This window comes from Rhinoderma darwinii, chromosome 9, assembly GCF_050947455.1.
Source record: "Rhinoderma darwinii isolate aRhiDar2 chromosome 9, aRhiDar2.hap1, whole genome shotgun sequence".
NCBI lineage: Eukaryota > Metazoa > Chordata > Amphibia > Anura > Rhinodermatidae > Rhinoderma > Rhinoderma darwinii.
In genome coordinates, this window is record NC_134695.1 from 30,403,962 (window position 1) to 30,465,622 (window position 61,661).

Genomic DNA, 61,661 nt, shown 5'->3' on the forward strand with positions numbered 1-61,661 from the left:
CAGAGATCTAGTTATGTTAAAGGCAATCAAAAATAGGTGTATCGTATTAGATAGGCCCATAACTTTAAAGGTGCTAGAGGATGCTCTTCGGAATACCCTTTGCAAAAAAGGCACTTGGTGGAGATAGGATCCTTTTTGAGATCTTTAAAAAAATATGTGGCAGGGACCCTGGCTCATATGTTGGAGGTTTTCAATTCCTCCTTTAAGAAGTGGTCTTTACCGCCATCGATGGAGGAAGCCACGATCGCACTGATCCTGAAGCCGAATAAAAATCCTGTTAAAATTGGTTCTTAGGGTGCATTCACATATATCCGTTGCATCAGCATCAGTTTTTTTTTTTGTCTCTCAAGTGATTACAAGTGATGCAAATAATGATGCAAAAATGTATCAGTTGCCTTCAGGCTTTTTCACAATTTTTACTACAAAACCATCAGTTGTCATAGGTTGCAGTAGTTGTCATCCAGTTTTTACCATCCGTTTTTAACATCCGTTTTTACCACAACGGTCCACTAAAAAGGTAGTCTAGGGTCTGATAATGTGCCAATTTTATCAGTGTGGAGCATAGTTTTTGATAGATTGTATACATGATAGATTAGATACATGTTGTGTACTTGTCATTTCACAAAACTTCTGTTGTCAGGGCTCTCCTCTGCTCTGGACTCGGTGCTACACTGTCTGACACACACATTGTAATGTCACGTGTGTCATATTCAGTGCATCGCCGAGGCTGGCGCCGAGAAGGAGAGCCCAGAAGGCAGCTGCTGTCCACTCACCTCACCTCAGATCAGATCTTCGTAGCAGTCTTGTAAACCTGCAAAGCCGCCAAACACTAGCCCTAACTTCAGGAAATAGCTAGTGTTTGGCACCTGTACAGTTGCCCAATCCCACCCCACATTTCCTACCCACCCCACACCACGCTGGGATTGCTGTTGTTTATACTCACATGACAGGATCCGGGTGTCGGCCGTTAAAATTGTCCCTCTCGGTCCATTATTGACGGCCGTGTTGCATCTGTTTTGTATCCGCTCTGTGTGGTGTTTCCATTTTTGACGTCCGGTTTGTGACCCGTTTTGCATCCATTTTCACTGTCCGTTTTAAAAACAGATGAATTTCATGTGTAGATAATGCCACAGTGCCCTCTGTATATAGTGCCACGCTGCTCTGTGTACAGTGCCACAAACCCCCTGTAGATAATGCCCCAGTACGCTCTGTAGAGAATGCCACAGTGCTCTCTATAGATAATGCCACCGTGCCCCATTTAGAAAAATCCACAGTGCCCTCTGTAAATAATGCCACAGTGCCCTAGATAGCACCACACAGCCTGCTGTAGATAGTGCCACACAGCCCCCTGTACATAGTGCCACACAGCCCACTATAGAAAGCACCTAACAGCCCCTGTAGATAGTGCCACATAGCCTCCTGTAGATAGCGCCACCCACGCCCCCTATGAATAGCGCTACTTACGCCCCCCTGTAGATAGTGCCACCCATGCCCCCCTGTACATACTGCAACTCATGCCCCCCCTGTATATAGTGGTACCCACCGCCCATCCTGGAGGAGCACCTGACGTCAATGTTCATATATGGACAGGGATGCCAGGGGCTCCCTCTAGGAGAAGAATCTGGCCAGGGATGCTGCTCCTAGAGGGAGCCCCTGACGTCACTGTCCATATATGAAAAAAAGTAGAAATGTGTGCAGCACAGCAGAACTAAACCTCCAGGGTCAAAATGGGTGCCGGCTTCCAGGAATCCGACTGATGGATGCCCACAATGTAGATGCAAAAAAGAAAAGGAAGCAGCACTCCAGCAAAGATTTCAAGAATGCAGATTTATTCTCCCATATGTGAAACAGAGATGATGCACCCTTTCAGCTGCTCAATGCAGCCTTTGTGAGCTCCTGTCTGGATTTAAACAAAACAACCTCCAGATATTTAGTGCAAAGTTAGCATACCTCCCAACTTTCAATGCGGTGCGCGTAGCGCAGCAAATGTTTTGCTCTAACCCCTGCCCAATACCCGCCTTTACACACCCATTTGAGCCCACACAGTATCATGCTCCCATAGTGCCTCCCAGCAGTATAATGCCCCCATATATGGACAGTGACATAAGGGGTTACCTCTAGGAGCAGAATCTCCGGCCAGACCATTGACAACTCTCTGGCAGGGGATTCAGCTCCAGAAGTATCCCCTGACATCACTGTCTATATATGGAGCGGAATCCCCAGCCACAGCAACAGCAACGCTGTAGCCGGGGATTCAACTCCTAGAGGGAGCTACAGTGGCACTATCTCTACAGGGGTGTAGCGCTATATTCAGAGGGGGTGGCGCTATCTACAGGGGGGACATGGGAGGCACTAAATTCTGCTCCTGCTCCCCGGCCAGAGAGTCAGCAATGCTCTGCCCGGGGATTCCCACGCCGGGTGCTGCCGGAAGGTGAACGCAGCAGCACCCGGTGTTCATCCGGCTAACAGTGAATTAAGATAGGATACGGTGCCAGACCTCCCTGGGAGCCGGACCCATAAATGCTGCAGGTAATGTTTTTGAATCTGGCTCCTGCAAAGGTCCAGCACTGTACGGCGCAACAACTTATGTCCCATGTGCCAGAACAGATCCCATAGAAAGCTATGGGACCCGTTCTAGCATCACTTTCCCTCTGGATTTTCAAGAACACCTTCTACCTAAATCTTCTACGCGGAATTAGTGAATTGAGAGGGAAATGCAAGGTATGGAAGAAATTAACAGTATCGATTATATCTGTCCGGGGTGCTCTAATAACCTTGATTATCCTCCCACAAATAATACATATGGATATCCGAAAAATACTTCAGCTGCTTGGAAAACATGATAAATTACTTTCTTTGGTGGGGGAAAAGACCAATGTTGAAGTAAAAGTACACAACGTATCCTTTAGTAGAGGGAGGACTAGCAGCACCTAACGTTAGACTATTATTTGGCCACCCAATCTACTTTGTGACTGGTTAAAAGACCCATTCTGTCAGTATCTTGTTGATCTTTGTAAAGATCCTATGTTTGACGGACTGGTCGAGCTTTTGGAATCTGGCCAACTAATTAGAGCACCCTATAAGAAGCTTTCACTAGCTATTGTAATATATAAGGTCTGGCAGGTGGTTAGAGAGATTAGGGGTATCACTACCGCAACTAAATATACTCCAATATGAAACAATTCTTACTTCCTTGTGCTGGAGGGATGCCAAGGTTTTTGGATAAAAAAAGAAAATTAAATTGTGGAAGGAAGACTACAAAGTTTTGATACTTTATTAGATCAGGGTATAATGGTGAGATTAGAAGTCTTTTTTTATCCTCAGAGTCTGGTGGCCAATTTCTCTAACCGTCAGTAATTGGAAGTTGGCAATTTTAGATTTATTGAGTTTGTCCGTGTTGATGGGACGGTCAAAGGTCATCTTTCTAGAATATGCAGACCCCTCCACTGCTATCCCCCCCCCCCCCACAGAGATGCCAGAATCAGACCTCCCTATAGAGCCCCCAGCAGTCAGTGAGACAACCTCACCTCCCCTTGCAATATAAAATATAATCCCCCCATACAACCCTCAGTTTTCCCATAAGGGAAATGTATGACATATCCACCTGTTTCTGCTCTCGCTGCCTCCTGGCCACATCCTGATTACATGGTTGGGAGTTACAAAAACAGCGTAGCTTGCTGAGCTACGCTGTTTCCGTAAGTCCCATAAAACTGAATGAAAATTACAGAAGCAGCGTCGCTCGCAGACTCCCACCAATCACTAAAACTAAGCGGCAGAAGCACTCGTGTGAGCGCTGAGCCGCTTAGTTTCTGTTTCCGCAGCAAAGCTGAGCAATTTGTATACGGGCTCATAGAAAGTCAATGAGCCCATACACCACTACTTTGGCTTTCCGGAAAAAGCCGAACAGAAACGAAGTGGCTCAGCGCTCCCATGAGCACTTCTGCCGCTTAGTTTTAGCGATTGTTGGGGGTCTCAGCACCCGGACCGCCACCCATCAAAAGTTCTGACATGTCACTATGACATGTCAGAAATTTGTTGAACATTTACTTACCCTTTAAAAACAGGTGTTACAATTTGTTTTTATTTGATGTGTTAAAGGCTATATAATCCTTTCAAAAAGTTTTGTTTTTTTTAAAGAAAATAGTGTATGGTGTTTGGTGCAACCTTTCTAAATACTTATTAAAAATTATTTTTACTTTTTGAGATACAGCTGCTTTATATCCTGAACAGAGCAGCTATATCTAGTGCTAAAACCTGCATCCGTCAGGTCAGTGGCACTGACTGGTACAGTGTCAGCGGTTTGGGTAGGTTGAATTGCGTGTTAGGGGGAAGGAGGGGGCCCAAGTTGTGTCAACAACCCAGGGCCCATGGTATACTTAATTCGCCACTGGCCAGGCCCCTACCATCATAGTTATGTATGATGCTAGTTGTCCCTTCCTCACCATGGAAATACTGTCCTGTACGGTACGGGACAGTATTCCAGTGGGGAGGCAGGGACACCTAGCGTCATACATAACTTTGATTCTACGAGCCCGGCTCCCTGAACTGTGTTCTGTACGGCAAATGCGGCTGACATATGGTCCGTATTTCACGGAGCGAACACGGCTGTGTGAATAAGGCCTTAGGGAAGAGACAGTCCCAAATTAGTCCTATAGAGACCTGTGAATGAGCAGCCAGCAGATGCCACTTTGTGGCCTACTAGGCTTAAATTGCCAAAACAACCCCTGTACCAGTGAGGGGTGCTCGTGGCGCAATCTACTGTAAGTAAACCGCAAACCAGTCATCATCTGCCTGCCTGAACCATGGCATTTAAAATTGTGCCTCTCCGTTTTGACACCACTCGTGTCTTAAAGGCTATGTAAACCTTTGAAAGCCATTTGTTTTTAATAAAAATGTAAATCAGTGCGTTTAGTGCAACTTTATATTTAGTTTTTATTAAAAATTATATTTACTTTTTAAGACACAGCTGCTCTGTATTCTGTATACAGAGCAGTTGTATCTTACACTGAATCCTGTACCCATCAGGTCCGCGGGACTGATGGGTTCAGTGTAAGCGGGTCCTGCGTGTCTCTGATCGGTGGGGGGTGAACAGGGCTTTGCTGCAGTTTCTTGCACAGCAGATAGCTGGGAGTGCAACTGTGCAGGGAAAAACTTTGAAGGGGTTGCAGTGCTTATTTAATGCTGTGGCCCCTTCATTCTTAGTTTTGGTGGGTTACAGGACCTTTTATTACTCAGCCCTACCACTTATTTTGAATCAATCAATTAGATCTAACTAGTCAGCATATGCTAAACAGTGATATTAAAATTTTTACAAAATTGTTTATTTGTATGGCAAATGTTTGTTGTACTCTGACAAGCAATGCCCCTGACTAGCCACACCCTGAAAAGCCACACCCCGTTAATTTACACCTCAATCCATCCTTATAACCAAAGTGTCCCTAGAATTTTTTTAAAAATTTTGCTAACTATGGGTCTGCCATTAATAGATATCTATTAGGCAATGCCAGAGCCCTAGGTCAGTGTATCACTCATACTTACTAAGTATTCTAACGCATTACACAAATGATCAAACAATATCTGTTTCAACTCCCTTAGTGGGACGAATAAAAAAAAGTTAAACAAAGTGTAAAAAAATAAATAAAAAAATGTCCAAAATAAATAAAAGAACCCCTTTTTTTACATTTAAAAAATCATAAATATTCTGTAAAAATAGTGAACTACAAAAAAAATATATATGGACAGTGACGTCAGGGGCTACTCCTGAAGCAGAATCCCCATCCAGCGCATTGCCGATTCTCTGGCCGGTGTTTCCCCTCCTCAAAAAGCCCCTGGCCCTGGAGAAGCCCCTGGCGTCACTATCCATATATGGACAGTGACGTCACGGGCTAATTTTGGAGCGGAATCCCCGGCCAGAGCGTCGGCAACACTCTGGCCGGGGATTCCGCTCCTGAAGGAGCCGCTGACGTCACTGTCCATATTTGGGGGCATTATCCTGCTAGTAGACACGATGGGAGCAGGATACTGTGTGGGCTAAAACGGGTGTGTATAGGCGGGGATTGGGCGGGGTTAGAGGAAAAAATTTGCACCGCTTCTTCCGCCACATCGACTGTCCCTCTTTGCGATTCTTGAATCTTGGGAGGTATGCTAACTTAGCACTAAATATCTGGAGGTTGTTTTGTTTAAATCCAGACAGGAGCTCACAAACCACAGGTGTAGGCTGTGTGGATTTCCTTCTAACTTCCAAAAACAAGATGAGCCCTGCTCTGAAGGGGACAACTATAAGCGTGTGCTCACACATGGCGTACTCGCATTGTATTTCCGCAGCGTAGAAATACGCTGCGGAAACTACAATGTATGCCTATGGGAAAAATATTCTGCAATGCAGACAGATTGCTCTAGTTCTTGTGTTACAGAATATTTTTCCCATAGGCATACTTTGTACATTTTTCCAAGCGTATGATTACACTGCAGAAATACAATGCAAGTACACCATGTGTGAGCGCAGCCTAAGTTCACACCATGTTTGGAGCCAATGATCAGTGTATACGCCAGGAAATTATCCCGACATATACGTCTAACAGACCCATAGGCTATCATTAGTAAGATGTGTCCTACATTTGGCTTGTATACAGCAGTATACCTTTCCCTCAACTGTTTTAAAAAGCGTAGTTGACTGCACTGTTCAATACAACTGTATGCAAAAAAATTCATACTGTGTGGTGTACACTTTTTTAATGGGAAGCAACGGTTGCATATTTCTGGGGCATACGTTCAATGGACCTTTTCAGACTGTCACACCAGGCAGAATGCTCAAACCAGGTATGGACCTAGCCTAAGTGGCTATATCCTTTGTATAGCCTTGTAGGATGCTGGACTGCTATATAAAATAAATGTCTATTTACGGGGAAAAAATTGCAAGTGCAAGTGCAACCACCATTTCCTTTTCATAATGGCTAATGCCGTTATGAGCGAGTCAGTGATGATCACTCCTAAGCATGAACCTCGCCTTACTGTTGATTTTTCAGTTTGTTTTTTTTACGTATATTGCATCTCCTCTTGTGTAGAAAGTGCAGTTTGCAGCCCCTAAATCATCCTTCAAATAATGCCTACTTCAGAGACAGCTTCGCTTTATAAACTGAAACTCCACTTTGTTGAAATTTAAAGAAGTTTTCTGTAACTAAAGCTTACTGATTATATAAAAAAAAAACATTTTCAACTCTTTAATTTACTTCGTGTTTTAATTCCTCGCCATTTACCTACTACTTGTCAGTGAACGGAAACATTCTTATTAAGGGTGGATTCACACATGACAGATATTGTTGCAGAAATTTCTGTGACCGAAAATAAATTCCATTCATCTGATCGGAACTTGCAGAAATCCATGCACCTGCTGCAGAAACAACCCCTTTCAGGGGAATGGAACTGATTTTCAGTTGAAGAAATTTCTGCAAAATATTAGAAATTTGCGTAACTTTGTATTATACAATGATTGAGATGTGTTTGCATAGAAATGGAAACCCTCTTTTTCCTTCTTCATTCTATAGGTATAGTTAGTGTGACATGTCCGTAAAGTCCCTATGCTGCTGAACATATCCCTTGTTCTGTTTCCTGTATTTTAACCATGTTTAATACACTTGTTCCCCTTTTCAATTCTATTTTAGTTCTCTTTTCCCTGTAGTTTTTTTTACCTTTTAATGTATCATTCTGTTCTATGAAGTGACATATGCATAAATTGGTACACACCACCCAGGAGGCAATTACCACAGTTTGAAGGGGCATCAACAAGGGGGAGGAAACACTATGACTTCTCCCTCCTTCACTGTGTGGGAAGTGACTGTATTAATAGCTCATGGGAAAGGTCAGAGCTGGAATCTGTTTCTCTGATCTTTAACTTTGTCTCTTCACGAGGCCCCCGGCTTTTGGTTGGAGATGGGTTAAATAAACTGAGCATGGATCCAGACGAAGAGAGGGACTCGGCAGAATACAGATCAAGTGCAGAGTTGCTAAAGTAAAGTGGTTATAGGTCAGAAACACATGAAAATAAGTTATAAAGATGTGATATCTTCACTTCTGCCTCCAGGATGGAAAACTGTATCAATGTTTATGTAGAAAGAAAAATAATGGAAGTTTTTTGAGCCTCGGAGAAAAGTGACTAATTGATGTTCTTCAGATTGACTGAAATAGAAAAAAAAAAGAGCCAGAATCGGATATACACTTTAGTCCCAAAGGGAAGCCTGTGCAAGAGTGATAAGGGGAGAAAGAGATAGGAGAAGGATGATGGAGAGTGGACAGGAAGGAGTAGAAGAAATATAGAGGGTTTTTTTTTTTTGTTTGTTTTTTTACCATTTTAGATGTATTACAGACACAAAGCCGGATTATACTACAACTTTATTAAATAAGAGAAAATATTTCAAACTGCTATCCAAAATTCAACGTAAGTCATTAGAATATCTTTATGTTCACATTGTCATACAACAGAGGCTGCCAAAGATCTTGGAGAAGTTGTATGTGATAGGAAAAAGTCTATAAGGCTTCCCTTACTAATCCAAAATATTATAATATTAATTATCCTACCTTGGAATTCAATATACATTTTTTTGATATGTGAATTAGATTTGTAGATATAAAACTCAGATATATCCCATCACATCTAAATACTGTATTCTGTAAATTAGAGTACACTTGTCACCGCAAGTCTATTGAACACAAGGATCATTAGGGTTCAGGATCCAATTCAGAGTAACAGGGAGTCGTGTAGGATTGGCTAGGAACGTTTTTTTGTATGGCGGTGGAATTGGTTCTAATCTCAAACAGAGAATGGCCATTGAGCTTATTCTGCGCTTTCTACATTTTGGGAAAGAAAGTGATTCATTTGAGTAAGGGGGAAAGGGGAGTTAAAGGTGCTGTATGACTCTGCAGGGCAGCTAATTCCAGAGTTGAAGGAAGTTATTCACGTGGAATATCAGGAGGAGGAATTTTCAAGGTGCTAGGCTCTACACCCCATATTTCCCGGGCATACTGAGCAATTGTCCGGTCGCTGGAAAACTTTCCTGATCCAGCAATGTTGTGAATCACCTTGCGAGTCCATTCTCTGGGGTTCTGCATAAAAAAGAAGAAAGAAGTAAGCTACAGCTGGAAAATATGGCGATGTATTAGGGTATGTTCACACGCAGAGTCAAAAACGTCTCAAAATACGGAACTGTTTTCAAGAGAAAACAGCTCCTGATTTTCAGACGTTTTTTGTGCCACTCGCGATTTTCACGGCCGTTTTTGGAGCTTTTTTCAATAGAGTCAATGAAAAACGGCTCCAAAAACGTCCCAAGAAGTGACCTGCACTTATTTTTTCGGCCTTTTTTTTAAGCGTAAAAAAACTCCGCGAAAAACGCTCCATTGGAACAGAACGCCGTTTTCCCATTGAAATCAATGGGCAGATGTTTGGAGGCGTTCTGCTTACGATTTTTCGGCCGTTTTTTGGGCGTTTTCGGCCCAAATAAATGGCCGAAAATAGGTCGTGTGAACATACCCTTAGAGATTAAAGTAGAATTTGCTTATATTTTAATAATGCAATACAGTTTAACAAGGTGTTTCTTCAAAAGTGCAGTATGGATCTATTGTTGTCTTTTCTGCATGCCGAGAAATTATCACAGACCATGCAGCATAAATTCTAATAATCTCGGCTGATTTTGTTTATTTTTTTTACAACAGGAATTACACTAAAGCTCCATACATATGGCATCGCTGTGTGCACAGACCCTGTACGGCCACATTCAAAGCTCCTACGGGCATTATGGCCCAAAAGGCACTCTGTTTGCCATCATATGGTGCCACTGTGAGGCACTGTATTTCCCCCTAGAACACCTGAATAATACAGCATGCAATGGAGCATGCCATGATGTTTTTTTTCTTGCAGGTTCTCATGGAATCCAAGAGAAAAAACTTTTGTGTAAAATCTGATATACAGCATGGCTAAATTCACCAGATTATGAATCCGTAATGAAGTAAACCTTCCTATTGTTATGGGCATCACAGTGGCCTTGCAGGACTAGGGTCCTAGGTTCTAATCTGACCAAGAGCAACATTTACATGGCATTTACATTTTGTCCGTGTGGGTTTCCTACCATACTCCAAAAATATACGGAAAGGTTAAGTCCTATGAAATTGGTCTTCGTGTGTTTAAGATAGAGAAAATTAGATTGTGAACCTCAGTCGGGACAGGGACTATGAATGAATATGAATGATGACAATCTTTGTACAGCGATGTGGAATATGTTGGCCCTATATAAGCAATGGGAAATAAGTGATAAATGATTATCCCTTGTTAGCCACCATTTCAGGCTGGGTTAGTGACAGGACGCTAGGAAACATGTCGGTCCGTCATGATCACTCCACTTCTGATGATATCCACAAACATTTACATATGTATATGTGAATGGCTTCTGACAAGCTTTATTACTATAAGCTGTGGTTTAGTGCGCCTTTTAACAGCGACTGCGACATCTAAGCCACTAGAAAGAGGGGGCCCCTTTGTCATTCCATTGCCTCCCTCAGCTACGCAATCACGGGGTGCCAATGGTGCCAATGAAGGCCCCGAGGAATGCCATATTTCTACTCCTATTAAGCCTTGCAGGTGCCAGGGGAAGGCGTTAATAGGAGCGGCCTTAATAGGAGAGCGTTAAAAGTACCATACACTGCAATACATTAGGCTTGGTAGTTAAGAGGTTAAGAGATATCAGATGTCATTGCTGCTTTCATCCTGCAGGGGGCGAGTGGAAGCATCTCCATCTATATGTCATCCTGTTACCGTTATCTCTGTGCAATGTGTGTCACTATGACAGTCTGGACTATGACAGTTCACCTTGTAAAGCGCACTGACAGATTCTTGACATCTGATATAATCTTCATAATCTGCAAACACTTTGAACCTGAAGAGAATAACACAATATTTGTGAGCAGCGAGAAAGGATAAAAGAGGACCAAGTGGAGGGAAAAGGAATAAAATATAAAGAGCAGGAAAGATGAGGAGAAAATATGGAGTGTGAGGGAAGAGGCAGACAGAAAGAAGGAGAAATTGTTACCTGTCATGATTCATCAACATGTTGACAATGTCCTTGAGGAGGTCAGGTTGTTTTGGGGAGAAATATCCGGAATTAAGCTGATCAATCACCTGCCTGAGCTCCGGAATCCTCTCATAATACGATCGGGCATTGTAGCTGTGCAGAAATCACATACATCTTACTGTTCTATTAAACATTTAGCGTCCATGTGCTCATGAACAGATTTAAACATTGTGTAGTATTTAAAGAATCCAGCTGGTAGAAATGCATGGCGCCCCATTAGAATACGCAATGAACCTAATGGTAGTTTTCAGTTCTACAACTTAGGCTTTATTCACACTGTGTTTATGGGCTACATCTGAAGGATATGTTTATTTAAAAAAAAAAGTAGCCAAACGTTTCCTGTGGCGTACCAATAGGTTTCTATGTGCGAAATTTATGCCAAAAGAGTGTTCTAGGGTTATACATTTAACAGGTTAACATTTGGATACTGTGTCTTGACCATATTGTAAGCTGAAGTCTACCACACTACTGCATATGTTTTTTGATAATGGCAGATATACCCAACTATATTGCCAGTTATATCAGAAGTTATGCTCAGAGGATCTTTTTTGCACCCCTAAAAAAATGTATTAATCCAGTAACGTAAAGCTCTGAAATCAATCAGCTGCAAAACTGAGTCCATAAATCTGTTAAAGCGGCTGTCTCACAGAGATAATCTCTTTTCAAAAAGAAGCCGGTGCCGGTGCCGAGACCTCTAACCCCTGGCAATACGTTATCCCTCTCTCCAAACTACCTGGCGGCAGACCCCCTCTTGGACGTTTATATGCCCTAATAGGTCCTTGTTGTGAAACAACCCCTTTGATTGCAATGTGGGTCACTATAAGGCCATTCGCACACGACCAGATACAGCTCCACAAGCCTCTGAGTTATACAGAGCCCCAATACAGCACCGTAAATTTCTTCTGAGCCCTACTATACCTTCTTGTGTTATATGAGGGCATGCAGAAGAGTTTCTGTCAGATTCCATATAAATCTGACCAAAAAAAAATGGTGCCACATCTAATCAATTTACGGTGCTATTCTCACCTAAAAGCATTGCATTGCATGGTGGTACTATACGGGGCATACACAGAGTGCCTACAGCTCTCTACAGTCTCTGTGCATACTGTCTGTATACTGCTACTCATGCAGCACCTACTCATGGCGTATATCATACAAGGTTAATGTTCAATAGCAAATTAAATAGCTCTTTCATTTACAACAGTTTTTACCACCTGTTGGTCTGAATGTGGCACTATTCATAAGCAGAACCATTTGCCCAGGTTTAGTGTTTGTGACCAGTCGACAGATCTGATATATATGGAAAACCTTTAAATGGTATTTTTTGTATCAGATTGTGATATTTATGTGACCTTTATGTATATATCATCGTTACTGCAGAAATAAATCACTGCATATTATACTGAAAAAAGTCATTTATTACCCTTCACGGTCTAGATGTTCCACATCAGGTACTCTCATGCCAAAGATGAAGAGGTTTTCTTCTCCAGCTTCTTCAGCCATTTCCACATTGGCTCCATCCATGGTGCCAATAGTAAGCGCCCCATTTAACATGAACTTCATATTTCCTGTGCCAGATGCCTCAGTGCCAGCAGTAGAGATCTGCTCAGAAAGGTCAGCAGCAGGAACCACTGATAAGAAGCAGACAAGGAAGCCAACCAGTTATTCACCAAGACTTAACCCCTTTATATTAATTTCCATAACACTTGCTAGCATCAATTTGTCAAAGTCTAGATGATGCTATGAAAAGAAAGAGGAGGTTATTAGGCATTTGGAATAAAAGATGCCAGATTGCCATAGAAGTGTTCTGCCACATTGGACAGGTCTACGGTCAGAACAGTTATGGCCTGCTTGGAACTTTCAGATGCTTTTTTTAATTAAGGGAATCATCATGGGAATATATTGATCAATCTTGGTCCATCATACACAATAAGTGCTACCAACATCTATTGGATGAATGTATGGGAGGACTGCAATGCTTCTCGGTTGTCAAACACACCTTTCTCTGCAAGGGAAACACGATAGTTCTCCAAGAATATGAGTTTGAGCCTGTCTCCCACTGCAGGGTCATTGTTGATAACATCTCCCACAGAAGTGATCAATTTGATGATCATCTTGGCCACATGATACCCAGGAGCAGCCTATCAATGAATGACAGAGAGACCAATGATACAAGAAAGAAGAAGGAAAACGGAGAATGTAAAGGAGGAGGGAGAGAGAGAATAAATAAGACAATGATGGATGGAAGGAGATATACTGCATGAAAGTGAAAGCGTAAACAGAGAGATGGATAGAGATAATAAATGTCCACATCTGTAATTGTGTTGCTCTTGCATTATCATATGTCAACATCTTTACCCTTTTTGTAACTAAATATTAAATCAATTAATAACAAGTGACATGCTCTCTATTATAGCACTTGCATATAAAAGACACAAAACATCTTGGTTGTAATGTACATATGTAAAGAACATTCACAGTCATCTACAGTGTGTGTGATTTATTTCCTAAAGACGAAATATAGGAATATCAGAAATCACAAATTATTCTCATGACTATATAACAGTGTAAAATGTAAAATAATTGCTTTCATGTCGATTGCAGAGATCCAATGAGATAACATCATTGCAGTGATATTTCTGCCAAAACATAAAATTATGTAACAATATACATTATATTTAAACATCTCATTTCATTATTATCAAATAAAATGTGTGCAATAAGGCTGTCTTGTTTTTTTTTATGGGTTGTTTGGGCTTATCTTGCAGATCTCGGGAACATTTATTCGATATTAGATGTTAACACAGTCACCCATGCACTCCAACTATTGCTGGGATAGGGACTATTTATCAAGATATAACTTTTATTTATTCTACTGATTAAAAAACAAAGTAATAATATTCACCAATGGTGAGGATGTTCCGAAGAAAAATTATATGTGTCACATAAAAATGCCCATCAAGCATTACAATGGCGTATATAGGGAAAGGAGAAAATTAAGACTAAACCATGATGTAAAGGCTGGGGACAGTCTGTTCCTATATAAAAACTCTGACAGTCGGAACTAAGTGGAAAAGTAGGGGTGCTGCCCTGACAAGGGCTTGAGAAGGGTGCCCCCATGTTGTAAACTTTCCCTTTCAGCCTTTAGTAGCTCCTGAATGTCCCTGAAATGTAGAATAAAGAAAGTACTCCAATATGTTTCCGTTTCCCTGAGTGGAAATCTCGGTTCATCATGGAGCCATTATTGCAGTAGCCAATCTTCCTTATGAATTTGTGGAAAATAAGAACTGGCAAGTATCAGCTGTAGCCTAACTAAATTTCTGTGTGGTACATTTACTAGCAACAGTAGCTTAAAGAGGCTCTGTCACCAGATTTTGCAACCCCTATCTGCTATTGCAGCAGATAGGCGCTGCAATGTAGATTACAGTAACGTTTTTATTTTTTAAAAACGAGCATTTTTGGCCAAGTTATGGCCATTTTTGTATTTATGCAAATGAGGCTTGCAAAAGTACAACTGGGCGTGTTGAAAAGTAAAAGTACAAGTGGGCGTGTATTATGTGCGTACATCGGGGCGTGTATTATGTGCGTACATCGGGGCGTGTTTACTACTATTACTAGCTGGGCGTTCTGATGAGAAGTATCATCCACTTCTCTTCAGAACGCCCAGCTTCTGGCAGTGCAGATCTGTGACGTCACTCACAGGTCCTGCATCGTGTCGGCCACATCGGCACCAGAGGCTACAGTTGATTCTGCAGCAGCATCAGCGTTTGCAGGTAAGTAGCTACATCGATTTACCTGCAAACGCCGATGCTGCTGCAGAATCATCTGTAGCCTCTGGTGCCGGCTCGTCTGACACGATGCAGGACCTGGGGAAGTGACGTCACAGCGTGATCTCTCGAGAACACACTGTGTCTGCACTGCCAGAAGCTGGGCGTTCTGAAGAGAAGTGGATGATACTTCTCGTCAGAAAGCCCAGCTAGTAAAAGTAGTAAACACGCCCCGATGTATGCACATAATACACGCCCAGTTGTACTTTTACTTTTCAACACGCTCAGTTGTACTTTTGCAAGCCTCATTTGCATAAATACAAAAATGGCCATAACTTGGCCAAAAATGCTCGTTTTTCAAAAATAAAAACGTTACTGTAATCTACATTGCAGCGCCGATCTGCTGCAATAGCAGATAGGGGTTGCAAAATCTGGTGACAGAGCCTCTTTAATTTTCTTTCCTGATGGTTGTTTAAACCATATTATGGACCATATTACAGCCCAGATAGTTGCTTGTGGGGTGTCATATGACAGATTGAGTTATCCCCTAGAATCACTGAAATCAGTTTGAAATAAAAAATCTAATGGAGAACACAGCTATTTTTACAAAATTATCCATGGCCCCGGTGAAGAACATTAGTATCATATTCGGGGATCTGTGTCATGCAGATCCCAAATGAGGCCTGGGGAAGGTCTTTGAATCTGCATTAGGCAAGTGAAATGTTTGTTTGCATTTGGTCTAGGTGGCTGTACATTATTTTCTACAGTCAAGATGTAAGACTGTTCCGTCATTTTTGGGGCATTGCTGCCTACTGAGCTGCAGGTAAATTATATATGGTATAGTCAAATACAAGCAATCGCTGCATTACAATATGTTGCCAACTTTGTGTACGCACCTTTCCTCCGATCATCACTGTTCTGGGTGCCCACTGCTTGCTTGGATCCTTCTTTATGCCTAGTACAGAGATATCTTAACATCAGTCTCATACCATTAAACCAAATTTCTCAGAATTTCAGCAAACTATATTTGACCATGAAACCTTAGAACTTTTTTTGACAAACAAATTCATGGAATACAAAAGAAGTCAACATCATAAAATGGCACCCTTAGCTCTAACGCTTGGTTAGTGGTAGGTTGGGGTTTTAGTGTCTTGATTTAGCATTTTAACATATTTCCATTCAAACTATAGAAGATTCTCTTCTTTTCTACATTACAGTTACTGTATATACTTCTATAAGGTTTTTGGTGGAGGCACAAAGAACATAATATTATGGGGAAGCTGCAGGGATCCTACTGTGGTATCCTTGTCAGTTCATCAGTAGACACAGCCCAAAGAATGTAAACACTTTAGAGCCCTATTTGCCAAGTACATTGTGCTGTACACTCTGACAGATGGCAATTGCTTTCGGTCAAAATCTGTTCTGGACTCAAGATGCCAAGATGACTTGTAAACATCAATAAGTTCAAGTGAAAGTTTAAACTTAAAGCTTAAGTTTAGTGACAAAACAACAACAGATAGCATATAACATGATTGCAGTCATTTTCCTGTGTGATGCCACCTTCTGTTCCAAATGAGATCCTACTGTCTGCATCTGTCAATCAAATGACATCACTGCTGGTCTTGGTGACCACTTAATTTAGTCTACGAACAGACCTAACTGTTGTGGTCACCGACAATAATTCATATAGGGATCGGGAAGAGAAGAGGTCCGGAAGGCTCCATCTATTAACTGGTTGCCAACACATGACGTCTATGCTCGTCATGAGCGGCCGGACGTTGTTACATCATGACGAGCATAGACGTCATGCAGATTGTGCGGCAAAATCAGGAGCTGGGAATCGGCTATAATATACTCTTCTCTCCGCCGCTAATCCTTTGAATGCTATGATCAAGGCTGATCGCGGCATTCAAATGGGAACAGAGGACCGCCCTTTGATCGCATCACAGGGAATCCCTGTGATGCGATCGATGGCCATACCTTGTATGGACAGAGAGCCCAGGTTCCATTGAAGGACCCCAGGGCTGTCTGACCATATTTCCCATTGTTAGGGCATACTTAGGTATGTCCTAACAACTGCTTGTGTACTATCAGTACACAGGCTAATGTACTAGCATATACATATATGCTAGTACATTAAAGTTAAAAAATCTAAATCAAAATGAAAAATCCCCCTATGGGATTAAAAAAAGAAGTAAAATTAAAAAGAAAAGCAATGTTAAATTTAAAAAAAATCTGTAAAAACAAATACACATAAATGCAAATTTTTTACTATTAATAAACTCTACAAAACTTTACAAAATATAAGACCATAAGGACCTTCACAATAAATGTATAGCGTCATTTGTGATTAGTGTATGTTGTAAAAAAAATAAAACTGAAAACTGCAGCGGAACGGAATATGTAAATTTAAAAAATGGCAAAAAAAAAGTCTCTTACAGCTACGTCAAACAAAAAGTCCTGGGCTTAGAGGATGAAGCATAAAGCTAGAGGTAGGGTGGTAAAGGGTTTCTGTGTAGGAATTATGTTTTGAGCAAAACTATGATGTAGAAAAATACTCTTTGGGAACGACTTTATGCACACTGACATAACTCTGCGAAAGTCCGTCCTGACACCCACCACAATTGTAGAGGCCACACTGGTTGACTTATACTAATAAATACGCTTTCCGATTAAAAGCAATATATGCAACTTCATTGTTTACTTTCACAGATTGCCAAATTATAAAATATGTAAACCTACAATAAACCAGTCCACCAATGTGCACTTGAAAGTTACTTTTATATGAATTTACTTACGGTTGTATAAGGTGATCACGTGCAGGCAGTTTAGTAGTTGTCGCTTGTATTCATGGATTCTCTTCACATGGACATCAAACATGGAGTTTGGGTTAATCTTCACTTTGTACTCAGTTTCCAAGTACCGAGCAAACTTTAGCTTATTTTCCTATATAAGACAGATCGTGAGTATTTTTGGGATGGTGGATTAGAAATATTCTTCTTATACATTACTTGTAGGCTTTTTAACACCAAACGTCTGTACATTTCACTCTCTGTTCACTGTACAACAGGGCTGTAATGAAAGCTGATGCCAGCTGGGTGAGCTGTGGCATAAAAAAAACACACATGTCTGCAGAGACGCTTCACCAGTAAACACAGAATGTGTTAATCATCATGTTATGCCTTCACAATGATTTTGTAAATTTTCTCTGATTCAGTAAAAGTGGCTCATTAAAATACCTGAGAAAATGATTAACTAACTTGAGCTCAACGCAAAAAAAATCATTAAAAATAGAAAGTAGATGTTTAACACCCACATAAGAATGAAGTATGGGAAATAGGCTTGTTTATTTCTGGCCCTTATGACTAAGAGCCTGTTCACATCAGCGTTGGCTTTCCGTTCTGTCGGAGGTTTTCGTCGGGTGAACCCCGCAACGGAAAGTCACACTGAAACTACAGCTTCCGTTTCCGTCACCATTGATATCAATGGTGACGGAAACATTGCTAATGGTTTCCGTTCGTCACCATTCCGGCAGGTTTCCGTTTTAAGACGGAATCAATAGCAGAGTCGACTGCGCTATTGATTCCGTAGGAAAAACGGAAACCTGCCGAAATGGTGAGGAACGGAATCCATTAGCAATTTTTCCGTCACCATTGATATCAATAGTGACGGAAACGGAACCTGTGGTTTCAGTTTGACTTTCCGTTTCAGGGTTCACCCGACAGAAACCTCAGACGAAACCCTGGAACGGAAAGCGAATGGTGATGTGAACAGGCCCTAAGGCTTCATTCACATATCCATTAGGCAGGGGCGTAGCTATGGGGGGGGCAGGCGGGGCATTTGCCCCGAGCGCAAGGGAAGGGGGGGCGCCGAAGAGCAGCTGATCGCTGCTGACAGGCGCCCCGTATGTAGGACACATGCAGCAGCTTAGGAAGAGCCAGGAAATATAGGGCGTTCTGACTGGGGTCTGTGACAGCCATGGAGTGGACCAGTCCAGTCACCTGACCTCACGTCAGTGACATGAGGTCAGATGAACTCCGGTCAGGGGACAGGTCCACTCCCGTGCTGCAGCCTTCCAGCATCTGCCTCCACTCTGTGATCTGTGCTCTGCCGAGAAGCAGAGAGGAAGCTCCGCCCACAGCCCGTCCTCACCTGTCAGCAAGGAGACATGGTGAGTGAGTGTGTGTGTGTCTGTCTGTCTGTCTGTCTGTCTGTGTGTGTCTCTGTCTGTCTGTCTGTCTGTGTGTGTCTCTGTCTGTCTGTGTGTGTCTCTGTCTGTCTGTGTCTCTGCATGTGTTTGTCTCTTATATCTACTACATTATCTGTACTGTGTAGCAGAGCTGAGATTGTAATTTAGCACAATGTGTTATCTGTGGTTTTACATAGGACTGCAGGGGACACAACTAAAATTATCAGTACTCAGAGAGTTATCAGTGTGCTATCCAGTGGCGTAACTACCGCCGTAGCAGCAGTAGGGGCTGCTACGGTGCCCGCGGCATGAGGGGGCCCGTGTCGCCCGCTGGCACGGGCCCCCCCCATGGCCGGAGGCTCCGCTAGCAGTCGCTATGGCTGCTACAGCAGGACGCCACTGAACACTACGGCAGAGCAGGGGGGTATCTCCCCGCTCTGCCATTAAACAAAAGACATGTATCCCCTATCCACAGGACTGGGGATACATGTGTGATCGCTGGCAGTGATAGGGAGAACAGGGGACTGAAAGTCCCCCCCCAATGTTCTCCATCACAAACCTCAGACTTCCGGGGTCTGTGTCGGCTTCTCCGTAGAAATGAATGGAGCGCTGGTCGCGCTTGTGCGCATGCGTGACCAGCGCTCCATTCATTTCTACAGAGCTGCGCAGACGCCGGAAGTCCGAGGTTAGTCATGGAGAACTTCAGGGGACTTTCAGTCCCCCGTTCTCCCTATCACTGCCAGCGATCACACATGTATCCCCAGTCCTGTGGAGAGGGGATACATGTCTTTTGTAGGACACACTGTAGGTCGGATTTTTTTGGGAGATGGGGCTGTATGGCGTTCTCTACAGGGGGGCTGTATGGAGTTCTCTACAGGGGGGCTGTATGGCGTTCCCTACAGGGGGGGCAGTATGACGTTCTCTACAGGGGGGCTGTATGTGTAAAGGATCTGCCAGGCACTACGTCTGGGTATACTCCCAGGATTAATCAGTCGACACCTGAGGCCAGACCTCTGAGACTGACACCTGCTCCCACCAATCAGGGTGGCAGGCTCAGGAGTGGGAGAGCCTATCGCAGCCTGGTCAGTCAGAGTTAGCTCCGCCCCCTGTCCATTTATACCTGCCGTTTTCTCTTCCTCCTTGCTTGTTACTCTTCTTGGATTCCTGGCCCCACTGCTGCCTTGCTCCAGCCTGCTCCAGCCGTGCTTCTGACTTGCTTCAGTTCCGTTTATCCTGCGTTGCTCTGCCCCTGGCTTGCTTCTGCTCCGTGCTCCCGTTTGTATTCTCCACTACTTCCTGATCCTGACTGGCTCATTCACCGCTCCGTTTCCTCGCGGCGTTCCGTGGGCTACTGTATTCCCTTGCGTGTTCCCTGTTTGTACTCCTTGCACTTAGACAGCGTAGGGACCGCCGCCAAGTTGTACCCCGTCGCCTAGGGCGGCTCGTTGCAAGTAGGCAGAGACAGGGCGGTGGGTAGATTAGGGCTCACTTGTTCCCTTCACCTCCTTCCTGCCATTACATAATAACAAGCCCTTACCTAGTCTACCATTTCTTCTACGCTGACGCTATCATGGACCCCCTTGAGACCAAAGAAATGTTTGCCATGATTAAGAGCACAGGAGCTGCTCGAAACGCGTAGGCCAGGGCATCACTGCCTACTCACAATTTTCTTGGGACTGCGTCTCCCTACTATTTTATTCATATCACTCCAATAAAGATGGGAACACCGTTTCCTTTTTAAACTACAACTGGACTTAGCGCTGGATCATTTCCATTGTCTTAGTTTCTCAGGAAGAATGGTCTCTGCTTCTATTGTGGGGACGACAAGCATCTACTGAACACCTGTCCCAGGCGCAAGAATAAGCAGCCGGAAAACTTCCGCGCCTAAGTGATCATCGGGGAGGTCACTTGGGCGCACAGGTATTTCCCGTTAATACTAAACGCAATAAGATTTTGCTTCCCTTTCAGGTCTCGTTTGCTGGCCGGTCTGCCACTGGCAGTGCCTTCGTGGATTCGGGCTCATCTGCTAATATCATGTCTGTGGAATTTGCTATGTCTCTAAAAATGCCTTTTATTGATTTACCTTATCCTATCCCGGTAGTGGGTATCGACTCCACTCCTCTTGCTAATGGCTATTTTACTCAGCATACTCCTGTTTTTGAACTCCGTGTTGGCTCCATGCATTTGGAGCAGTGCTCTGTACTGGTGATGCAGGGATTATCGTCCGATCTGGTATTAGGTCTTCCCTGGTTGCAGCTGCATAATCCCACGTTTGATTGGAATACTGGGGATCTCACCAAATGGGGTAGTGATTGCCTGATGTCATGTCTTTCGGTTAACTCTATTTCTCCCCGGGAGGAGGTAAACACGCTTCCTGAGTTTGTTCAGGACTTCGCTGATGTGTTTTCTAAGGAGGCCTCCGAGGTGTTGCCCCCTCATAGAGATTACGATTGCGCCATCGATTTGGTGCCTGGTGCCAAGCTTCCTAAGGGGAGGATATTTAATCTTTCATGTCCTGAACGTAAAGCTATGAGGGAGTATATCCAAGAATGCCTGGCCAAGGGTTTCATTCGCCCCTCGACTTCTCCTGTAGGTGCTGGCTTCTTCTTCGTGGGGAAGAAGGATGGTGGTCTTAGGCCGTGCATTGATTATCGGAACTTGAATAAGGTCACAGTAAGGAACCAGTATCCCCTTCCTTTGATTCCGGATCTTTTTAATCAGGTTCAGGGGGCCCAATGGTTCTCTAAGTTCGATCTACGGGGGGCATATAACCTTATCCGCATCAAAGAGGGGGATGAGTGGAAAACTGCGTTCAACACGCCCGAAGGTCATTTCGAAAACCTAGTCATGCCCTTTGGGTTGTGTAATGCCCCTGCCGTCTTCCAGAATTTTATTAATGAAATTCTGAGAGATTACCTGGGTAATTTTCTTGTAGTGTACCTTGATGACATACTGGTGTTTTCCAAGGACTGGTCCTCACATGTGGAGCATGTCAGGAAGGTCCTCCAGGTCCTTCGGGAAAATAATCTGTTTGCGAAGACCGAAAAATGTGTGTTTGGGGTACAGGAGATACCATTTTTAGGTCAAATCCTCACTCCTCCTGAATTCCGCATGGACCCTGCCAAGGTTCAGGCTGTGGCGGAATGGGTCCAACCTGCCTCCCTGAAGGCGCTACAGTGTTTTTTGGGGTTCGCTAACTATTACAGGAGATTTATTGCCAACTTCTCGGTCGTCGCTAAGCCTCTTACGGACCTCACTCGCAAGGGTGCTGATGTCCTCCATTGGCCCCCTGAGGCCGTCCAGGCTTTTGAGACCCTCAAGAAGTGCTTTATCTCGGCCCCCGTGCTGGTTCAGCCCAACCAAAGGGAGCCATTTATTGTGGAGGTTGACGCGTCCGAGGTGGGAGTGGGGGCCGTCTTGTCCCAGGGTACCAGCTCCCTCACCCATCTCCGCCCCTGTGCTTACTTCTCTAGGAAGTTTTCGCCCACGGAGTGTAACTATGATATTGGCAACCGCGAACTTTTAGCCATTAAATGGGCTTTTGAAGAGTGGCGTCACTTCTTGGAGGGGGCCAGACACCAGGTAATGGTCCTTACTGACCACAAGAATCTGGTTTTCCTAGAATCTGCCCGGAGGCTTAATCCTAGACAAGCTCGTTGGGCACTATTCTTTACCAGATTTAATTTCTTGGTTACCTATAGGGCTGGGTCCAAAAATATTAAGGCTGATGCACTGTCACGTAGTTTCATGGCTAATCCTCCTTCTGAGAAGGATCCTGCTTGTATTTTACCCCCTGGTATAATTGTTTCTGCCACTGATTCTGACTTAGCCTCTGACATCGCGGCTGATCAAGGTTCAGCTCCCGGGAACCTCCCTGGGGACAAACTGTTTGTCCCCCTGCAATACCGGCTAAGGGTACTCAGGGAAAACCATGACTCCGCTCTATCTGGTCATCCTGGCATCTTGGGTACCAAACTCCTCATTACCAGAAACTATTGGTGGCCTGGGTTGCCTAAAGACGTTAGGGCTTACGTCGCCGCTTGTGAGGTCTGTGCTAGGTCCAAGACCCCTAGGTCCCGACCTGCGGGCTTACTACGTTCCTTGCCCATTCCCCAGAGACCTTGGACCCATATCTCCATGGATTTTATCACCGATTTGCCTCCATCCCAAGGCAAGTCGGTGGTGTGGGTGGTAGTAGACCGCTTCAGCAAGATGTGCCACTTTGTGCCCCTTAAGAAACTACCTAACGCCAAGACGTTAGCTTCTTTGTTTGTGAAACACATTCTGCGTCTCCATGGGGCCCCAGTCAATATCGTTTCGGACAGAGGGGTACAATTTGTTTCCTTATTTTGGAGAGCTTTTTGTAAAAAGTTGGAGATTGATCTATCCTTCTCCTCCGCCTTCCATCCCGAAACTAATGGCCAAACGGAAAGGACTAACCAATCCCTGGAACAATATTTAAGGTGTTTCATTTCTGACTGTCAATTTGATTGGGTCTCATTCCTTCCCCTCGCCGAATTTTCCCTGAATAACCGGGTCAGTAACTCGTCAGGGGTCTCCCCGTTTTTCTGTAATTTCGGGTTTAACCCTAGGTTCTCCTCCGTTTCCCCTGGTTGTTCCAATAATCCCGAGGTAGAGGACGTTCATCGGGAACTGTGCACAGTCTGGGCCCAGGTTCAGAAGAACCTAGAGGCGTCCCAGAGCGTACAAAAGATTCAGGCTGATTGTAGACGTTCTGCTAACCCCCGGTTTGTCGTTGGGGATCTGGTGTGGTTGTCGTCGAGGAACTTGCGCCTTAAGGTCCCGTCCAGGAAGTTTGCTCCCCGATTTATTGGACCTTATAAGGTCATTGAAGTCCTCAACCCTGTATCCTTCCGTCTGGAGCTGCCCCCATCCTTTCGCATACACGACGTCTTCTTTCATGCCTCCCTCCTGAAACGCTGCTCCCCGTCCTGGTCCCCCTTGAGGAAACCTCCTGTTCCCGTTCTCACCCCTGAGGGGGTGGAATTCGAAGTGGCCAAGATTGTGGACAGTAGGATGATCCAGGGCTCCCTCCAGTACCTGGTCCATTGGAGAGGATACGGGCCGGAGGAGAGGACTTGGGTACCTGCTCGAGATGTTCACGCTGGGGTATTGATCAGGAGGTTCCACCTTCTCTTCCCCACTAAACCGGGTCCTCTTAGTAAGGGTCCGGTGGCCCCTCATAAAAGGGGGAGTACTGTAAAGGATCTGCCAGGCACTACGTCTGGGTATACTCCCAGGATTAATCAGTCGACACCTGAGGCCAGACCTCTGAGACTGACACCTGCTCCCACCAATCAGGGTGGCAGGCTCAGGAGTGGGAGAGCCTATCGCGGCCTGGTCAGTCAGAGTTAGCTCCGCCCCCTGTCCATTTATACCTGCCGTTTTCTCTTCCTCCTTGCTTGTTACTCTTCTTGGATTCCTGGCCCCACTGCTGCCTTGCTCCAGCCTGCTCCAGCCGTGCTTCTGCCTTGCTTCAGTTCCGTTTATCCTGCGTTGCTCTGCCCCTGGCTTGCTTCTGCTCCGTGCTCCCATTTGTATTCTCCACTACTTCCTGATCCTGACTGGCTCATTCACCGCTCCGTTTCCTCGCGGCGTTCCGTGGGCTACTGTATTCCCTTTTGTGTTCCCTGTTTGTACTCCTTGCACTTAGACAGCGTAGGGACCGCCGCCAAGTTGTACCCCGTCGCCTAGGGCGGGTCGTTGCAAGTAGGCAGGGACAGGGCGGTGGGTAGATTAGGGCTCACTTGTTCCCTTCACCTCCTTCCTGCCATTACAGTATGGCGTTCTCTACAAGGGGGGCTGTATGGCGTTCTCTACAAGGGGGGCTGTATTGCGTTAGCGCCATACAGCCCCCTCTGTAGGTAACGCCATACTGCCCCCCCTGTAGATAACGCCATACAGCCCCCCCTGCAGGGAACACCATACAGCCCCCCCCTGCAGGGAACACCATACAGCCCCCCCCTGTAGAGAACGCCATACAGCCCCCCTGTAGAGAACGCCATACAGCCCTCCCTGCAGGGAACGCCATACTGCCCCCCCCTGTAGAGAACGCCGTACAGCCCCCCCTATAGGGAACGCCATACAGCCCCCCCCTGTAGATAACGCCATACAGACCCCCCTGTAGATAACGCCATACAGCCCCCCTGTAGAGAACGCCATATAGCCCCCCCCCTGTAGGGAACGCCATACAGCCCCCCCTGCAGGGAACGCCATACAGCCCCCCCCCCTTGTAGGGAACGCCATACAGCACCCCCCCCTGTAGAGAACGCCGTACAGACTCCCCCCTGCAGGGAACGCCATACAGCCCCCCCTGTAGAGAACGCCGTACAGCCTCCCCTATAGGGAACGCCGTACAGCCTCCCCTATAGGGAACGCCATACAGCCCCCCTGTAGATAACGCCGTACAGCCCCCCCTGTAGATAACGCCATACAGCCCCCCCTGTAGATAACGCCATACAGCCCCCACTGTAGATAACGCCATACAGCCCCCCCTGTAGATAACGCCATACAGCCCCCTTTGTAGATATCTACAGGGGGGGCTATAAAAAAGGCACTATCTAGAAGGGGGGGGCTGTGTGTGACACCCAGGGGAGGGGGGGCCCCAGTCAAAAGTTTGCTATGGGGCCCAGTCTTTCCTAGTTACGCCCCTGGTGCTATCTGTAGTGTTACATAGGACTGCAGGTAACATCTACTACATTATCTGTACTGTGTAGCAGAGCTGAGATTGTAATTTAGCACAATGTGTTATCTGTGGTGTTACATAGGACTGCAGGGGACACAACTACATTATCAGTACTCAGAGAGTTATCACTGTGTTATCTGTGGTGTTACATAGGACTGCAGGTAGCATCTACTACATTATCTGTACTCATAGAGTTATCACTGTGTGTTATCTGTGGTGTTACATAGGACTGCAGGGGACACAACTACATTATCAGTACTCAGAGTGTTATCACTGTGTTATCTGTGGTGTTACATAGGACTGCAGGTAACATCTACTACATTATCAGTACTCAGAGAGTTATCACTGTTATCTGTGGTGTTACATAGGACTGCAGGTAACACTACTACATTATCTGTGCTGTGTACATATGTGCCTGTGTGGGTATATATGGGTCTGTTTGTGAATGTGTCTTTGTGCTTGTATATTTGTGCCTTTTATGTATTTGTATATGATCCTGTCTGTGTATTTATCTGTGTGTGTGTGTGTGTGTGTGTGTGTATATATGTGTCTGTACGTCTATATATTTACCTGTATGTATATATTCCAGATGTGTGTATGTATATTTGCCTGTATCAAAAAAGAGAAATGATCCAGCGATGTGTAGTATAGGTGGGGGAAACTCCGTTCCCACTTTATTGGAAAAATAATCACACGGATAATGAAACAAAGTAACGGAAAACACCAGGAGGGTAACAAGGTGGTTGAAATGGCACGAAATGAAGCCTACGCGTTTCAAGCACTGGCTGTGCTCTTAATCATGGCTCAGACATATTTGCCTGTATGTCTAAATATCTATCTTTATGTATGTACAGTATATATGTTCCAGCGTGTCCCTATATGTGGTTAATTTTTGGTTTGTGTAGGGGGCGGCAATAGAGAGTCCCGCACAGGGCGCCATCCAAGCGAAGGCCGGCCCTGGCTGCACCGACCCTAGTCAGAAGGAACTCCGCCGCTGCCTGCGCCGCATGACCTCCTCGGCTTCTCCGGTAAGTCACACCAGGCAGAGCGGAGAGTGGTAGCAGTAGGCTACCACTCACCGGTCTGTTCACAGTGTGGCGCTAAGTACAAGGGGTGGGAGTGTGCCGCTATCTACTAGGGGGGAAGCGGGCTGTGTGTGGCGCTATCTATAGGGGGCTGTGTGTGGCCTCTTTAATTTATTTTCTTTTAATTTATTTTTATGTTAATTACATTATAGGTCTACATCGCTTGTAAAATGTAGAAATGCTTTTATACTCGCGTTACATTAAAAAAATTGTGAAAAAAAATTACACCTCATTGATTGGTAGGGAAAGAAAACATGGCGAGGGGGAAGGAGATGTCGGGAAATAAGTTGGGGGGGGCGGCGCCAAACTGAATCTTTGCCCCGGGTGCAGGAGAACCTAGCTACGCCTCTGCATTAGGGCTGTATTCTGACGTTCCATCGCTATTGATTCCGTCAAAACGATAGAACCCTTGCACAACTGAGACAAATGAAAACCATTGGCACCGGATCCGTCACCATTGAAAGCTATGGTTTCCGTTTGTGTCAGTCAGGGCTCTATTCTGACGAAAACCTCAGACGGAACATCAGAATAGAGCCTTAACGGATATTTGAACGAAGCCTAAGAGCCCACAGACCCTACTCTCAATTGTTAGAAGTGCTCCTCGCTGAGACTTGGATTGCCACCAGTTCAATAAACAACTGGCTCAGTCAATATTAACACTGGGAGACCAGTGCCAGTAAAAAAATAGCAATGTTGCATAATAAGATGGAATATGTGCATACGCAGTCAGGTAACTTCCTAGTTTGATTGAATACTCCTCTTTTGCCAGGCCGCCCAGCCCTGGGAATGTCAGCAGTCAGGACTAGGTCAAGTGTGGGATTTGCACCAGTGGAAGAATGCAGCGGGCAAGGCAGAAACTCACACTCAGGAGCTGAACATGTGCACACTGCCTGCCTGCGCAGTCCTAAGCCCAGACCTAGTGGCAAATCACATGCAGTGTGAAGTCATGCTCCCAAAACACATGTACTAGGATGGACTTACACATGCTGGTTTTGTGATGGTTTTTGCCACTATTTTTCCAAAACCACATAAACCAAAAAACACTGCAAAATCCTCATGTCTCTAAACATGGCCGGTATTTTGGTGTGGAAATGTGTCAACTTTATGATTGTAACATACTAGATGCACCGTGATGTAATCACAACAGATTGATACATCCCACTATCTATCATATATAGATTCTAGAAATCATACCTCCCAACTTTCAAGTATCGCAGAGGAACAACCGATGCGGCGCGGCAATTTTTTTTCCTTTTAAGTCATGCCTCTAATCCCGCCCAATCCATGCCCATACACACCCATTCAGCCCACACAGTATCATGCTGCCATACTGCCTCCCACACAGTATAATGCCAAATAGCTGCCCCCACACAGTATATTGCCCTTTAGATGCCACCATACAGTATAATGCCCCCATAACTGCCACCATACAGTATAATGCCCCCATAGATGCACCCATACAGTATAAAGCCATCACAAATGTCCCCATACAGTAGAATGCCCACACAGAGGCCCTCATGCAGTATAATGCCCAAACAAATTCCTCCATACAGCATAATGCCCCATAGCTGCCCCATACAGCATAATGCCCCCAAAGCTGCCCCCATACAGCATAATGCCCACACAGATGCCCCCATACACTATAATGCCCCCATATCTGCCCCACACAGTATAATGCCCCCATAGCTGCCCCATACAGAAAAATTCCCCATAGCTGCCCCATACAACATGCTGCCACATACAGTAAAATACCCCCATTGCTGCCCTTATACTGTGTAATGCCCCCACAGCTTCTCCATACAGTATAATGCCCCCTTAGCTGCCACCATATAGTATAATGCCCCCTTAGCTGCCACCATACAGTATAATGCCCCTTTAGCTACCCCCATACAGTATAATGCGCTTAAGTAAAAGAGAATCAGTCGGCACTGCTGGGACCAGTAGTCCTTCTGGACATTTGGCAGTACACTGCCCACGGAGGCGCAACAGGGGCTGGGGTATAAGAGGGCTTGAGAAAGCATAGTACGTGAAACAGCTGTTGCCTGACACTGTCTTCGTCTTCCCCCCACAACTTTTTTACAAGCATTAAAGAATTTTCTATGTCGGCTTTTTTTTTTTCTATTTACATTGTGATACGGTATAATGCCCCCACAGTGGCTCCATACAGTAAAATGCCCCTATAGCTTCCCCCATACAGTATAATGCCCCATAGCTGCCCCTATACAGTATAATGCCCCCTTAGCTGCCCCATACAGTATAATCCCCCATTGCTGCCCCCATACACTATGATGCCTTATCTGCCCTATACAATATAATGCCCCCTTATCTGGCCCTAGTGCCAGTGCCCATATAGCTAGTGCCACAGTGCCAATGTAGATAGTGCCACACACAGTGCCCATGTAAATAACGCCACACTGTCCCCTGTAGAAAGTGCCCCTATATAGTGCCACAGTGCCCATGTAGATAGTGCCACACCCCCCTGTAGATAGCCCATTGGGGCTCCCTCAGTGTGGAATCCCCAGCCAGAGCATCGGCTGCACTGTGGCTGGGGATTCTGCTGCAGGAAGAGCCCCTGACGTCACTGTCCATGTATGGTCAGTGACGTCAGGGGTTCCCTCTAGGAGCGGAATCCCCAGTCAGAGCATTGGCAATGCTCTGGCAGGGGATTCCACTCCAGGAGTAGCCCCTGACATCACTGCCCATTTATGGATAGTAATGCCAGGGGCTTCTCCAGGAGCAGAATCCCCTGCCAGAGCGTCGGCATCCCTCTGGCCTGTGATTCCGCTCCTAGAGGGAACCCCTGATCTCACTGTCCATATATACAAAAAGGAAGCAGCACTCCAACAAAGATTTCAAGAATCCAGATTTATTCTCCCATATGTAAAACAGAAATGATGCAACCTTTCATCTGCTCAATGCAGCCTATGTCAAGCAGCTTGACGAAGGCTGCATTGAGCAGCTGAAATGTTGCATCATCTCTGTTTCACATATGGGAGAATAAATCTGGATTCTTGAAATCTTTGCTGGAGTGCTGCTTCCTTTTTCTTTTTGCATCTACATTGTGGGCATCCATCAGTTGGATTCCTGGAAACTGGCACCCATTTTGACCCTTTTCTGCTACTGTCCATATATGGACAGTGACGTTAGTGGCTAATCCTGGAGCGGAATCCCCAGCCAGAGCATCTTTAAAGTAACGCTGTGCCCAGGAAGTCCTCGATGAGTGGAGGAGCTCCCCCTGCTCTGTACTAATGCTGAAGCAGGGAGCTTACGGTCCCCTGCTTCAGCATTGGGTTCAACTGTATCTGCATCCTGACGCAGATACAGTTGACACCGAGACATACCACCGGCCGCCCGGGACAGTGGAACTCCGCCCAGAATCTGGGACTGTCCTACTGAATCCAGGATGATTGGGAGGTAGGTAGAAATTGTGACATCAACGTCTGAAAGATTGTGAGCCCAGTTATTGTAGGCCTGGCCGGACTGCCCATCTGGCGATTCTGGAAAATGCCAGATGGGTCGGTGTCTGCAGTGGTCTCCTCTCCTTAACTGACTGTAGCAGGGGTGCACCATCCATTAGGCAAGGTGCTCTCTTTACTGACTGCAGGAGGCGACAAATCTGCACAGATGCTGCCAACCCTGCAGTATCAGTGCAGTTTTTGTGACTAGAATGAATAAAGGACCTGCAGTGACAGCATGGTCACATGACCACACAGATCCTCAACACAGCAGCAGCGGAGAGACTGGAGATTCACCTTTGCTCTGTGGTGGGGATACTGCTGCCGGCAATGGAGGGCTGGTGATGGGGAAACTGCTGCTGTCATTGGGGAGAGATAAGATGTGGAAAGTGCTGCTTTGTGGGGGAAGGGTGGGAAGTGGGAGAATGTCACAGGGGAATGAGGTTGTCAACTCTGAGGCATTTGAAAATGACCCTTTGGTAGTAGCTAAAAATTCAGCGCTTGCTGTGGAATGAAGAGTTTACTTACCTGTTGCCCCCCATTTAGCTTGTTATTCTATGATCCAAGATGGCCAAAACGCTTCTCAAACTACCCAATGCACAGTGTGTTCACGTGAGCAGCGCTACCCAATCGGATAGCAGGAGAATGTCTCGGACGCCTAAAGCACAGTGTGAATTGAGTTGTTTGAGTAGCGCTGTGGCCATCTTGGATGATAGAAGAGGGGGATCAGCGGATCGACAGCACACCAGGCTAAATGGAGGGCACTAGGTAAGTAAACTCTGCAATCCCAAGCAAATATTAAATTTGTAGCTAAACTGGAGGGTCAGTTAAATTGCTGTTTAGACACTGCAAGGCTGTATTATTTGGGCAAATTGTGGATGGCATGTATACTTTCAGGGGTATGACTAACGCCTCTACAGGCATCATTGACACCAGTGAAGGCATCTGCACACTTTGAATTCAGTCTCATGTGTATTTATACATCAGACTGAACTCTTTTCGGGCAGGGTTATGGCAGCTCAGGACCTCTCATTATGTACTTATTTTAAATCTCCTACTGTGCCGGCAGTGCACAACAGGCTGGTAAGCAGTTGATCAATACGTGCGCCAGCTGACGTTTACTGAACTTGTCCTGTGGCACTCTGCTGGTGGTTCAGTAAAAGAGTTAAAATAATTAAGAAGGTAAAAGTACCTTGTTTTACTGACAACCCCCTTATTTTCGTCACATAATAACATGTATCACCATACCCCCTGCCCCCACCAGCATTATTGCTCTTATCCTGGCCAATATATATATATATATATATATATATATATATATATATATATATATTGTGAGACAGTGACAGGTAAAGTCATTGAGGGAAGGTACATTTCCCCTAGAATCCTGTCATAGGTATCCTAGGCTCCAGGGAATGAGTATTTTTTGCAATAGAAAGCTCTAGCTTTCCAATCTCGGCTTAAGGAAAAGCCGGAAAAAGGGCCTGGAGTTGGATTGGGGAAGGGCAGGGCGGGTTCCCCAATCCCTAGTCCATCTCTGTTTGTAGTACAAGGCTGCTGCTCAATTAGCTGCACCTGCAGCCTGTGTATGAAAAGGTGCAGACACAGTGTGTGTGAGTCTCACCCCTGACTCAGACTGGAGACTACTAAGTCTGGAGTAGCCTGTATTCTATGTGAGTAAAGACCTGTGTTACTTTGTGTCCAGTGCCTGGTAGGAAGGCACTTGGTATAGTTAGATAATATCTTGTTTAGTTAGTGCTCAGACGAGCAGGATTTATTTTTGTATTTTGCCTTGTTGTACAAGTGGCTGTTTCTTTGACAAGAATAAAACACAGGCAAAGCCCTGTTATGAACTTTAATGCACGGTGTCCCTGTCTCTGGCTACTAAGAAACCGCTGTACCAACATCTCCTGATGCTAAACCCTCACAATATATATATATATATATATATATATATATATATATATACATATATATGTATACACACACACACACACACACACACACACACACACACAGCATAAACCAATAAATATATAGTATTAAACCGTCTGCTGTAAACACTGTCAGTACACAGTCTGATCGTGTTTGCAGTACACTGTGGACTGACCACAGTGTTTATAGCAGAGGGTGCGTTACTGTATATATACACACACAAAGATTATTTCATGGAAGTATTTTTTATTCACTGAATAGTGGTATTATTTGTGCATTTTATGGCAAAGTTTTTTGGGTGGTGCATGACAGTTTTATGTCCAAACTGTATAGCAGTATTATATGGGCACTATATGGCAGTGTTTGGGTATGTTCACACGGCTTAGCAAAATCCGTCTGAAAATACTGATTTTCAGACGTTTTTGTAGCAACGTTTTTCGTGGCGTATTTTACGGACGTTATTGGAGTTGTTTTTCAATGGAGTCAATGAAAAACAGCTCCAAAAATGTCCCAAGAAGTGACATGCACTTCTTTTTCGCGGATGTCTTTTTACGCGCCATATTTTGACAGCGACGCGTAAAAAAACACCTCGTGGGAACAGAACACCGTAAAACCCGTTTGTAAGAGTAATGGAGACGTTTTTTCAGTCGTAATTCGAAGCGTAAAACGCCCGAATTACATCTGAAAACAGTGCGTGTGAACATACCCTAAATGGGGTACTTTTATAGCATTGTTTTTTGGTCTCTCACTCTAGCACTGTTTTTCATATACAGTATTTTATGAATATGTTTTAACAGAAGTTGTTCTGGAAGTGTAGCAGTATTATTTATGTATGTATAAGGTGGTATTATGTGTGAACTGTTAATTTAACTGCATCATATATGTATTTATGTTGAGAATTTGGTATGCGGCAGTGCTGCAGTTTCCGGCACAGCGAGTGGCCAAGGCGCCGGTGTGCAGGGATAAACAGGAAAGGAGAGAGAGGGCTAAATCAGCGCCAGGTCCCCCTCATTGTTTATCAGGCATAGTAGCGGCTGTGCCTGGTATTGCATTTTGGAGTGAATTCAAGTAAATACCAGAGACATAATACATAGTCATGCCGCACTCACCATACCGTCTCATATCCTACAAGCATACAAAAATATTTCACATTCACCACTCAAAAAGTGGGCCTTGTGCTTCCAAATGCCAGGGCTGAATTTAATTCCCAGTCCAGCCCTGGGCCCAAGTGATTCCAGCTACAAATCCGGTATAACAGATGGGAGGTGGTGTATTATATCAAGCGACAGAGCAGTCTATTTAGGATCGCAGGAATATATGTGATCGTGTGATGTATGATTCCATTGCAGATTTTTTTTTACCAACCTGCTTGACTTTTGCAACATCTCTGATAAATGCATCATCATTCACAAAGTTCAGCAGCTTCTTCAGCAGGTCGAGGTTAGTTATATATTCCTCTCCAATGCGCTGTAGAAAGAAAGGTGATTTGCGTAAAGATCAGTATTTCATATGAGTCCTTTTTGCTTCTTATTATCGAGCTACAAAATAGAATGACATAAAACTGGACACATTGTTAAAGGTTTGTGATCACTGCATCGGATACCTGCAATAAGTCTGATGACAATAGATTTTCTACCTAAATCTAGGCAGATAGGGAATGGCATGTCTAGACTACCTCTCTCCTTCCTTACTATATGCAGAATGGAATTGTCAGGAAGAGTCCTTAGCAACCAGTCCGCCTCATATTACTCAGGTCTACAGCTCCAGGCAGAAATGATGACCTAGGAGCCCTCCACCTAAGATTGGTTTCAAAGTCCATAATACGTCCGCGACCCTTAGAGCCCTCCCCGGAGCTCTCCCTGTTATCCCACGTTGTCAACAGTCAAAACAGTTTGCAACTTTAGTGACGTTCTCATTTACGACCTTTTTGTCTTTCTCATCTGAAATTATATTTCAGATGAGGATAAAGACTGTTGACCACAGAGACAGTATAGTGGACCATAGACACATACCCTACCTTATTAATCAGTAGGTATATCAAATACACCATATACCTCTTACCTCTGCAATGACTTCAGCCAGCCCTGGATTACACAACACCAGCCAGCGCCGGGGAGTGATGCCATTAGTCTTGTTCTGGAACTTATGAGGGTCCATTTCATAGAAATCATGGAAACTGAAATGATAGAAAAGTTAAATTAAGACAATAAAACAAAGTAAAAAGAAAAATGGGTCTTGTGCCTGGACCACATACTCACACAGTGTCTTTTATGATATCAGAGTGAATCTGAGCAACGCCATTTACCGCATGGGCGCCCACAATGCACAAATGCGCCATATTAATACGCTTAACAGAGCCCTCTTCAACAAGAGACATTCTGCACAAGCGGTCTAGGTCTCCAGGAAACATGGAAGAGACTCGCTGGATGGAGGACAGGAAAAAGTGTAAGCGTGAAAGGGGCCGTACAAGTAGAAAAACATAAGAGAAAACTGATTAAACAGGCGAAGTAGATGTCAAAGCCAAAGGGAAAGAGCAAGAGAATATGAGACAAGAAAGAGAGGTGAGCATAACCAAGCAAAAGTAAAAGTTCTTCACATATTTAGACTAAGACCGTACATTGAGGTGTCTCTGATTAATTTCAAAGATGATCTCCAGATGTCTTGGAAGCAAATTCTGCAGGAGATGAACTGGCCAGCGCTCTAAGGCCTCAGGTAACACGGTGTGGTTGGTATAAGCACATGTGCGGACGGTCAGATCCCAGGCCTGAAGTTAACAAAAAAAAAGGCCATTATTTCAGTTGGCTGAATTTTATCCGTTTCACACAGCCGGCAAGAAGATTGCATGGCTATATTTATATACCACAAAACATTTATATTTACGTTTAATGCAAAAGTATTCACTACAGACTTATCGGACAAAGATTACATTTAGGGTATGTTCACACGGCAGTGTCCGTAACGGCTGAAATTACGGGGCTATTTTCAGGACGTAACTCGAGCTGGTTTTCCATGGAGTCCATTTACGTCTGAAGAAGTGACATGACACTTCTTTGGTGCGGGCGTCTATTTACGCACCATCTTTTGACAGCGGTGCGTAAATATACGCCTCGTGTGAACAGACAAACGTCAGCCCATTGCTTTCAATGGGCAGATGTTTGCCAACGCTATCGAGGCGCATTTTCGGACGTAAATCGAGGCGTAAAATGCCCGAATTACTTCTGTAAATAAGCCGTGTGAACATACCCTTGCTCTGATATCCATATATTTGCAAATCGCAATAATCACGCTTTCTTTCATCTGTCACCAGTATTAACAGACCCGCATTGTACTGTAACCACCTTAGCTCATGTCAAACATTTGGAAATATGTAAGTGTGTTCTCACAGAAGTATTCAGTCTTCGGGCAGCCCAATACGGTGGTACCCACTTTGCTTTGATCATTACGGCAGGCACAATAAAATTGGGATTGACCGATATTAGCCTGTATATATAGCAGTATTACCTTGGCACTGTATGGCCGTATGGCTCTATAATGTGGGCTGAAATTACGAGTAGTGGGTGGACCCTACTTGTTGCCTAGGGCAATTGACATCAAATGGGTGCAGACAACAATCCAAGAAAGGTTCTGTTCCCATTCATAACAGAAGACATGACTCAGTGTCGAATCCGCGGTGCCCGGCGGACCTCATTGTCTTATAATGGACTTTGTTGGGGATTCCATCATGGCATCTGTCATTTTGATTGGCATGCGCTATTCTTCCTGTTAAGCCTGACAGGATTTGTGAGGTTCCGAACAGAACCCCCAACACGAATGTAAACGTAGCCTAAACTGTGCAACTGTTGTACTGATATAATAGAAATAAAATGGACTTTTGTGATGATCCCACTGTACCAATACATCAGTGTCAAATCTTACCCAAAGGATGAAGACCATTAATAGCACAGAGACAAAATATAGGGACTAAAAATGCCATTAATGCAGCAGAAAAATGCTTATTATTTCTCAATAAACCAACAATGGCCACTGTGGATCCGCTGTAGCATCTCTTTTTTTTCTGTCTTCAGCTGCACACTGTTACTAAACATGGTGATTAGTTATAAAGGGATCATTTACAACCATCTGTTTAAAGGAATGGAGTGAACAATATTAAATGCTGCTGATTACTTATGTGAATTGTTGCTTCAGAATCTTAGATCCCATATGAACTGTCACAAGATATTTCAGTTATGAATGTCTCGGCTTATTACTTGGTGTAGTTGATTTGATTAATGTCAGTATAGGAGTTATGGAGCGCATGCTGTGGAAGAAAGATCTACTGAGATGGAAAAGACAGCAGGTAGCTAATGATGACAAAAGACGATCACCAAATAAAAGACAAAGGAGAAGAAAAAGTATGGCTAAATAAATGACAATTCTGTATAGTTAAAGCCGTTATAAGGCACAGAGGGTTATGAACTTTTATTGACTGGCAGAAACCCCTTGCCGTTCACCCGTCATATTAAAGATTCAGTAAGCTTCATTCAATATATTTTCACCTAGCAGTGTCATTCAGTTCTACTTACCATACACATCCAGATGAATCAATATTCTGTATGAGGGAGCATTTTTTTTTTTTTACATTCTTGACTAGTTATCCAAAGAACGTCTCCTCTTAAAGGGACAGTGACCATACTAATCACTATTTTGTAGACCTGATTTGGGCAGTGCCATGTGTTACATGTACTATTATTATATAGATTTACTAAAGTGTTACCTGAAATGAAATTAAATATTTCAGGTCAAAATTTTTATAAATATTTTTTGTTACCCATAGGGAAACACTGAAGTCATCAGTCAAGGTAATTACATTTTAACATGACTCATGAACAAATGTCACCATGGAACGCTAAGAATTTGTGGTTGATTAGAAATGTGGGCTTAGTTGAGAAGAAAAAAGTGCGGTAAGGTGGGGGTCTGAGGTTTAAATATCCCACCGCTGCCGAGAATAACTGGCCCTAAATCCCCGTTCTTGACTGGAGAGCAGCATGAGCATAGACTTGGGAGCGTCGGAAATAGCAAGCAAGAAGGAACTTAATTTTGTTTTACTTTTTTTCTGGAAAATAATGTAATGTGAAAGCTTATTTTATGGGAAATGAAACCCCTAATATATAGTACAGGGTCATCATTCATATTTACAAATCAGGAGATTATTTTGCGCAATTCAAGTTTACATTGATAAATTTATTTGTTTTGTTTTTTTAGATCCAGTTTTGGCAAATTTGAAGAAAAACTGTCAGCTCTCCTGACATCTGTTTAGTAAATATTTGTATTGACCATGAAATAACAATTGTAGAGCCCCATTTCTTGGAACTTTGTAACTGGGTGTTACCATTCCCCTTGTCAACAGATTGTGTCTCTATACAGTCACACACTGTCAGCACTGATTGGATAGTTTCAGAGTGTTTAGGAACATACTACTTTGAAAACGGGAGTAACACCCAGTTGCCTATTTATTCATACATTTCCAAGAGGAACAACAGAGGAACAGCACAACGCTTTTCTAGAATTGTTATTTTATGTGGAATGAAATTCTATGCTAAAACAGACATTTTAGGAGTGTAAAATAATGGGTGAATCGATCCTTCTGTTGTACTGCATGGACGGGGGAATCTGCAACTTAGATGAATTGACTTGTTTATTTATATTGATAATATTCCTGACGTTACAGTACATAAGAACAACCCAAACTGAAATACACATAGTACACTAGTAATTCGAGTCAATTATTACCACAAATATTATATAAAGGCGATTGTAAAGGCCAAAGCTGCATTAAATAACATGTCATCAGATACAATGTTCCGTTACCTTATCCCAGTCCATCTTTTCAACATCTAGAAATAATCTCATAAGTTCAGGGATAGCCAGAGATGGATGAGTGTCATTGAGTTGTATGGCAACCTAAAAAAAAAAGCAATAATAAATAGTCATTGGAAAAATGAAGTTGGGGACTATTGAGAAGAAAGACACAGTACACAGTAGAGGCGGTTACCTTTTCAGGAAATGCATCAAAGGAGGTGCGGACTGCATCGCGGCACCCAAACTTAGAGGATTTGAAGCGTCTGATTAAATCTTGAAGAGTAGCGGCCACAACAAAATACTCCTGTTTCAGACGTAATTCTTTACCTTCAAAGAACTAGAAAAAAGGGAGTTTGGAAACAGTAGGGAATAAGAATTTAGGTCAAAGCTACATAATGAATATACATGACCATTATGTTTTCTTTCAGCAGAGTAATATAATTTGGCAAGAATTTACTGTGTAAGATCAATTCAACTATCTTTTTATGGTAAATTTTCAGGTGCTCCGCATACTAATATATAAATGTTTATCACTTTGGGTAAATCTGTTAAGGTTAATGGCTGTGTCCACCTTTTCAACCAAATAGTGTTTTTTTTTTATGGCTCCAATTTATCTAAAAAACAACTTTGCAAATAGTTTTCATTAAAAATATCCCAATATTTTTTTGTCTCCAGCTCCTCTGCAGAATTATGTGTTTCCATGGTAACAGACTACAAACAAAGTCTATGTAGGTTGATCCTGCAATCATACTACCTTCCATCTGTTCTCTACTTTCGATAGTTTAGCAAAAAGTAGGGGACAGTACTAAAGAAATACCAAAAAATTGGTTGCACAGGAACACATAGCGTTAAATAAATCTAGGCATAGACACACAGAATAATTCCTAGTTGAAAGGATATTCCACTTTTTTTTTCCATTTTCTGATGTAATAATTTAATTTTTTATTTTTTTTTACAAAACATCGTATTTGAGATAATTTTAGACAACTTTTTAAGCAAAATAAATGCCTGAAAAGGGTAGAAATGGTCATTGTAACCTAATGGCTTCTAGTTCTTTACCATGAACACAGCAATATTCATCTCTGCCTGTAAGCTGATAGAATATGTGTATGAGGCATATCACCCTCTAGGCAGCTAAGTTGATCTATACAATAACGATTGTGCTAGAAGAGATTGTTTCTTCCAGTTAATACCGAGGAGAAAATATAGGGACTGCAATGTATTTGAATATAAAGTGTGTGTACAAATTCATCTTAAATATAACATATTTTATGCAGAATTAGCTCTATGGATAATTGCTACTCACATTATCATTTGGATAGAGGACACGTGAGATGTTCTCTGCAAGATTACGATCTAATACAGCCTGGATGTAGCCACCCACATTGACTAAAGATTGAAAAAGTTAGAGAATTCTAGTTAGAAATTTTGGTTAAGCAATTCTATGATATTCAGGATGCAAATATTAAAAATCAGGACCAGTCATATAGAAAATGTAGTTAGTAAAGAGTAAGGCTCCATGCACACCAACGTGCTCGTAATTATGGGCACAGACGGCCGCAGGCAGCTGGAGATTTTTACAGGCCGTGCTCCCATTATAAAGTATAGGCACATGGTCGATAAAATAAAAAAATAGGACATGTCCTATTTTTTCGGCAGGTTTCTACAGCACGGACACCCTCCCGTAGACATACGGGAAGGTGTCCGTCGGCCATAGAAATTAATGGACCCGTAATTACGGGCGATTTTACGGTCGTGTGCATGGGGCAGCAGTAAGAAAATCTAGACTTCTATGAAACCCCGTCCTAAGTAAGCGTGACAATCAGGCTTCCGTGTTCCACACCACTGACTATTTGAAGTAATAATTCGAAGCATTGTTTTGAGTGTGGAAGTAATCCCATTGAAGCAGAGAATACCACTTCCATGCAGATGATGCACTGGCCGGAATGCCATAATGGATAAAAATAGAAAAGCTCTACACTGGCCCATTTTCTTCCCTGTCCCTATCTGTTTTTACAAATAAGCATTAATGCAAAAGACACATGTGCTGCAATCTACAATACTTATCATTGGGCCTCGTTGCTTACCTTCCATGTTAGTATTGCTCACAGGGCCAGTGTAATGGCAGGAAGGAGGTGAAGGGAAAGTGAGCCCTAATCTACCCACCGCCCTGTCCCTGCCTACTTGCAACGACCCGCCCTAGGCGACGGGGTACAACTGGGCGGCGGTCCCTACGCTGTCTAAGTGCACGGGAGAACAAACAGGGAACACGCAAGGGAAGGGGCAGTAGCCCACGGAACGCCGCGAGGAAACGGAGCGGTGAATGAGTAGTCAGGACCAGGATGAAGAGGAGTATACCAACGTGAGCACGGAGAAGGAAGCAAGCCTGGGGCAAAGCGAAGCAGGTTAAGCGGAACTGCAGCAAGGCAGAAGCACGGCAGAAGCAGGCTGGAGCAAGCAGCAGTGGGGCCAGGAATCCAGAAGAATTACAAGCACTGAGGAAGAGAACACGGCAGGTAATAATGGACAGGGGGCGGAGCTAACTCCGACTGACCAGGCCGCGATAGGCTCTCCCACTCCTGAGCCTGCCACCCTGGTTGGTGGGAGCCGGTGTCAGTCTAAGAGGTCTGGCCTCAGGTGTGGATTGATTAATCCCAGGAGTATACCTAGACGTAGTACCTGGCAGATCCCTAACAGCCAGATTTTAGGAAGGGCAAAGTGCCAAATGCCCAGGGACCTCCACATGTAAGGGCCTCCACCACTCAAGTGCTTTCTATACACCCAACAGCACGACATAGGATCTGGGACGCCTTTCTCTTTGCATGCAAGTCTGAGTCCAACAATGCTAACTAGTAGAAATCCAGTGGTTGTACATTCATGTTCATTACCAGACAACTACAACCCAGCTTATCTCCAGGGGAACTAAGGATCAGGCAAGTTAATATACAACATATCAAACCTTGTTTAAGCCAACAGCAGACATCAGGGGATAGTTTGGCTGCTGCTACCCCCATTAGACCATTGTAGGATCCTGTCGACATTGGTGGGATTTGCCAGCATTTATCTAATATCTATAACACTGTTACTAGAAAGGAGGCCCCACCAAACTTTTTTGCCCAGGGGCCTCTACTAACCTTAATCTGGCCCTGATTTCTCTGCCCAAATACTTTTTCTCCAGATATTTGATTATTCCCTTGGCTAAAGTCCTGCATTAAATGGTAAAATAAAGAATTTTTCTACTTTCTATCATCAGATCTCTATTCCTGACTGGGGTAATCTTCAGCAAAACAATAATTTGTCATAAAATACTCACAATCCTTCAAGTTGAATTCATTGGGAGCTTTTGCTGACCACAGCCTCATGGTGTTACAAGTGTTATTTTTATATCCTGGAATCGGGGTGTCATATGGAAGAGCAAGAACAACCTGGGAAAGCAATAGTGAAAGCTATTAATTCATAATAATATTACACAGAACATTAGTAGAATCATAGTGTAAATGATAAGGACATGAAAATAAGACCAGAGATGACAAGTAAGTTAGTGATAAAATTGTATATTGTAAAGCAGGATGAGGTTGAAGAAGTTCTGGGGAATTATTCCAGATGAAATAAGCTATTATGAGGTCAAAAAGATTTGAAAGGATGAATTTTAATTAAAATTACTTTTGAATGAGCATTAATAGATAATCCACTTAGTCTAGTGAAAAGGTGCAGCATGAGAGAAGTCCTGATGATATTAATGAGGAAAGGTGATAAAAGAGAGAAGGGGCAGAATGATGTTTAATTCATGGGATAACTGAAGGATGCGAAAGATGAGACTAGTTAAAAAACGGTGATGACAATGAAGGTTATAACTAGGATGTTGAGTTTTATCCCTTTTATGTGATAGGGCTAGAGTTTAATATAGAGAAGTAGGACTTGAGGAAAGAAGAGTAATGTGTCTATACACAAATAGTGGAAGACGACCAACAGACCACTAAGGTCTCACTCTCCACAGCACTTTGTATCCATTTCCTTGGTTCCCTTTTACCACCATGGTTTGCCTCAACTATTTTACTAATGTTTGACCTTTTTTCTTACATGTTTTAAGTCTGTATCTCGTGATTATACAATGATGTTCTTGACTTTAAAATCTAGATAAGAGTTTAACTACTTATATATAAATGTCTTATCTTGACTGAGTATATTTGTTACATTTATAGCATTGTTATTATTATTAGCACTGGTATCTGGGCTGTAGGTCTTAATTCAATAGGACAATGCACATTATTAAACATGTAGAGGTCTGTAGATTATAATAATTAGTATTTTTCTCAGATGCTGTATAAGGGCATGTTCACACGTGGCGGATTTCCTCCGCAACTGTCCGCATCAATGCCGCACAGAATCTGCGTTGCAGATTCTGCTGCGGATCTGCACAAAATGTGCAGTAAATTGATGCGGACTAGCTGCTGCGGACTGCGGTAAAAGTACTTCCCTTCTCCCTATCAGTGCAGGATAGAGAGAAGGGACAGCACTTTCCCTTGTGAAAGTCAAAGAAATTCATACTTACCGGCCGTTGTCTTGGTGACGCGTCCCTCCTTCGGCATCCAGCCCGACCTCCCTGGATGACGCGGCAGTCCATGTGACCGCTGCAGCCTGTTATTGGCCTGTGATTGGCTGCAGCCGTCACTTAGACTGAAACGTCATCCTGGGAGGCCGGACTGGAGACAGAAGCAGGGAGTTCTCGGTAAGTATGAACTTCTATTTTTTTTGACAGGTTGCTGTATATTGGGATCGGTAGTCACTGTCCCGGGTGCAGAAACAGTTACTGCCGATCGCTTAACTCTTTCAGCACCCTGGACAGTGACTATTTACTGACGTCTCCTAGCAACGCTCCCGTCATTACGGGAGCCCCATTGACTTCCTCAGTCTGGCTGTAGACCTAGAAATACATAGGTCCAGCCAGAATGAAGAAATGTCAAGTTAAAAAAGCAAAACGCATCCGCAGCACACATAACATGTGCATGACAGCTGCGGACTTCATTGCGGAAATTAGAATCTCCATTGAAGTCAATGGAGAAATTCCGCCATGAGTCCGCAACCAGTCCGCCACTGCTCCGCAACAGACAGAGCATGCTGCGGACACCAAATTCCGCTCCGCAGCCTATGCTCCGCAGCGGAATTTTACGCATCGTCTAAACGAACACTGCTAAATTAAAGTGGAAGTCAATGGAGAAACGGCTCCGCTGCGGATTAACGCTGCGGAGTGTCCGCAGCGGAATTTAAGTGAAAATCCGCCACGTGTGAACCCAGCCTAAGACTGAACTTTTATTTTATGACCTCACCTGGGTATCCACCCACTCCGCACCTTGAGGTGTGTGTTGGACTCTACCATAGAAATGTACAGGAAGCATGTACTCTGGTCGAGCTTTTTCCCATGGGTTTCCATACCTCAGCCAGTCATCTGCCTCCTCCACCTGAAAGAAATTGAGATGTACTGACACTGGTAATAACAATTATATGTATTTGTACAGTGTGATCGAGCATATATACACTGGTCCACAAAGCAGCCATTGATAGCGTGAGGAACAAGTATGTGAACTATATGGATTTAAAAACTGGCAATAAACCGTCCGATCAGGAAATCCCCGCTCACTTTTAAATGTTTTTTTCTCTTATGTAATATAATATGCGTAACTACGGGCATTTACTTATAGGGCAAGATTTATGAAGTGAATTGGGCCAATTTTGGCAAAATATTTTTGGACTTTTTCCACTTTTCACAACTTTTTTTTTTTTTTTAAAGTAAATGTACCCACAGTAGTGGTGGGGCCACCTGTGGCCCGACAGATTCACTATAATTGATGTATCAATTCTATGTAAGCTCAAAGCTGGCATAGAATTCAGTTTGTGGCTCATGGAAAGTCCAAGATACGACAAATCTATTAGGAGGTGTGCGACTCTTATTAAGTTTAGTGCGTCATACTCCAGTGGGCTTATGTTTAAGTCTGGAATATGAAACGCCAGTTTATTCACTAACACACAAACCATATTTTTCAACACTTGCCAAAAGGGGGAGTAGATTTATATGTGATTTATTTACAAGATAATATTGCCACCTTTCAGAGCTGTTGGACAGGGAAATATATCACAACTCAGTATCTGCACCGTATACATCAACAACGCATTTTGTGTGCTGGTGAATATGGCACAGGCTGCATAGAAAATGTATATGCGTGGCGGTGCGTCAGTATTAGTAAATATGCCCCATTGAGTTATATGGGGTTGTACATAGGACTGCTGGTAAACCTCCTGCATTATCTTATCACTCATTAGTAATACCACGTGATAAAATCCCAAGATGGAAAACTGCATAAGGCCATTTTCACATAGCAATACTTTGGTCAGTGTTTTGCTTTAGTATTTGGAAGCCATGACCAGGAGTGGATCACTCACAAAGAAAAAGTATAATGAAAAGATTTGTACCTCTTCAGTGTTATGGACACTTTCCTGGATTTGGCTAAAAAATACTGAAGCAAAAGACTGACCAACATACTGATATCTGAATGATGAGGCGTTACTGTGACAGATCTAAAGGAAATGTTGTCACTATCCTATGAATATTTGCACTTTCGCCTCCCCACACCATTGCTGCTAATGCCACAGGCACCCTATATAAGTTAGAATCAGAATAAATTTAGCAGGTACTCATTTGGTGTAGGGAGATGTTTCTTACGGCTGCACCACTTGTGGAACATTCCGGCCTTTAATTTCCTGACAACTAGAGAAATCCTTCATTGGCATTTCAGAAACATGAATGTGTTTTCATGTGATGACAAGTCCACCGTACTCTGATTCAGAAGGCTGTAGTATCCGCCCACACAGAATATGTTGTTTCCAAAAGTTACACAATTAAAAATTACTGAACACAAGGAAATAGTGCCATGGGCATCATGATTTAGTCTTCCTAGAATCTCTAGATGCAATAAAGCAAAAGTATAATTAATAGATTGAAAAGGTCCATATCGCTGCTACCGGAGCAGAAAAACACCAATATTTTTTGCTAGTATCCAAGTTGTTAGCTATTGTATCTTTAAGATGTCATTGTTAACATTATTATATTATTTTTGGAATATCTTCTTTAGACATGCTAGTATTCTGATAACCTTTATGGCTTTTGCACTGGAGTAAAATAATCGTCAACTGCATTACTATGTCTAATATTGAACACTATTTTTTTTTACATATATACAAAGTATATTACTTAACTTATCATAATTATATGCAGCATAATGTTTGTGCTTTATTAATATAATCCTTGCTTAAATCACAAGACATTCACTTTTTTTTTATAAATTGCAATGGATAGGTAAAAATTTATTGCTGATGGTTGCTATGGTTTCAGTGCCGATTTGCACCGTGGGGGACATTTACACACATTGGTTCATAAAAAATAAAAAATAAATTATATTCCATAGCAACCAATGGGATTCCTATTGTAATTTTCCTAGTAACGCTTAGACAATAAAAGCAGATTTGTAAACCATTTCCATTGGTAGCAGAGTCATTTTTTACAGTGCACCAATTTTCAAGATGATTCTCTATGTGTTACTGGTAATTTAGCCTCCAGTATATTTGTTAAGCTGGCATCAATAAGTATACCACTAACCAGTCTCATGATCTTGTGGGCTCTCATGCTATATAAGTCAAATTACATTCTAGATCTACAGTAGGTTTATTGATTCCACAGCTGGACAATGCAGAGATAATTCAGGATAATAGAACATACTTACCAAGACCGTATTTATACAAACGTATTTTTCAACAGTGTGCAGTCTAAACAACGGACAGCACACCATGCAATTCAATGGGGCTATTTATACATCCGTTTTATTTTCACGGAACGTCCGTTGCGAGAAACTCACAGCATGTCATATTTTGGTTCATTTTTGCGGACCAGATCCGCCCATTAAAGACTATGAGTGTGTGAAAAAAACAGACAGCACACAGATGACATCCGTGCGCTGTCCGTTCTTCATAGATCAATTGCTTAAGAAATGCAGACATCAAAATATAAATCAGTAAGTGCTTGTACAAGAGAAAAATGGACGAGAGAAATGGATGACACACAGAAACCACACGGACATTTCCTTAAAAAACTGGCTTTTTTTTGCAGACGTAACTCGTACATGTTCGTGTAAATAAGGCCTGATAGGTTTAGAATATGCTCATAGATAAACTGATCATTTTTGGATTTACTGCCACATCTCTTGTGTCGATTTGAATGTACTTTACTGTATAAAAGATAGGTAACTGGAAGTAAAGGACAATCTATATGACATACATTTCGGTATCACTGGCCCTAGAGCTTTCTTCTCAGCTGTCCATGTTTTTGACTCAAACATATTAAACACATTAATGAAATAACTACAAGAATATTTATGTTGTCCTTAGTGAAGTGACCACTGCCCCTGATGTTAAGCAAAGACATGAGATAAATGATTTTTTACTGATACATCAGGCTTTTAGCCATGAACTGGTCACATTCTTTCATCCAAAGACTGATCGACAATCTGTCGAATTTTTAACTTGGAATGTTGGATTATTCTGTGGTTAATCTGTCAGTCATGGTACAAACTGGCAGGTGACATTATAATAGAGCATGATTTGTACACATGTTTGTAGTGGTATCAGGCAGAACTGCAGTCATATGACCATACTTGTTATATATCGGGAGCTAGGATTTTATCTAGTTTCTAACCCCTTCCCGCCATCCGCCATATATACTGTAGACCGTGGCATCTAAGCCATTAGAAACAGGGTGTGACCACCTGTGACATTGCATCGGCCCCCCGGGACGCTATAGTGGGGTGCAGATGGTTGGCCCGGCAGCTTGGGGGCCTAATGAAGGCCGCAAGGTCTGCCATCTTTGTACTCCTATGAAGCCCTGACTCCAGAAGGCCTTTATAGGAGACTGTTAGTATTTCGATATACTGCAACACATTAGTATTGCAGGATATCATGCAAGCGATCCAACAATCAAGTCTAATAAAAAAAAGTTAAAGAGACTCTGTCACCACATTAGAAGTGCCCTATCTCCTACATAAGGAGATCGGCACTGTAATGTAGATGACAGCAGTGCTTTTTATTTAGAAAAACGATCTATTTTCACCACGTTCTGAGCAATTTTAGCTTTATGCTAATTACTTTCTTAATGCCCAACTGGGCGTGTTTTTACTTTTGACCAAGTAGGCGTTGTAAAGAGGAGTGTATGACTAAGCGTCATACACTTCTCTCCATTCATTTAATCAGCGCATAGTGATCTTGCTAGATCACTATGTGCAGTCACTTACTTACACCTTAACGTTACTGAAGCGTCCTGACAGTGAATAGACATCACCTCCAGCCAGGACGGGATGTCTATTCACAATCCCCATACTTCGGTAACGTTTGTGGGGTACTTACAGCAGAGCAAGCGTAATCTGGCGAGATCACACTGTAAATGACAGTTTACAGTGAGATTACGCTTTGCAATAAATGGTTTCATGAAAATCTACAACTCGTTCCGCAAAAAACAAGCCCTCATAGGGCTATATTGACGGAAAAATAAAAAAGTTATGGCTTTTGGAAGGTGGGGGAGCAAAAAACTTAAGGTGAAAATCCCAAAAATGGCTGCAACAGGTAGTGGTTAAAGGAGTTGTATAAGATAAGAAAAAAAGGTCTGTATTTTTCTTAGAAAAAGGTACCAACTTTCTCCATGGGTTGCATCTAGTATTGCAACTCAGAACCATTCAAGGCGCAAAAAAAAAAAAACGGACATTTAAAAGGGCCGGAACCTAAAGAGTAGCAGAAACATCTGGCTTGATCACATATTCACAGACAATGAAACAGCTGTTATCTGTCAGCTGCTCTAATGTCCTTCATTTTTGACACTCAGATATACAGAGATGGATACAAGAAGAGGAAGGAAAGTGTGCATGTCTGTGAAAAAAAAGCAGACTCAGCAAACAGACAACAGCTGTACTAAGCAGCCAATGTCTTTACTAAAGTACCAGAGGTAAGTACCTTAACAGTGAGGCCATGTTCACACGGGGCGGATACGCTATGTAAACGCACGCAGCGTATCCGCCCTGTATGCCGCAGGGAATTCCGGGCGAAAAAGCGCACCACACTGTGATGCAGTTTTTCGCCCGGAATGTCTGCTGCGGAAAATTGCTGCATTAACCGGCCTGATAGCAGGTCGGTCTCCTGGGATGACGTTTCATCCCAGGAGACCACTGCAGCCTGTGATTGGCCAGCCTCTAGGGATAACAATTCATCTATGTGACCGGTGCTACAGCCTGTGATTGGCTGCAACGGCAGTCACACGAGATGAAGCGTCATCCCAGGAGGCCGTCTTGGGGGAAGAAACACAGACTCCTAGGTAAATATAGTGTGTTTTTTTTCATTCAGAGTTGTGTTTTTTGCGGTGGAATCACAGTGAACCCGCCGCAAAAAACTCAACAACTGCTATCTGTTGCAGGTTTAGCCTCCCCATTGAATTACTTAGGCAGTGTTAAGTTCAAAGAAGTATTTGGAGACACATCTTGCCAGCTTTGCCATAGTTTGTTTCACCAGTGATATGATAGATATATCTAGTTATATATAAAAGCACGTTATGCTTATTGTTCCGTTTCTAAATAAAAAAACCTGTATGATTTATATTACTTTACATAAAATTGGAACCCAAAATTAAATCTTCAGTGAAGAACTAGCTAGGCTAACCCTTACACATAAGTCAGCTTTCCATGTGTTAGTGAGCTGAGTTGCCTTTAAGGGAAGCTATAGTAATACTTACCTCAGCTAGCCCAGAGTAGGGAACAACTGCAGCCACCTACCTACATGCCACTTATCCGAGATCTCAAAAATAGGAATCTCAAAGTCAGGGAAAGTTGAACGAAGGTCATCGTTCGGGGGAATATATGTGTGTGTGTGTGTGTGTGTGTGTGTGTGTATATATATATATATATATATATATATATATATATATATATATATATATATATATATATATATATATATATATATATATATACATACATACATACATATATATATACAGTCCAGACACAATTGAACACAGCACTCCAACGCAGCTAAATATTAGGCCATGTGCATGTTACCAGAGGTTGAATCACTTCCCCAATGAATTTGTAGAAAAAACAATAGGACAAAGGAACGGCACCAGGACTTCAATGAAGATGAAAAATGGTTGCTTTATTCACCTCAAGTGAGCGATGTTTCGGTTCAGCACAGAACCTTTCTCAAGCTTGAGATAACAGCTTCATTGAAGTCCTGGTGCCGTTCCCTTGTCCTATGGTTTTTTCTATATATATCTATCTATCTCTATCTATCTATCTATCTCTATCTATATCTCTATCTCTATCTCTACGAAAGAAATCCCACAGCACTCCGATGGTTCCAAAAAGTATGTGATTTATTCAGTCAACAGCTGCAACGTTTCCGTCCTGCTATTGGACCTTTTTCAAGCATTGCTTGAAAAAGGTCCTATAGCAGGACGGAAAGGTTGCAGCTGTTGACTGAATAAATCACATACTTTTTGGAACCATCGGAGTGCTGTTGGATTTCTTTTGTTTATGTCTTATAATCCACGGATCTGGATTACCTGCTTGCACCCATTACCGTGTTGTAATCTGTCGCAGAGTGCTGCTTATTTCTACCTATATATATGAGAGTTTTCAGTTTGTGGTTGTAGATTGAAGCTGGCCAAACACTAAAGATTTTAGACGGCCGAAAAGGCTCATTTAGACCATTTTCGTGACACAAACAATACGACAAATGAAGATTCAAGCAGATATCTTTGAAATAAATGGCGAGTTGGATTTTTTTCGGTCGTTGTCGAGTGCAATTGTTGGAAAGTCATTCATGACAAACTAAAGATCTGCACCCCATTAACAGAAGTCCAGACCAGGCCACAGACAAAGGCAGAGATAAATTGGCGATTTATCATTTAAACTTAACTTCACAGACCAAAAAACCATCTGAAATCACTAACGTATGGCCGGTTTTAGTCTCCGATCTTCTTTTATGGAATGAATAATTGGTTCATCTAGAAGACAACTACTAGTAATATGCATACACAGAAACACATATATCATAGATATTTTTGTTCTTACTTTCTATTGCCTAACATGCTGACTTTTTCTGAAATTTGCTGATTTAAGTACGACACAAATTTTGTACTTTTCTAACTCCCATTAATAAATGTTACTGATTATTGCAAACATCTGTGTATCTACATGTATCTCACAAACCTGCCAGCCATTGGATATCTTCTGGTTGAAGATTCCAAATTCATATCGAATTCCATACCCGTATGCAGCCAGACCGAGGGTGGCCATGGAGTCCAGAAAACAAGCTAAGAAAAATACATTAATATTACAGCAATGAATCTCCAATGTTAAAAAAATATTGTTATCGCCAGGCATTAGAGAATAGCGACTTGTTGGCAGACCTACAAAGGCCTGTTATACCACAATACTGATATATTCTAATAATAATATCCTCATCCCTCTAATATATTGATTATCGAGACATTTTATATGAAGCATGTATATATGATTCCATCATTGACAGCAACGAGAGATCTTGAAAATGGCAAAGAATTTAAACACAGATTAGATGAGAAAGTTTCGGAATCTTTGATTATCCAATAATTTATTTACATAAAATTAGACAATCCCTCTAAAACCTCAAACTTCATAGTCTATAATTAATTATATGTGTATGGCAGTGTATTTTGTGACTGGGCAGCAAACATCAAAGATTTGGACACAAAAGCAATGGACATACTGTATATATAAGTAATCTGCACACTGCAGACCCTATCACCTATCATGAGGAGCGTACTTTCAGCTCCTGAGGAGCAAGAGTCCCCTATAGTTTTCTAGTACATCGGCCACTGATCAACAATCATCAATGTCATTCACGTGAGTCCATTCTCAGATCTATTCTTTACGTCTTCATGAAAATACAACCCTGAAAATCTCAGCTACCCAAAACTATCATCATTTCTCCAAGTGTGCAACAAGACACTAAGTGCAAAGATTTTTGATTATGTGACAATATTCCCCCACAAAACAAAATACATACCCGCCAGTCTTCCCAGACCACCATTTCCCAAGCCTGCATCTTCCTCAATCTCCTCAAGCTCTTCCATGTCCAGTCCAAGCTAAGGACAAATGGGGAAGAAAATTGTAGATTAAACTATGTATTACACTCCTCTAGAGAAGTCTATATTACTACATATAAATAAACCATCCTAATAAAATTTCTACCACGAAGCAATGTTCTGTTTTAGAAGTCATATAATACACTGGATTACCCTAGTTATAATACACTATAATATAACAGTGATATTATTTACATGAAAATGTTATGTACCTGATATGTAGCCTCATCACAGGCATTTTCAAGACCCAGATTTACCATGGTGTTCTGCAGTGTGCGGCCCATATAAAACTCCAAGGAGATGTAGTAAATCCTCTGTAAAATAAGATAACAAATAAACAATCATAAAAGACACATAATATACTTATCTATCGTGCTCAAAGCAAGGCTTCGTGCACACTTGCATTGTTCTTTACCAACAAGGTTTCCTTTGCTTTTTGATAGTTAAAATAGTGTAGCATTCTGCAGTATTTTTTCCAGTAAAATGGTGAGAACCTGATGGACCCATTATAAATCAGAGGCGTTCTATGGTGAGATAACTATTGGAAGGTTTAGGCGCCAGATGGGCAATCTCTAGCAGTTGTTTGCTCCACTATTTGTGTTGTCAGGGCCGGCCTTAAGATAGATGGCGCCCCGTGTGAAATTTTCTATCGGCACCCCACCCCATCATAAAAAAATGCCCCAGAAAAAAGTATAATGCCCCCACACAGTAAAATGCCCCCTTGGTGGCCCCAACAGTATAATGTCCCCACTCCCCTGGGTGCCACACACAGCCCCCCATTGTAGAGAGTGCCCCCCTCTAGATTGTGGTATACAGACCCCCTGTAGATTCTGCCATACAGCTCCCCTGTAGATAGTGCCACACAGCCCCCTCCTCCACCTTGTAGATAGTGCCATACAGCCCCCCACCTCCCCCTTGTATATAGTGCCCCCCAGCACCTCCTTGTAGATAGTGCAATATAGCCCCCATCTCCGCCTTGTAGACAGTGCCCCCACCTCCCCTGGTAGACAATGCCCCCACCTTCCCCTGCAGATAGTGCCATACAGACCCCCACCTCTCCCTTGTAGATAGTGCCATACAGCCCCCCCTCCCCCTTGTAGATAGTGCCATACAGCCACCCCTCCCCCTTGTAGACAGTGCCCCCCACCTCCCCCTGTAGATAGTTCCATACAGACCCCCACCTCCCCCTTGTAGACAGTGCCCCCAGCTTCCCCTGTAGATAGCGACATACAGCCCTCCCTTCCCCTTGTACATAGTGCCATACAGCCCCCACATCCCCCTTGTAGACAGTGCCCCCCACTTACCCCTTGTAGACAGCGACATACAGCCCCCCACCATCCTTTGCAGACAGTGCCCACTTAACAAATAAAACAAAAACGTTATACTCAACTAGGCCCCATTCCCGCAATGAACGGAGCTGCTTTACAACGCTGACGGGATCCTTGCGTATGCTGGTGTGATTCAGTGACCAGTGTGATCCATAGCCTAGTAAATGGCAGAGCAGAGAGATACCTGCTACGCTGCTTCCGTAACTGCCATTCACTACTATGGTAGTTACGGAAACAGCGTAGCTTAGCGAGTTACGCTGTTTCCGTAGCTCCCAACCATGTAATCAGTAAGTGGCCGGGAGCAGCGTGAGCACAATAAGTTAGAACGGGATTTAGGGGGCCTCGTTCTAGAGATAGGTGCGGGTCCCAGAGGTGGGCATCTGTCTGACATTTATGACAGATCCTGTGGATCTGTCATAAATATCCCTCATGGGAAAACGCCTTTAAGTTATGGATGAGATAATATCCAATTGTTGAGATGTTTTTACTGCCACCGAAGAGAAAACCAGAACCAGTTCTAAATACAGGCTTCATGAAATCATAAATCTGCTTGACATGACATTATAAAGTATGGAGGAGCCAGTCATGTTAAATGTGGAGACGAGGCCCAGCATTCTGTACTTAGATGTAAAAAGCAATGTCTGTAAACGTAGCATCCACAGACAGCATAAATTGTTTTGTTCAGATAAACCTTTGCCTGGCTTATGCAGTCAGTGCTTAATCCCAGCTCCCTGTTTGTCATCACACACAAAGCTCTGATCAAACCGTAGTGTGAAAAGGATGAATTACCCTGACAAGTGGTTTTAAGACTTAAGACTTGCTTGGTGTATTCAGCCTTTTAAAACCTCTTGTAAGATTCATATAATTCAGTCACAGCAAATCTGGGGATCTGAGGTCTATGTGATTAACTATGATTGGAGTGCTCGTGTTAGTTGCGTGCTACACCGATTTTTCTTAAAAATGGCTAACAACATCATTATGTGACCTAGTGACTAACACATTTCCTTACAGAAAAATACAGGACAGATTAGTAAGATTACTTTTTCAAGAACTTCAAATGATTACATCCAAAATCAGAGACGTCTTGCAATTTTTTCTAACACAATATGAGAATACTTCTTCTCCAAAGGTTTCTGGAACGATGCTCGCCCATTTGATGCAATACTTTGATACATGTTCTAGATATAATTATACTAAAATCATCGGCTGTAATTCATTTTAAACTTTCAATAGAGGGAATGTTCCGCAATTAAATATGACATTTTTACGTGTTGAAACACGTAGAATATATACAAAAATTCAATTAGCATCATTAAAAAAAATACTCCTGTGTCTAAATATTGCTGTTACATATTTGATATGACGCCCCCTGGTGTTATTTTAATTTAATCTCTGAACGTTCACCTAATGCAGTGCCGGTGGTCCCAAAATCTCAGTCCCATCACCGAATCCCCATGTACACGGGCAGCTAAGTGATTCCTGGTATCGTACGTGCCAGCCAATAAGAATCTGCACACTAGAATCGGCTTCTTCTTACCAGCACTGAACACTTTACATGAACGCCATAACAAATATGTAGCAGCAATATCTAGACACATGAGCATTCATTTAAGGAAAAAAAAGTGATCTAACAGAGCCATTTTAGGTTTAATCATGGGACAACATTTTTAAAAATAGTTGGACAATGGCAGGGCACATGGGTTTGGCAAAGAAAGGGCAGCACAGTGGCATGGTGAGTTAAAATCCAACCAAAGGCAACAACTACAAAGAGTTTGAATACCCCCCCTGTGTTGGTGTGGGTTTCCTCCGGGTACTCCGGGTTTCCTCCCACACTCCAAAAATATACAGATTGGAAAATTGATACTAATGTATGTGTTTGAGGTAGGGATACTAGAACATGAGCACCATCGGGGACAGGGACTAATATGGGACAGAAGATCCTATAATATGTGATTACATGGTTACCCTAAGCATAACGTAATAAACTATTATTTAATACAACCCTTCACGTTTATTTTCACAATCATTGACAGTAAAATGTAAAACCCACCATCAATCTGTACACCATGTAATATAAAATAATAAAACATGCTTTATAAAGGTGCACTTCGTTTTAATAAGAGCCAACATACATCCATTTTGTATCTTCTCGTAGATTTTATTTGAATGTTTCACAACTCACCTTGGGGTCATGCTCATAGTAGTGCTGTTGCGTACGGATCCACCGACCGACCAGATGATCACGCACAGTGTGCGCGAGGGCAAAGTAGTAGTCACGGGTATTGGCCACATTACGATCCTTCACAAGGGTGAAGTGTAAGTGACGGTTAAAGTTAGTCTTGAGCGCGGAAACATTTTCTGCTCCAGCCAAACCCCGGACACTGATCTGCTTTCTCTTCTCCTGGTCAGTAAGGGGTCTAGACATGGTAGAAGCAAAATGTGAAAGAAAGAAAAGAAATAGAAAATGAGAGGAAAGAAGGAATGGTGCTGGTGCGGAGCAGAGCGGAGATGACAGACTTCTGGGTGCCTCACTCACTCAACTCATCTCTTCCAAAAAACACACCCTTACTCAGCCACTCCTACAAAACAAAATAGCCAAAGGGCAAGGCTGTAGGAGGCAGGATACACAGAAGATCAAGAGGTGGTTGGAGGCAAGTGGATTGAGTATACGTGCAAGGTTAGCCAAATGTGCTCGTTCCACTAATGCTTTTTACATTCTTAACATGATCCTGTAAAGGTGAAGGTCACAGCAAGTGTTAGGTACTAGGTTCAGGTATTAGAAGCGGTATGACAGCTGAGAAAATGGGCAGAAATGATAGCACAGAGACAGAAGAGTATAGTCAGATAGGGTGAATAGTGTTTTCTAGTAGTTTTCTAGTAGTTGGCAGCAGAGGGGTTAATTTGAATACCGGAGATCATATTTAGTCTGTCCCTCTGGTGTTTAAATATAGTGGTGACCTTCAGCTAGTAGGATATATGTATTACAGGGCAGAGAGCAGGGGTGACAGAAGACATCGTCATTTAACTCTCAGTTAGCCAGGACCATAAGCAGAAATCTGTTTTCAGCATTACTTTAACCCCTTGATGCATTATCACTAACATGTACGTGATAAGCGTCATAGGAAAGTATGGAAGTACGCTGCGGGTATCAGTTGTGTTTTATAGCTGACACCGGGGACTAACGGCCGGGAACAGCGATCACGCTGTTCCTGGCCATTTAACCCTTTAACTGCTGCGGTGAATTGTGACCGCAGCATCTGAAGCATTGAAAAGTTCAAAAGACCCCGCTTTTCCCATTTTTACTCTAAAGTATTGTAAGAATTTTTGTAATTTTGGTATCGCTGCGTCCGTAAAAGTCGGAACTATTACAATATGCCATTATTGAACTCGCACGGCGAATGCCATAAAAAAACAAAAATGTAAAACACCAAAATCGCTTTTTTTTGGTCACCTTTAGTTCGCAAAAATTTTTTCATAAAAAGTGATCAAGAAGTTGTACGTACCAAAATATGGTACCAAAAAAATTGACAGCTCATCCCGCAGAACATAAGCCCTCACACCGCTCAATCCACGGAAAAATAAAGTTATGAAGAATGTGATGAAACAAAACAGTTTTATTTTCTATCAAAAAGTTGTTTTTTTAAAAGTAATAAAATATAAAAAAAAATCTATAAAAATTTGGTATCACCCTAATCGTATTGAGCCGCAGAATAAAGTTAAGTTGTCTTTTTTACCGCACGGTGAAACCCGAAAAACCATAAACCAATAAACAGTGTAGGAATAGCTGCTTTTTCCAATTTCAGCCCGATGAGATTTTTTTTCCAATTTCCCAGTACATTATAGGGTACTTTAAATGGTGCCAATAGAAACTACAACTCCTCCTGCAAACAATAAGCCCTCACACCACTCTATTGACGGAAGAATAAAAAAAGTTATGGCTCTTGGAACGTGGGGAGTGAAAAACGAAAACGAAAAAATTCAAAATGGCTCGGTCCTTAAGGGGTTAAAGACAGATCTGAAACAAAATTAAATCCTGTTCATCTATTGAAAGAACATTAATGTCAAAATCTACCAAACGGCAGAACATTTCATCAGAGATATACAGTATCACCCATCATGCCAGCTAGCCCAGCATTGAGTATATTTGTGCTTCTGCCATCAGCACCTAGAACATCATTTAACTTTCCTCCTACAAGATCCAAGCAAAATCAATAACTTTAATTGCAATGCAGCAAAGCATTTGTTTACATTTTTGCTTCTCTCCCTCTCGATGCATTTGTCGTGCTCCATACGTTTAACTCTATACTTGCCTAAATTCTAGGTTCAATTCATAGGTAGAGGTTGCAGTGACTGACTTTGTATGCAGAAAACTTGTCTTCCCAAAGGTCACTATGAGAGAAGTGACACCTTGTATGGGGGGGGGGGGGGGACATGGCAATTACGAGGCTACAGCTGTTGTGGGAGATATGAAGATCAGAGACATTGCAACGCGCAAGTATTTTACAGTGAACGTTCTGATAGGAAACAAAGACCAGAATTGAGGGCCGAGAAGATGGAGAAGACAAAGCGAAGAGTCAATGAGAAACATTTGCAAACTTATATTTAAAGGGAACCTATCAAGTGGTAAATGCTGTATGATCTGCATGTTATAGAGCAGGAGGAGATAAGCAGATTAATATATAGCCTTGTGGGAAACCATACAGTATAACTAAAGAGTCCAGTGGGCAGTCCTACTCAGTGAATTACGACTATTTCTGTAGTCGGGAAGGCTGTCAATCAAAGATCGAGACAGCCAACTGGACTCCAAACCTCCACAGAGCTGGAAACTTCATCTATAAAATACAAGTTCTACTAAACTATTTCCCACAACGTTATATATCAATCTGCTCATCTCCTCCTGCTCTCTAACATGCTGCCTGCAAATTAGACAGCATGTACCACATGACGGGTTCCCTTTAAGTTACAGAGAGCGGCATTGTGAGTATAGTAGGCATACGTGACATGACAGCTGCTCTGGTCTATGTGGCATAGACTATAAATACCCCCACATGGATGGAAGTGAGAGATTGGGGGAACTTTGAGTGACAGCTGAAGCTGCGCTTACAAAAGGTCAGAGGTGAGTCCTGGGACAAAACACCTAACGTCCATCAATGTTTTTTTATATCATCTGAAGAGAGACGGTCAACTCTTAGTGAAAATATATGACAATGCGTTCTCATGATAGTATGGACAGACTTTACTAAACACCACTGTAAAATGATCTACAGAATGTGCTGTGTCTTTGGAGAACAGGATCCTAAAATATATATGGATTGTATATATTCTACCTGTTTGGTTCTACAAATTCATTTTAATGTCGATATAGGCTGCCCCTTTTTCCTCTGTAATATTTATTTTTTTGTTTCTGTTTTATATATTTTTTTAATCATCAATCCGAGAATATAAGAAAAGAAACTAGCTGCAGGAAATGTGATTAAATAACAAACCAAACCGATGCTCCTGCGGCCCCGTCAGTCCTTATTTACTTTTCTGGAACGATGACGTTCCATGCATTCACGTGACTGCTGCAGCCAAAGACTTAACCTCAGCGTTGATGCTAGCATGTATTAAACGGGGCTGCAGAAACCACATGGATGTACGGAACGTCATCACTGCAGGAAAAGTTTGCAAGGACCGGGGGTACCACTGAAGCATCGCCGCTGGAGCGGTAGGGGAATTTAATAGGTAAATAATGTTTGATTTGTTATTTTATCACATTTCCTGCAGCTTGTTTCTTTTCTTATACTCTCAGACAACCTTTCTAAAGAATGTTTTTTCTTTTAAACTACATTCCTCCCATTGTTCCCGGCCTCCATAAATCACCCTATTTTAAAAAATGCCCCCCTCAAAGTATTCAAAACTGCATTTAGTAAATTTGGTAACCCTTTAGGTGTATTATAGGAATTAAAGCAATGTGAAAGTTAAATCTAAAATATATATTTTTTACATTTTTACCCCCTTCCCATCGCAGGCACTTTTCAATTTTTCATCTCTGTTTTTTTCTCCCTGCCTTTCAAAAGCCATAACTTTTTCACTTTTCGGTCGACTTACCCGTATGAGGTTTTTTTTTTTGCAGTTGTAGTTTTAAATGGAATTTAATTTACCATGTAATGTACCTGGAAAGGTAAAAAAATTATTTGTTAAAATCTCATCCACTTTGCTGCTACTGTAATACACTACAGATTTTCATCCGCAGCAATTCCACTACATGTGAACCTAGCCTAACCGGGTAATATTTATTACCCTTATTCTGCATATTAGAAATATTCCATATGAGGCCCTAGCAAGCAAAACCCAATATGTGGTCGTAAACGGCTGTTTTGGCACATGGCAGGAATAGGAAGGAAGGAGTACCATTTGGCTGGAATGGTTTTCGGGCACCATTTCAAATATTTCTGAGCCTCTGATGAACCAGTACAAAGGAAAATCCCCAGAACTACATAATTTTGAAAACGACACCTCTCAAAGAATTAATGTTGAGCATTTTAACCCCACACGTCTTTCAAAGAAGTTTTTAGAATTGGTGAATAATATTTTTTTTACAATAATATGTTTAGACATTTTATATTTTCACAAGCAGGTATTAGAGGGGAATAAGAGTCATTTGGCCTTTTGGAGTGCAGATTTTTCTGGTATGGATTTCGGGCGCAATGTCGAATTTGCTGAGACCGTGAAGTACCAGTACAGTGGGAAACCCCGAAAAGTGACACCATTTTGAAAACTACACCTATCATCCCCATCTAGGTGTATAATAAAAAGTAGTAGTTTTGTTTGTGGTTTTAGTGGTATTTTAATTTATGATATAGGTTCATATGTAAACTCTGTGGAGTAGATCAGTGCAGGGCCGATTCTAGCTTTTCTGCTGCCTGAGGCAAAATTTTAAATGGGGCCCCCAAGATTTTGATGGACATCCCCCTGGCTGTTCTACATTATTACCAGTCTCCTCAAACTCTTGTGGATGCGCCGTTGCCTTGTACTCCCATGGCATGCGCGGTGCAGCGATGAAGCCGGGCAGAATACACCTTGCTGCACTGTGAGTGCCCAAGTAGTACAAGACAGTGGCGCAACCGAGAAAATTGGAGGAGACTGGTAGTGATGTATAACCGTCAAGGGGATGTGAATCAAGCATGGAAAGGTGGGTTTAAAGGCTGGAAAATGTGACTCTTCAGGATAGCGGCACCGCCCCATGACCCTTTAATAATTAATTAGCATATAGTATGCGCCGTTTTAAAAGTTGATTTTATAGATTTTGCTGCATCCGAAAAAAACATACAGGGGAATTTTTGGAAATATTATCAGGTCATGTATTATTGCATGATGGCGGTTCAAGGGGTTAAAACTACCTGACAGGTTCCCATTAAATATACAGTGAATTTAAAACACTTCCATCTGCACTGCGATAATTATAAGATATATCCTACATAATTACAGCATCAGAACCAAGCTCTGACATATATGGCTCCAGAACCAAGCTCAATACATATATACAGCACCAGAACAAACCTCAGTACATATATACAGCCCCAGAACCAAGCTCAGTACATATATATATCACCAGAACCAAATTCATTACATATATACAGTTCCAGAACAACCCTCAGTACATATATACAGCACATATATACAACACCAGAACCAAGCTCAGTACATATATACAGAACCAAGCTCAGTACATAGATACAGCACCAGAACAAAGCTCAATACATATATACAACACCAGAACAAAGCTCAGTACATATATACAGCACCAGAACAAAGCTCAGTACATATATACAGCACCAGAACCAAGCTCATACATATATAAAAAAAACAGAACCAAACTTAGCACATAAATACAGATCCAGAACCAAACTCAGTACATATATACAGCACCAGAGCAAAGCTCATACATATATTCAACACCAGAACCAAACTTAGCACATATATACAGCCCCAGAACCAAGCTCAGTACATAAATACAGCACCATAACCAAGCTCATACATATATCCAACCCCAGAACCAAACTTAGCACATATATACAGCACCAGAACAAAGCTCAATATATATATATATACAGCTCCAGAATCAAGCTCAGTACATATATACAGCTCCAGAACCAAGCTCAGTACATATATACAGCACAAGAACAAAGCTCGGCACATAAATACAACACCAGCACAAATACAGCTCAATTTAGTGCAACTCCTGCTGTATAGGTTTGTACAGCGTAAAGCTACAGCACCCAGCATGACCCGAAATATGGTAAGGATATGATGGGAGTTGCTGTTTCACAAAAAATAATTATACCACCCATCATCTCACTGCAGATCATACAGTGACTACAGTACTGATTAGAGGCAGAATAAACATTTACATTAAGTGACTCACCAGTGACGTCTTTTCAGATTTTAGTTGTTCTTTTTCTCTTTTCTTCTCCATCCAATCCAGACCTCTATGATGACTTCTTCCGGCCACAGCACATTTCTGCAGTTTGCCACTCGGATGTCTTCAGCTTCTCACTTTTCAAACATTTCTGCACCTACAAATAAAGATAAAATTCTCATGGTGCCACGTACTACGTCCCTAAATATAATAGTATCACACACTGCACCTCTAATTCTAATAGCGCCATACACTATATCCCTATTATAATAGCACCATACCCTGTGTCCCACACACACACACACACTGCTTCCTGTAGATAGTGCCCCCATAGAGCCCCCTGTAGATAGTGCTCCAATACAGCCCTATGTAGATAGTGCCCCACATATAGCCCCCCTGTAGATAGTGCCCCACATATAGCCCCCTGTATTTAGTGTCCCACATATAGCCCCCTATATAGTGCCCTACATATAGCCCCCCCCTGAATTAGTGTCCCACATATAGCCCCCCCGTAGATAATGCCACTCTCACTTTTAAGTGAAAAAAACACCAACTTTACCTACTTACCTTGATCCAGTCTCCGCACTGTCCTGTGTCAATGCACACCTGCTCTCTTCTGAGCAGGTC

At 42.7% G+C, this 61,661-nt stretch overlaps 1 protein-coding gene across 1 annotated transcript; it reads right to left on the reverse strand.

The window, feature by feature from the left end:
• Positions 1-8,426: 8,426 nt before the first annotated feature.
• Positions 8,427-55,058, reverse strand: PYGM (glycogen phosphorylase, muscle associated). The gene is made up of 20 exons (XM_075836903.1): positions 54,816-55,058; positions 51,518-51,619; positions 51,227-51,305; positions 50,389-50,492; positions 43,420-43,551; positions 41,406-41,517; positions 39,399-39,481; positions 38,286-38,429; positions 38,102-38,194; positions 34,872-35,018; positions 34,513-34,676; positions 34,316-34,430; positions 33,620-33,721; positions 17,683-17,830; positions 15,781-15,839; positions 13,117-13,258; positions 12,541-12,748; positions 11,076-11,210; positions 10,856-10,922; positions 8,427-9,099 (listed from the first exon to the last, which is right to left on the reverse strand). Exons 1-20 carry the CDS (start codon positions 55,056-55,058, stop codon positions 8,947-8,949), a joined length of 2,532 nt encoding a protein of 843 aa, XP_075693018.1. The 3' UTR covers positions 8,427-8,946.
• Between the last annotated feature and the right edge of the window lie 6,603 nt (positions 55,059-61,661).

Excerpts from the sequence above, each read along its gene's own strand:
- PYGM (XM_075836903.1), bottom strand. The coding sequence starts at position 55,058 with ATGTCTAGACCCCTTACTGACCAGGAGAAGAGAAAGCAGATCAGTGTC. Across the intron at positions 50,493-51,226 it reads TGGTCTGGGAAGACTGGCGG|CTTGTTTTCTGGACTCCATG; the intron begins GTATGTATTTTG and ends TATTTTTCTTAG. Across the intron at positions 38,430-39,398 it reads TCCTCTATCCAAATGATAAT|TTCTTTGAAGGTAAAGAATT; the intron begins GTGAGTAGCAAT and ends CCTTTTTTCTAG.